The sequence below is a fragment of the Apium graveolens genome, chromosome 11 (genome assembly GCF_009905375.1).
Source record: "Apium graveolens cultivar Ventura chromosome 11, ASM990537v1, whole genome shotgun sequence".
In the NCBI taxonomy this organism is placed as follows: Eukaryota; Viridiplantae; Streptophyta; class Magnoliopsida; order Apiales; family Apiaceae; genus Apium; species Apium graveolens.
Genome location: NC_133657.1, coordinates 133,908,822 through 133,980,910, shown reverse-complemented (window position 1 = coordinate 133,980,910; position 72,089 = coordinate 133,908,822). Strand labels below are relative to the sequence as shown.

The 72,089-nt window shown below is 34.5% G+C and overlaps 4 protein-coding genes across 7 annotated transcripts; 2 read left to right on the top strand and 2 right to left on the bottom strand.

The window, feature by feature from the left end:
* Positions 1-13,390: 13,390 nt before the first annotated feature.
* On the top strand, positions 13,391-37,154 carry LOC141697863 (E3 ubiquitin-protein ligase listerin). 2 transcript variants are annotated; one of them, XM_074502420.1, is made up of 16 exons: positions 13,391-13,539; positions 13,629-13,746; positions 17,166-17,228; positions 17,980-18,057; positions 21,572-21,663; positions 22,424-22,526; positions 24,615-24,767; positions 25,739-26,355; positions 27,022-27,511; positions 27,731-28,251; positions 29,406-30,093; positions 31,178-31,838; positions 32,503-33,545; positions 33,623-34,075; positions 34,778-35,008; positions 36,430-37,154. In XM_074502420.1, exons 1-16 carry the CDS (start codon positions 13,484-13,486, stop codon positions 36,655-36,657), a joined length of 5,595 nt encoding a protein of 1,864 aa, XP_074358521.1. In that variant the 5' UTR covers positions 13,391-13,483; the 3' UTR covers positions 36,658-37,154. The 2 variants fall into 2 exon arrangements, with proteins under 2 accessions (XP_074358521.1, XP_074358520.1); XM_074502419.1 differs by having other exon boundaries at positions 29,406-30,135.
* Positions 37,155-38,859: 1,705 nt separating this feature from the next.
* On the top strand, positions 38,860-44,324 carry LOC141697761 (uncharacterized). 2 transcript variants are annotated; one of them, XM_074502300.1, is made up of 6 exons: positions 38,860-39,605; positions 42,080-42,250; positions 42,427-42,531; positions 42,767-42,964; positions 43,100-43,264; positions 43,573-44,324. In XM_074502300.1, the coding sequence occupies exons 1-6, from the start codon at positions 39,597-39,599 to the stop codon at positions 43,957-43,959; spliced, it is 1,035 nt and encodes a 344-aa protein (XP_074358401.1). In that variant the 5' UTR covers positions 38,860-39,596; the 3' UTR covers positions 43,960-44,324. The 2 variants fall into 2 exon arrangements, with proteins under 2 accessions (XP_074358401.1, XP_074358400.1); XM_074502299.1 differs by lacking the exon at positions 38,860-39,605 and adding an exon at positions 39,616-41,792.
* Positions 44,325-44,417: 93 nt separating this feature from the next.
* On the bottom strand, positions 44,418-48,951 carry LOC141695266 (uncharacterized). Of its 2 annotated transcripts, XM_074499523.1 has the most exons (7): positions 47,513-48,951; positions 47,194-47,270; positions 46,928-47,093; positions 45,877-45,965; positions 45,599-45,763; positions 45,130-45,233; positions 44,418-44,844 (listed from the first exon to the last, which is right to left on the bottom strand). In XM_074499523.1, the coding sequence occupies exons 1-7, from the start codon at positions 48,096-48,098 to the stop codon at positions 44,739-44,741; spliced, it is 1,293 nt and encodes a 430-aa protein (XP_074355624.1). In that variant the 5' UTR covers positions 48,099-48,951; the 3' UTR covers positions 44,418-44,738. The 2 variants fall into 2 exon arrangements, with proteins under 2 accessions (XP_074355624.1, XP_074355625.1); XM_074499524.1 differs by lacking the exon at positions 45,599-45,763 and having other exon boundaries at positions 47,513-48,950.
* A 2,527-nt stretch (positions 48,952-51,478) lies between these two features.
* On the bottom strand, positions 51,479-55,018 carry LOC141697826 (receptor-like protein kinase FERONIA). The gene is made up of 2 exons (XM_074502378.1): positions 54,795-55,018; positions 51,479-54,449 (listed from the first exon to the last, which is right to left on the bottom strand). Exon 2 carries the CDS (start codon positions 54,367-54,369, stop codon positions 51,691-51,693), a length of 2,679 nt encoding a protein of 892 aa, XP_074358479.1. The 5' UTR covers positions 54,370-54,449; positions 54,795-55,018; the 3' UTR covers positions 51,479-51,690.
* Positions 55,019-72,089: the final 17,071 nt, after the last annotated feature.

The window sequence follows — 72,089 nt, the reverse complement described above, 5'->3', positions numbered from 1 at the left end:
ATGCCTCATAGAATAGATCTTTGATGCCTGCAAAATTATTACAAATGTCACAATGTGTATTCAGCTTAAAAAGGTGATCTTCGACAACTATTAGATTAATGAACAATAATATCAAAAGAAAGTCCCATTATGGTATTTAAAAGATGTTATATTACAAAGTGAAGGATCATATGCTATTTCCTGATAGATAGATGGAGCCCTTGCAAATATTCAAATTAACAAAAATTAAATAAACAACAAGATTGAAAACTGAATTACTAAAATAATCTCAGTTGTAATTCAAATAGAGCCGACAGCTCATCTTCCACTTCTACTTCCTCATCTTCCCTTTTAATACAATTCTGCAAGAAAATAACAAAAAATAAAAAAACAAAACGAAATTCTTTAGGACTAAGATCAAGTAGTTGGAGTGCAAAAAATGACTTATAAGAAATAAATTATATTACCAGATTGTGTTTCTCAACTATAATGTTTACCTTTTAAAAAAACCTCAACTGAAAAATAAGTTCTAACAAAATTAAAAACAAAATATTGAATCATAATAAAACTAAAAAAATCACCTGATTATGTATCAAGATGTTTCAAAAGATTAACGAAAAAATATTAACAAAATCGAGATGTATCAAAATACAGTACCATAATATATCAAAAAAAAAGATTAAACATATTCATACTTTTGAGTCATTTTAAATGAATCAAGTGATTACCAATTGAATAGAAGCAAATATTGATAGTCTTCTCTTTTGCAAACAGAATCAATCATTGATAATCATCTGCAAAAATACAATTCAAAATTGTGAGTATTCACATAAAAGAAAATCAAATATGTGAATAAGAAACCAAATCGCACACAATAATGAACATAAACATGCATGTGCAAAAAAATAAAGAAGATATTGCGGAATTCTAGAGATAAATCATCGATGGACATAAGAAAGAGATAATAAAGAAAAAATCACTATAGAAAAATATTTGTTAGAAGATGATATAATAGAACTATGCATGTACATATATGTTACTGATATAATAAAGAAGAGAAGAAGAAGAAGAAGAAGAAGAAGAAGAAGAAGAAGAAGAAGAAGAAGAAGAAGAAGAAGAAGAAGAAGAAGAAGAAGAAGAGGAAGAGGAAGAAGAGGAAGAGGAAGAAGACGAAGAGGAAGAAGAGGAAGAGGAAGAAGAAGAAGAAGAAGAAGAAGAAGAAGAGGAAGAAGAAGAAGAAGAAGAAGAAGAGGAAGAGGAAGAGGAAGAGGAAGAAGAGGAAGAAGAAGAGGAAGAGGAAGAAGAAGAAGAAGAAGAAGAAGAAGAAGAAGAAGAAGAAGAAGAAGAAGAAGAAGAAGAAGAAGAAGAAGAAGAAGAGAAGAAGAAGAAGAAGAAGAAGAAGAGGAAGAAGAAGAAGAGGAAGAAGAAGAGGAAGAAGAAGAAGAAGAAGAAGAAGAAGAAGAAGAAGAAGAAGAAGAAGAAGAAGAAGAAGAAGAAGAAGAAGAAGAAGAAGAAGAAGAAGAAGAAGAAGAAGAAGAAGAAGAAGAAGAAGAAGAAGAAGAAGAAGAAGAAGAAGAAGAAGAAGAAGAAGAAGAAGAAGAAGAAGAAGAAGAAGAAGAAGAAGAAGAAGAAGAAGAAGAAGAAGAAGAAGAAGAAGAAGAAGAAGAAGACGAAGAAGAAGAAGAGGAAGAGGAAGAAGAGGAAGAAGAAGAAGAGGAAGAGGAAGAAGACGAAGAAGAAGAAGAGGAAGAAGAAGACGAAGAGGAAGAAGAAGAAGAAGAAGAAGAAGAAGAAGAAGAAGAAGAAGAAGAAGAAGAAGAAGAAGAAGAAGAAGAAGAAGAAGAAGAAGAAGAAGAAGAAGAAGATATTTTAACGGAAGAAGATATTTTAACGTGAATTCTATGATTGATTTGTACAATGGTGAAAATATTTTAATTTTAGAATTGATATTGTTACAAGGAAAGTAGTAATGATTTTTGAATTTGAATTAATGATGACATGATTTGTGGATCTATAATTGATTGGGTATAAAAATAAATCAATATTAATAATACGTTTGATCTTTTTAAAATTCAAAAGTGATTTTTTAATAATTATAAATACCATTTAAGATATGAATACTCCATGGATCTTTGCATTTTTGTTTAGTAATTAGTTGATTTAGGAATATGGGTTGATTGGTCAATTTTTTGAAAATATAGGTCAAAATCTATATAATCTTAAAGGCTACTATTGCCCATATAAAATTTACCCATAAATTTACCCATGACCCATGATCCATTTTATTTTTTTTTTACACATAAAACTTTATATTATACACATAACAATGGATCTTTCATATTTAAATTCATAATAACCCATTAACTCATTATCATTTCAACTTAACCCATTAACCCATTATCATTTCAACTGACCTTAATTGATCGATCTTATTTACACATGAAATAAACCTACTTTATCGTCGCTCACAATCAAAATTCAAAATTTGAATTCTTATGTATCTTTTTTATTCAATAATACTCATCTCATCCACGCCTTCAATTGATTATCTTATTTTTAATTGATTTTCGTTTTTCCCATATATCTCAATTTTTCATAGTTTCTGCTTTGATGTTTGTATATATTCGTTTACTCATATTTTTTTGATTTGTGCAGATAAGAGACGATGACGAACCCTAAATCATTCAAAAAATATTAATTGAGGTATGTGTGTGTATATTTTTTTTTTTGCTAAGTATGTGTGTGTATATTTATTTATATATATGTTAGTTTGGAAAACCTTCAAATTCGTTATTTACTTAATTCTATTACAATACTTATTTTTTTATTAGTGCAGAAAGTGAATCAATTTATAGTATTGGTGAATGAACTGGACACCTGTTGGGTTTGGTTAAGTGTCATAAAAAATTAGAAAGGCATCATCTTCTTCTTCACCTTTTATAGGTAATATTTGTTTGTGTGTGTATGTAGTTACAATTATTAAAATTAAAAAGGATTTCTTGGTATGAGAAAAAATAAAAGTGAATCTGACCAAATTTTATCATCAACGAATAATTTTGGTACATGTTCTTGAATTCTGATTCTACGTGTATGGATAATGGATTGAAAATTTGGGTAAAGTTAAGACCTTAATTTTGAAGTTGTATGTATGTTTTAATAATTATTTTATTTGTGTATATCTTTCAGTTGTGTTTGCCTTACTATTTTGTAGTCAAAATATGGTGCAAGTATATGAATCAGTTAGTATTTGGTATTTGTTATAGATTGAGATCGAATTAGTGTATTTGTTCTTTTTTAAGAGAGGAATAAATTATTCTAGAATTAAATTGTTTGGAGATTATTTATTTTTTGCTTTTCTATTTTTCTTATCGGTATTTCACTAAATGGCAGTGTAGTCATGGTGTACTTTATATATCACCAAAGATGGAGCTACTGTTTTTGTATCAGTGCGAGGCTATTTTTCAGGTAATATAAAAAATAATTATGCGATATACATATCGAGTACTTCTTAAATTTTACTACTTCATCTGGTTTAAAAAGAATGGTATAAAAGTTCACAGAAGCATCATGAAGTTGAATGACCATTTTTGAAGGAGTTTGGTTAAAGATAGTTTGGTTAATTTTTGTATTTATGTGTTTATATATGTTCATATATGTGTATGTGTATAATATATATGTTACTTACTTTAATTAGTTTTGATTTACAGGACCTTAAAAAAGAAATCTACTTGCTTCAATAATTGTAACTATGAATAGATTTTGGGGGTCTTGCTGCTGAGTAGGACTCCAAAAGAATTTTTTTGGCCTGGCTGGATTTGTTTCCAGATACCATAAAAGATATACGAAGGTCTTTCTCACATTATTCTCATTATTATAGAGGTCAAACGATGTCATATTGTAGGTTTTTTCTTGAAATGTATGTCTGAATGTTTAAGTAGTATTGGTTTTTTTAATTATCTTTTGGTGTGTGAACATTATATAAGATAGATTGAGAATTAATATGGACCCGTGATGTTGCTGGTGAAGCCTACACTAGATGGGCACATAGAAGTGGGTCTGGAGAAAGAATTTTTACGGTTTATGTGCAACCAAGACGATGCCCTAGATCCCATTGTATCACTCCCAGCTTTTTTCGATTATTTTATATCTTTTCTCTGTCATTTCCCTAAACATTAAAGGTAATGATTTTCTTTACTTATTAATATGCTATCAATTACAGTAAATAGAATATATAAGATATATGGGTTCTTTTCTTTATTATCTCACACATGCATTGTTAGGTCACACACACTATAGAAGGGGGTTGAATACAGTGTATAGCACAATCAAATCGAATTCAAATAACACAAGTAACAGAAAACAGACTTTATTCAATGCAATAAACTCTGTTACAATATGGAACTGTCCTCTCTCAGTGATGAACAAATATCACGAGAGCTGCTAGGGTTACAATGAATAATATTCTCGATAATGATAACACTTATAGTGTAAACCCTATGTCTGTGTTTATATATCACACAATTACAAGATAATCGCTAATTGATATGGAATATAATTCTGCTTCCTAAAATATATCAATCAGTTATCTTTTCTTCAAGTATTTCATTCTTCATAGAATTCCTTCTTCATGCATATCTCTTCTTATGTTTGTCTTGATCTTCTTTTCTTTCAATCAGCCGTCTTCCTTATCTGAAAGTTTCCTTTAAGTCCTGATATTATCTCCTGATAAATATCTCCTAAACCTTAAGTACTGATCACTTAAGTTCTAACTTCAGTATAAGTGCTGATTTCAGTTAACTACTGATTTGTCCTGTTTAAGTAAGATTTGAAAACTAAACATAAATCATATTAGACATGACATTATCAAATATATCTAACATGCATATTTTGTTAGGTCTAATCTTTTTAAATTTAAGATGATGGATGAAAATTATCCAACAAGAAGAATACATTAAACAAAGGTAACCAGTCATTTCCCATCCTATATTACTCTTCAAGCAATTGTAGTTTTACTGTACTATCATAAATGTTTTTTTAACATTTCTATGTAGGGGTTAAGCGACAATCTCTCAGACCATTATCTCCCATTCATCTAATTGGATCTTTACATCCGCTTTCTAAAATTTTGTCATGTGCGGATTAGGTGTTTGATCTATTGTTTAAAAGATATGTGTATTGAGCAAGAAAATCGAATTGGTCATCGTGTTCAAGGTTGGTTTTCTCCGGTTTACATACATGTAATATTTTATAACTTATCAGAATTGTTTACTCTTGATTTTAAGATATTTATTTTGGAATATTATCTTAGTACTGCTAATGAACTTCTCATTCATTTAGGTATGGTAGAGAATGATTTTGTTAAAATATTTTATTATATCATTTAGGTAATGAACACAGTTTACGGTGCTTCTCACTTTTATGTTATATTGAAATTTTTAATATAACTAATTTTTGTGTTATTTCGTTTTCGGCAATTAAGAATTTTACTGTTGTTTATGAATTTGTAGGCCATGATAAATTTTAAACTTTTATATGTTGAAGTAGAAGTTCCCTTGATCTTGTGTCACCATCTTTTTGAAATAAGGTAATTTTTATTTTTGTATCATTGGCTTAATCTCATTGATTAATAATCTGTATGTTTTTTATTTGGATTGCAAAGTTATAACTTCAGTATTTATATATTTTGTTCAATTTCAAATTCATAAGCTATCATGTCTTTGAGTACAAATAAGTATCTAAATGGAAAATGTCCCTAGGAAAATTTTGAACTAAAAAAATATATAAACTATGAAACTTATATTAATAGGTATACATAATAAGAATATTAAGAAGTTCAACGATTTTACATGTACATATGATTTAGACTACAAAATAAGAAGAAGGCAGGAAGAAGACATGGGTTTTAGTAATGTTCTTGCTGTATTCATTAGCATCTACTCTTGAATGTGCAAATAAACCACTAAAAGGAAAGACTGTGACAGTGCTTAGTAAATAAGGAGGTGGCATTAGAGGCATCATCCTAGAACCATTCTCGCCTTTCTCAAGTCCAAGCTTTAGGTTTTCTTTAATCTTTCTTAAGATTCATTCTAAAGAATTGCAAACTAATCTTATAGGCTAATAGTTTGGTTAATATGCACGAGCTGGATGGCCAAAATACAAGAATGGTACAATACTTAGATGTGATATATGTTGTACATCATAGTGCCTCCTCTGTAGGGGCAACATACAATGGGAAGTACCTAAGATTGATAATTAAGGCATTATTAGGCAACATAACAACGAACCAGACTTTTACAAATGTTATCATATCAACTGGCATCAAACATAATAAAAAAAATTACAAGTGATGTATGCCGATCTCTTAAACTACTTAGGATTATTGTAAAAGATTTTGACAGAGCAGTTATATATATTTTTAAATTTATTAAACTCATTTGGCAAGCAAAAGCAAAATCTTGAAAAATTGCCTTACTGTATAGCTTACAAAATTCATAGAAAGGCTCATACTTTATATAATACACAAGACTTTATTTTAATTTAAGACCTTTAATTTTTTTTGAATAAAATAGAGTTTTTCTAATAAAAATTAGGCGGTACTTTAATTTTCATAATCTAAATTGCTTCTGAAAGGAGCATACCGGTGTAAATCTCATTATTGTTTTATAAGAGTATATCGTGATAAGTATACAAGCACCCAAGTATGAAATTTCTTAATCACATCTTTTTCCTGCATGTAGGTATGGTAGAGATTTGGTTTCAGCAAAGTCTGCGCTGGAGAGTGACACAAGAGTGGGTAATTTGTACGATATTTCTCTATTTCCCTACACTATGAAAATTATATATTTTGACATTCAAGATGGATTTTAACAATTTAAAATGTGTCTAGGTTTGACCTTGGAAGCAGGAAGGAAGCATAAAGTCAGGGTCCAAGTTTGAAGGACCTGGTCTAATTTATATTGTAGGACCAAGTATTAACAGCTCATGAGTATGATATCTCTAAACATATCTTCTCCTAAACTCCTTGCATGCTTTATGAAAGACTTGGAAGTTTTTCCTAAGTTTTACTTAAATTTACCAATACATTAAGATTCCGTGACAGCATATCCATGAATTATAGAGTAGTATAGAAGTTCATATTGCCAGTTTATTACGAAGATAGATACTGAATCAGTGCTCGGAAGTGTCACTTTTTACAATAAATAATATATTCAAGTTAAAATTCTGAAAGTCCTATGAAATTGATAGTATATTGCTTCTTTATATATCTAAATTTTTGACAGTTTTGATATGATTTATAGGCTGTATTTCTTTTTCATTTATAATTTTGATATATGTTTGTAAAGGGTTTGATATAATGCATCAATGAAGGAGTTCACTTCCTTATTAAGGTGACAATTCTGCAGGTTTGACAAAATACTTAAATTAGAATGCTTCTTCATTGCGCACGAGGTAACATTATCCTATTTATTTCACATTTTGTAATCCATTATTGCCTATTACCAATTATTTGAACATATGACGATAATTTTATCTTAGTGTTTGCTCAAAGTTTTGTAAAGCATAGTAATGTATAAATATGTTTCAACTTTCAATTAGTATCGTATGTTAGCGCATTTCTAAGATTAAACATGATTTTTTTCATTAATATTTTCTTAAAAAAAGATTTGTAAGTATATTATTTATTTTATTACTTAAACCTTATAAGTCACAATCTACCGTGTACTATCTACATAAGTGTCAATTTTGTCTCTCGCATTTCAGGGGACACTACCAACTTTTATACTTACAAAGCAAACTGTTCAATTCTAGCTGATAAGAAATAATTTAATAGTCCAATCAATAATTGGATTATTTAGTTACTATATATTTAAATTTGGAGTATGCTAATTGTAATATCGAGAAAGAACTTGCGCTATGTTACAATATATATAACCTTGGAGTATGCTAATTGCAAATTTTCACAAAAAGGTACAATCGGAATAACATTTTGCCTCAAAATACTTTTCACATATGTCTACATTTGAAATTGTTAATTTTGTATAATACTACCTGAAAATATTATTAAATACTCTGCATATATATATATATATATATATATATATATATATTATAGGCCAATATTATTAAAACAATCATTGATGTGTGGGAGTTTTTATGTATCAACTATATGTCATCCTCTTGCACATCAGGATCGATTAAACGCTCCATTATAGCAACGTGCGAGCACTGTTGAAAAACAATCAGGTACTGTAATTTTCAAATTTTAAAACTATAGTGATCAACAAAGAATTTCTGAATGATTTGAAACTTTATTCTAACGAATGTGATATATTTTGTATAATACAGTGAAAACCCCTTATACACCAAAAGTTGACAAACACCCTGTAACCACAAAGAATTAGCTTATGTTCTCGCTTATTGCTTCGCGGATTATAACGGACACCAACCGTGAAAGTCCTGTTACTCAACCACCTACAGATCGTACAAATGACAGTGGTAATGAAAGTTTTATGTCGTTCCTACAAGCTAATACGCATACACATTAACTGATGAAAACATGTACCATGGCTGTTTGAATTTATAGTTTTAATGTCTGTAATTTTCCCCAACTCATGTGTGAAAAAAGTAAGTTAATTGATGGAATCATATTTCTGTTGAGCTGTTAACTTCAAAAAATTCCAATACCCTTGTTGATCAGAAGCCTATACTTGCTTGCTGCACATAAAAAAATTGAGATAATCAAGGCCATAGAAACAGTTAAAAGCATCATTAAAGGAGTTGGGTGTAAAAACCTTAACATTACTCAAAATGCATTGATGACGCTTTTAATCCTGGAATATCCAAGGTGTAAAGAAATGATGACTTTGACATTCACATACTCTATCAGCTTATCGTAAATCATTTTTACCAGGAAGGTCTATTTGATGCATCTCATTGCTTTGATAAAAGCAGGGACCAGAGGTCATCTATTTAAAATATCAAATTGTCGAGATGTATCAAATACTTGAGACTGTTAGGTCTAGAAACCTCAAGCTTGCTTTTATTTAGGTCTTTGCTAACCCTTGAGAAATTTTTATATTCGTTATATTCACTCAATTTTTTTCGTTATATTCGTTTATGTTTAATTAGTCCATAATCAAGTCTCACTTATTGGATGGTCCTTGGATGCATATCCTGCTTTTGTATGTTTTAAAACTGTTGAAAACAACAAAGTTAAGATCCAAGAGCCTCTGGTTATGGTGCCCAGTATTGTGGCTAAATTTTTTAACTATTATATATAGAGGGTTGTGGACAGTGGAAAACTATAAATTTCTTCTTTTCAATTGGTTATAGAATATAGAAAATGTTGGGGAATGAATGCATTCAGGATTGGAACAAACAACATCTAAGTAAATTCTTTTGCGAAGCTATATACATTTATCAAATTTATAACATTTTATACTATGTAATCGGAGGCCTCATTCAGCCACCATGAATCAAGGTCATGAGTGCATTCTGTATGTAAATTAAAAGTCTGTTATTGACCTTATTGCTGTGGCTAAACGTTGGGTTTTAGTTTGCACTAGCCCTTAATTTTGTTGTATTACTGATGATGAATTTTAGTTATCGAAAGGATCAGTGATGTTTTTATTTCTTGGTACGCAAACCTCTCATAACCCTTTATAAATATTTAATTATGGATTCGGTTATAAATATTTAATTATGGATTCAACTGTATCCTTTATTTGTTAGGTTACCATGCGTAACATTGTTAGTAAGCAACAGAAAAAGATTGATACATTAAACAAGGATAACCTGTCATTTACCATCCTATTTTACTTTGCAAGCAATTGGAGTTCTATTGTATTATCATAATTGTCTCTTTTAACCATTTTTTTAGGGGTTAAGCGACTTCCGCTCGGACCATTGTCACCATCATCAACACACAGTGGTTTGTAATTTTTTTGTGGCTTATATGCGCTTAATTGTTGTGCTAACTATAAAGACAACTATGTTTTCCATTAGGTATCCAGAAAAGACATACTCATACACCTGACAGTGGTACCAAAGCTGCGAAATTGGCTTCGCCTACAGGGTTAAATGAAAACATAAATCCTAATGTCGTGTGTTCGCCTAAATTTGGTATGTTTTCCTAATTGTGATTGTGCTGTAAACTACCATTAACCGTACTATGCAGACTCATTAGGATTTAATTATATAAACTGAAATTTTCCTATGCTATCATGTTTTGAAATAATTTTTTAAGTATATTGTTAAATTTACACGTTATCTGATACTTTTGTCATGATCCAGAACCCGAAAATAAAAAACTTTTATTCCAACTCCCTTCTTCGCAAATTATACCACCCATAATGTGAAACATTGAAACAGAGCAACCCAACAAGAAGGATACATTAAACAAAGATAACCAGTCCTTTCCCATCTTATATTACTCTTTAAGCAATTATAGTGTTACTGTACTATCATAATTGTTTTTTTTTAACATTTCTATGTAGTGGTTAAGCGACAATCTCTCGGACCATTATCTCCATCTTCAATACTGTTTTAATAAATTTTTAGGTTTTGGTGTGTGAACATTATATAAGATAGATTGAGAATTAATATGGACCCGTGATGCTGCTGGTGAAGCCTACACTAGATGGGCACATGGAAGTAGGTCTGGATAAAGAATTTTTACGGTTTATGTGCAACCAAGACAATGCCCTAGATCCTATTGTATCACTCCCAGCTTTTTCTGATTATTTTATATATTTTCTCTGTCATTTCCCTAAACATTAAAGGTAATGATTTTATTTACTTATTAATATGCTATCAATTACAGTAAATAGAATATATAAGAAATATGGGTTCTTTTCTTTATTAACTCACACATGCATATTTTGTCAGGTCTAATCTTTTTAATTTAAGATGGTGGATAAAAATTATCAGGTATATATTGCTCATCAGGTACTTTTTTTCGATATCTCAGTCTCAGAGGATTACAGCTAGGAAAACTGAGCAACTTTTGATCCAATAACCAGGTTCTGATGAAGTGTTGAATCAGTATATTTGTAAAAATATACTCTGCGGCAAGTTGTAAAGAGACATGCGTCTGAATCAAATATAACTTTGTGCTATTAATATGCTAATAAAAATGCAAGGTCTTGGAGCTGGTAAAACTGCAGACTTGACCTATTAGGAGAGTGCATCCTGAATGATTTTTGGTGTTTCTGAATCTATAAATCTAAGAGTGGGATTGGGAGATTAATTGTCCAGTGAAAAGAGTTAGAAGATCCTGACAAGGAAATCAAATTTTGAATTCTGTTTAACTCGAGTTTCTTGCTAAAGCAATTGCAATAAAAGACCGTTTTAATCCATGCCCTGTACTTTTTGTTGGAAGAGAATTTCATATGGCAAAAAGGAAATCAAGGCCATAAATATTTTTTATTCACACCGAGTATTGAAAACGAAATATAAGTAAAAATTTAATTTGATGAGATTTTTATAAAATTTAATAATCAAAATTGTGCACTACTAATTGCACATTCTTTTTTAATTTAGACGTGTTTATGAAATAGATATATTTTATACTTATACTCTATATCAAAATTATACGTAAGTTTTCAAAAATTATTATATATCCTTTATTATACCTTTTTAGTGCAGAACATGATGCTTCATTGAAGAAGACACCGAGAAACTCTAAATACATATTATTATTTTTTTATTTAATTTTAATTTTAAAATTATTGTATATTCTCTATTATACCATTTCAGTTGTAAAACACGACGCCGAGAATTCGTCAATAATTTTTTTATTTTGATTTTTAATTTAATTTCAAAAATATTGAAAAAGAAATATAAGAAAAAATTTCATCTGATCATATTATGATGAAGTAATAGAATAACCAATCTCAATAACCATATTATCTTCATTTATGATTGAAGTGATATTATGTAGTTGTATTTGTGGTTAGAAATTTAAAAATTAAATTTTTTTGGGCGAACGCTTGATATAGGGGAGTTGTGTCAATTGTCTTGCATAAGCACTTTGGTCAAAATTTGGGATTTATATTTTTTACGGAATTCTACGTATTAGTGTTTTTCTATGATTATTTCTCACAATAATTATTTTTATTTATCCATTCATTATAAAAAAATGAAAATTATAAACTAAATGAAAATTATTTGTTTATCTATTCATTATAAAAAAATATAAATATTACAAACTTTTACTATCAAGTTAGAGTATTGTTTGAGAATAAAAGAATATGCAGGTAAATTTTTATTACCAGAACATCATTATCTTCATTATAAGGATCAAGAACATTGATAGATTGTGTAACATCTAAGCGTTCGATTTTCATATACACACAAGAACAAAAAGAAAACTTTAGCACTATAAGTACAGGTTGGATTGCAGAATGTTTGTTGTGCATTTAAGTATTATATGGGTTTATCAAATGCATGATTGTAACATTTGAGGCTAAATACATTTTCAACTCAGGCTCAATCCCCAATTTTCATTTCTGATCTAGAATGTTTCATTTCATCGTTAAATATCAACTCACTATATGTTTACTTAATAGCAAATTAGTTTTATGTTATGAAGAAAATGCATGAATGAATGGAATCATATTAGAATAATTATTTAATTAAACTCACTACTACTGTTCAACAAACCTAAAAATATACACAAAATTATCATATATACTACCATATGTGAATAAAAGTCAATGATGCAATAAAACATATAGAATAGGAAGCACTAGAATGAGCGCGGTGACTAACAATATATATTACCTCTATTTTGTATTAAAGTAATGGTTATTTTATAGTTGTACTACAAAATGATAACCAAAACTTTTTGGTGTTGAAACCTGATAAAAGAATAGGAGACGTGTCAATTGTATTTTAATTTGGACACAATTTGCGATCAATACATTTTTTAATAGTTTAATTTATAACCCACATTAATTAATTCATGGTATTATTTAACTTGAAATATTTATTTTTTTTATTATATATTTCCAACAAAAAATTTAACTAACATCATATTGCAACTATTCATGGCAATATTATTTGAGAGACATTTTTCTAAACTTGACACCTTAATTTTCATCGAAAAATAAAATATTCAAATTATAAAAAGAAATGATAAACTAATTTATTTAGCGCTAATCGTAATAAATAGCAAAATTATAATCTTTTTGGCTAGCACGCGAAGGGCTCGGGTAAAGGTCCTAATAGTTACAAATGTGTTTAGCACAAATTTTTAGGAGTCTTAGATTTACCTTTTTTAATATTTATTTTAATTATCTAAATGCAAAATGATGTGCAATTTAGTCAATTAATAATTGAAAGTCAAACATAGGCGTATAAATTTCACCGCGAGGCTATATAAGACCGATAGATTTGATTGCAACCGAGTTTTCACCGATTTTGTTTACAAATCCTAGGTCACTGCGCTCGTGCTCGGCAACAGACGCATCGTCCTTTTCTTCAATTCAAGCTTCACAAAACTATGGGGAGACAAAAGGGAGATGCAGCTAGAAGCAAGGCACGTCCCTCTAGTAGCAGGTACATTTAATTTTTTTCTTCAATTAGTTAGAATCAATTGATTTTTTTATAGTTTGTGTGTGTTAATGACATGGATTGATATTTTACAGCTTGGCTGCGTCGCTTTTGCCGTCTGGTGGTGCATCTGTTGGATTCGGAGGTTACGTAGGTACCACACGGCTCGATACTACTTCTGTGTCGAACCCGCAAGCTGCTGTTCCTATCGTGGTATGTTATTTGTGTAGAAGTAGTCGTAATATCTGATACGTCCATTTGAAATGTTTAAATTACTTATTGAGGGTTTTATTGTTGCGACTTAGTATGACCTAGAATCTATTGCTCTCAGTGACAAAAAAATAACTCCAAGTAGATCTTGTGGGCTGTTTGATAAAAGTATAAATTGAATGATTAAAATGCTGATTTATCAAGTGTTTTTGAATGATTTAGATTGTATGAATGTGACCGATGTTGAATTAAGAATGTTTTTTCAAAAGTTAAACAGCTTGATCAACCAAATTTCAGTCCCCAAACAAGTAGAACAAAATTTTAGGCTTATCATGTTTTAGTACAAGCTGCAAACCAGCGGCGGAGTGGTGCATGGTTTGATTGGGATTTAGAGTCTTAAATGCGCCTTTTTTTCAGTCTTCTTAGTACTAATCGTGATTAAGATTTAAGAGTAGGAAAAACAAGTTCTTATTACCATCAGAGGCATGTTTGACATGCAACCTGAGCTTCTTGATAGGAAGTGATTTCAAATAATGAACGAGAACTTATAAGCATATATGAAAGCTTTAGTGGACTTGCTCAAATTGAAGTCATAGGTGGCCCTCACAGTTTCTTTAATTTTGCTTTTTGGGATCGGTAAGATTTTATAGTGCAATCGCACTCACTATAGTATCCTAAGGTGTATTAGAAATCTCATAATAAATCCAATTGCTTCGAGGAAGGAGGTATGTGGAAGGATAAAGATATAGACTTGAAGCATTCTAAGCTTAACCATTCAATTTAAGTGAGCCAAGGAATGCCCTTGATAGTTGAGAGACTGTGATGAGTTTTTATTCAATTTTTAAAGTGCCAGATGAGAGAAACAGCAGTAGATGGTTTTGGTCAACATGAATTCATGATTCCTGCTTTTAGCCCTTCAGCTGAAATTACTTGAGTTATTACTTGGCAGCAGTTTAGATATGCATCTGAGGTTAGATTTGTAGCTAAAGATAGTTTACCTTCGTTAACAGAAACAAGCTTGAGAGAGGTTAATCTATGACGCAACTACCAAATTTACTGGAAATAAATATCAGATAGACAAGTCTAAAGTCCAACGATGAGAATAATAGAGAGTTAAGGGACATAGATAGGCTCATTAAAGCCGGGAGTTTAGAGCAGGTTTTCAAGTAAGTTAATATTTATGGACTAGGAAGCACCGACACTGATACAGCGACACGGGATATGGGACACGGGGATTCGTCAATTATCAAAGTGTCCTGGATACGGGACACGGCAAAAAAACATATAAAAAATATATAAGATTTATATATGTCAAATATTGAATAACTTCATTCATAATAATAATAGAGTTTCTTTCCTAATAAGTAATAAACTAGTGTAAGATCTATTCTACAATTTCATTCAATTGATCATCTTGTATTTTATCGGATAGAAAGATGAAGAGGGATGTTATAAAAGAGAGAGACGTGAAATTAGGGTTAATATAAGATGTTTTGGGTTTTTTAAGATGATTTCGGGCTTTTTTTATATGGGCCGAGTCGGTGGCCGTGGCGGTCGCCTTTTTCTGTCGACACGCCACAAGGCGTGTCAGACACGTACTCATCCGTGTCGGTGCCGAGTCGTCGTGTCGGCCGTGTCCGACTCGCATACGACAGCCTTTTTGGAGTGTCGGTGCTTCCTAGTTTATGGAATATCAGTGCAATTTAATGGCTAAAATTGGGTATTTAGGTACAAATAAAACCAAATTAAAATTCCTGTCATATTCATGAAGTGAGGTCACCTGAAATGCCGGAAATGCTAACTAGACTGAGCCACAGGATACTATGAAGGTAAAACCTTTAGATTTACCACAAGTGAAATAGTATTATGCTTCATTTTGAGGAACATTTCCATCTCGGGCACTTCAGCGCAACCCCAAAATTCTACTCTAATTCGTGATGAGCAAGGCAAAGATAGAGGAGCAACGAATTATAAAGAAATATAATTTAAACAACACGAGAAAGGTTTAGAACTTCTGGGCCATGGGATATTAGGGGTTTTGAATGGAACCATTCTCGCACTGGATGCAATGGAAATTAATTTTGTATATATATGATACATATGTGAATTACTATACTAATATTTTAAGCGTTCATGCTTTTAAGATATAAATATGAGTTAATACAAAACTTGATTTGTAAGAGAGATTCCCATTTCTAAAATTAGTCGGGCCATTAATGGGGCCAGATTAGCAGTGCTGTGAAAGGTGCAAATTTTTAAGAGAGTTCTATGGTCTCCTTAAGTGAACTCGATCCTTAAATATTATATAAAAAATTAGCTCTAGCAACTCAAGACATAAATGAGTATATTCGTCTCCAACAATGCTTCGTATACTTGTTCCTTATTTAATATTTTACTATTAAAATTACATTGCATCAATTAAAATATATGTAAAAGAGAGAGAAAGAGATAGTGGTCTCCATAATATATTATACAATAGTGGTTGGAGGATCTCTAAAAAGATGGGCTATTACTTAAAAATAAGTAGTGAATGGATGATCTTAGTGATTAAGGAAGCACTAAGAGGTTGTTGGAGCATATTTTGTGTGCTCGTTCCTTAAACTTCAACTTAAGAGCTTGAATAAACGCATTACCTTTTGTTTATAAAAATTAAATCTGGTAAATAGAATTCTAATGTAACTTTGTATACTTGCAGAAACAAATACATTGGTGGTTCATATAGTTAACAATATAATAGTTTGTATTAACGTCAGAAGTGGGTTTTATTGCCAAATTTGAACTTAAAAACAAGATGCAGCTTATTGGCTCACAACGTTGTGGGCTTATTGGTCGCAAGGATCTTACTCGTAGGAGGTTATAATGTTGTCTTCTGAGTAAACTGGATGGGATATTTATGGCCCACAATATACGATTACAATCAGCTTCAATTGGAGTTAAAGTCTCATGGTACCACAGATTTTATAAGAGCAGAAGCAAATCATTGGCAGACTAGCATTAACTTTGCGTACGAGGATCCAGTAGCCCCTAGATTCTACTATATGCATTCATGCCTTTAAGTGATAACATATCATATTATACATGATAATATTATAACTGATACATATCATTTTATACATGGCTGAATACAAGTTTACTTTCGCAAATGACAACTTTTTCAAATGACATGATTTAGTTATACAATCTTTTTCAAAGGTAAAGGAAAAATAATACTCTCCAAATACTTAAATTAATCCATAGTAAGGAGCAACAAAGGTTAAGTTGATATATTTAGCAACTGATTGTAAAATAAATGACGGTGCATTTTGTTTTTTTTTCGAAATCGAAAGTGCAAATTTAATATTACTGGTAATTATGTATTGCATTAATACATAATTAAGTGTATGTATTGTCATATTGAAAATTGTAGACAATCGACTTTGTAGGACGTTGACAGTGAAGTGGCTCAATACCTGAAGAGGCTTGCGAGGAAAGACCCTACAACTAAGGTAATTTAAGCAAAATTTTGGTGGACTCTTCCCTTCCTGTTGATTTATTTAAAAAGCTCATGCCTGTTTACATACCATGAGCCTTATCTATTTTGTTTGGCTTTGAACTGAAAGTAATGTTGTATGGAAGCTTGTTTGGATTTTATTTTGAAGTAATTTTGTATGAAAGTGAGACATTTGTGAAGTCAACATTCTATGTAAATATATACAACAAGTTTACTGCATTTATATTTTCTACAAATTCTCTCATCAAAGGCAGGCGGTATTTATTATGTAACATCCTTAGAGGAAACTAGATTGTCCAAAATGGCATGTAGGGAGTATTAAACATTATAGGAAACCTTTATAATATTAGGTATGGAACTATGTATACATATCCACATGAATAGATATGACATTATGTAGTAATTGCCCAATGAAATTAACTTGCCTAATTTAGTTTTGAAGTTATATAATCCACATTTACATGCCAAAATAGTTCTATTAATTTGTAGTGGTCTTTTGGCTTATTTGACAATTAGTTGGGATCATTACAAGTTCAACGTGAGATTGTCTGTAGATTCTGATATGTGTATTCTGTCGGTCACAATGTACCCTGGAATATTAATTTCTTACAATTTTCACTCCTTGGTTCTTCATGTGCCTCTATATTGAAATTAAGTTGGCAGTCTCAAGCCAATGATACGTGCATTCTATGTTGCCCATGTTTCACTGAGTTACGCTTTTAATCCTGACTTACGTGCTTCCACAGCTAAAAGCATTATCATCACTTTCTAGGCTGATGCAGAAGAAATCTCCAGAAGAAGTATCACCGATTATTCCACAATGGGTATGATTTATATGACTGCATGTGCTCTCGTGCTTAGTTCAATCCCAATATTTCAGTGTCCCATATCGACTTTATAAAAGTCAGTAAATGGCATTTTAAATTTCAAAAACTGATATGGCTTCCATTCTTTCTTATCAATGCAAGTGTTATGATTGTATAGTTTATAATATGCAAAGGTGGAAACTAAAAAGAATTATGATAACCAGAAACTGAAATTAGTTCGGGGTTAGATTGTTTTTAGATTATTTTTAGTCTGAGCTTGTTGGGATTAACCTTACAAAAACAGATTTCTGTCGGAATTTGGAAGTCTTTTCTTTCTACTTTTCCCCTTGACCTAGCATTCTCCTATACTCCCTCTTTCCCACTCAAACTGGCTTATTTGACTTTTCTTGATCAAACTTTGACCAACTTTAAAAAAAGTTCAGATGCATTTTAATAAATCTAAAAAATATTTGGTATAATAGATTATTATAATTTTATATAATATGTTTTTGTTAATTATATTTAACATATGATATACAAAATTTAAGTTTCAAAGTTGGTCAATTTGAAGAAGAAAAGTCAAACCAGCCATTTTGAGTGGGACGGAGGAAGTATTATTTTTTACTCAATAGCTTGCTCTTAAAGCGGGATATACTAGTCATGTCTTGTTTTTTCTTTTTTTTCGTTTTCTTGCTATTATTAACATTCTTCTGAATCTGTATTCCTATTTTTTATACATTCTTTTGTGGTGAATGATTCACTCAACCTGTTTGCTTCTTGTTAGTAGAATAGTACTTTCTATTGCACTGCTATGTGTTTTCAGTACGAAAAATCGTATAATTGTTTCCTTTAAATTTGCTCATCATTCTACTTGCAGCATCTAACCTGCAAAATTCTCTAGACTCTATAGATGTTGTGACATCAATTGTGACTATGATTCTATGATTAAGCAACTACTGGGAGGATATAGCGCCTATATCCTTTTTGAGTGGGTGTATAAACACATGTATCGGATTAAGTTCTAGTCTCCTAACGGCAGGTCTTCATAGTTAAGTATGGCACACTCATAATTATTTTCTCAAACAAAGTATTAATGAAGATGTGCATCATTAGCATTATTTGTTGATCAATTTGTTTTATCTAATTGCATCAAAAAGGCTAATTTATTTGACATCTGTAACTATTAGTAGAACAAGCAGTGTTTATGTCATCATTGGACACATGTCACTTGAAGTTGCATTGTTGTCACGTCGGGAAGTCATAGTCAAGTTTACGGGTCTAGCTTGCCGACTAGTTGATCAATTAATAATGTATAATTAAACTTTTGTATGATTATATAGATAATATGTTATAATTTAAACACACAACACAGTATTGTATCCATTGTTATCACGAAGACGACTAGTCGACGACTAGTCACCGACTAGTCGACGCGAAGGTACTCAGGCGCCGAGAGTCTCGAAACCCGACTTGTCATAGACTAATTGACGTGAAGGTCGTCCAAGAGTCTCGTAGTCTGACTTGGGCCCTTCATAACCATAATTGTGGTGTACCATGCTTATTTTGAACTTATTATTCAATTAATTTTGATTTAAATATAAAACTAACATGGTCAGTTATATTATATATTAAATCTAGTAATTATGTATAATGAACACTTTGTCGACTTTTACGACTAGTCGGGCGACTTGTCGACTAGTCTTCACGAAGGTACTCGAGCGTCGAGGGTCGACTTGGCGCCGTGATAACCTTGGTTGTATCAAGGGGACTTATATTTATAAGCTACTTATTTTACAATTGTGTGAAAAGAATGTATGTACATAAGTGGATAAAGTATATATATAAAAGCAATGTATTAAAAGTTCAAAAGAAAAATTATTATGGAATTATGTAATTAATAATACTTTACCATCATGTATTTCAAAGTTAGTTTATAGTGCTGTTACAGTATACAGTAACAGCTATTTACCTCTGTCCTATAATTTGAATCTGCAGAATATAAGTGCAAAATAGAACACAGGAAACTGAACAATGCTGACAGAATGCAGAAAACTAAAAACAGAATTTTGGAAAACGTCATAATATTGGAAAGCAGCATGCAAATTGCAGAAAACAGATTATAGTTGTGCAGAATGCAAAAAACGTTCTAGTCGTTCGACTAGTCGACAAGCTTTTGCCGAATTAGTCGAATAGTCAATTACAGTTTATGGTGATTAGCTTAATTGAAGAACAATTGTGCTGTACAGAAGGTGTTTGAAAATTGGACTGTAAAAGATTCTGTTTGGAATAGTTGATATTTTGGTCAGAATTATTGTGAGTTGCTAGATTTGAGATGTAGATTTGTTGAGGTGATTATTTCCATTTAGTATTGTTCATTAGGAGATAGATAACTCAGATATTTTATGAAATCTGTGAAGTTGACTGTTGACTCAATGGTGTAGACTACTGTTGAATTGACATGGAGTAAATCCTCCATCAGTTCAAGCTAGACATTTCAGCTAGGTACAATTAAAATGATGCAATAGGACCTTGAAGGTCATGTACAGTATAGGGAACAGATGAAAAGATTGATAAACTTCAGAAGATGAGAAGTTGTTGCTAGGAATGGAAGTAGTAGGAAATAGGAATCACAAGGTAACATACAGCGATTTTTTTTTTTTTTTTTTGAGTTAAAAGAAGATTTTACTAAAGAGTTAATCACAGGGGAGTCTTTAGAGATCCTGCTCACAGGGCTGCGCAAACAGTCGGTTCGGTACTATACCGAATCGAACTGGAAAAACCAAAAGCGATATTTAAAAATTTCCCGAACCGAACTGAATCAACCAGAAAAATTCAGTTAATTCACTTATATTAAAAAATAAACCGAAGTTTTTAGAAATTCTGGAAGACCCAACAAACATCACTCGTGTATCCTGCGCCATCTTCACTCTAACTATAACTTTTCAGAAAGGAGTCACAAAAAACCCCATACATGATTAAGTTGAGTGTGATTTACAACTGATATATTAAATGGTCTTGTTCAAAAATACAAAGTTATAACTTTGATTTTAGATGTGTGTGTGTGTGTATGATATACATGCCAAAGAGAGGTAGAGATAGGATGACGTGAGAAAGAAGATGGAATTAAGAGAGATGATGTGTGGAGATAATGAAGATGAGAGGCTTGAGTTTAGATTTAGGGATATTGATGCTGAGGGGTTGGTGGGTTACACAAACTTTAATAGAGACAAACAGCTAGATGCTTTAATATTTTCTATTTTATGTATTACAATTGTATACATATATGCATATTTGGTCGGTCCAGTTTCACCAAACTTTATTTTCCAAAACCGAACCGAAATTTGTTTCACTTTCCTCTCTTAACAACTGGACTGAATCGACCAAATTTTAAAATTTCTAAACCAAACCGAAATTATGTGGTTTATCTATATAGGATGGACAACATGCGGACAAGTTCTACACTTAATCATCTATTTCTTTAATTTCATCTGAAATAGATGAGATATCTGACAATACGAACACTTTGATTCAGGCATTTGAATACAAAAAGCTGCTTCTAGACTATAATAGAGAGGTTCGGCGAGCAACTCATGACACCATGGCTAATCTTGTCACTGTTGTCGGGTTAGATTTTTTCTTATGTTATTTTAATGTATGTTGATTATTTAAATATACCGAATCTTCAATTGAACTGCTTTGCAATTTTTTTTGCATATAAATGGTTTAGTATATTTGCTAAGTTTCGTACACGCATACATAAATGAATGCTGGATTGATTTTTGCTCGACTTTTAAAATACTTGCTAAAAACTCACCGTTTTTATATTGAGAAATACAGGAACATCCCTTTTACCGCTCACTGTAATATTTTTGTACCAGTGTTTTTAAATGCTTGCAGCTGGTCTGTTCTTGAGAGCCTACTTTGTTTATTCTGATACTAAATTATTTTTCATTGATGATGCAGAATTTCATTATATTTAATAATGAAAGTAATCAATTAATTGTTAAAATAAATAAAGAAAATAATTTTTTTAAGATAAATGAAAAGGAGTAAAGTAAACGAGACAAGTGCTTGAATGTTATAAACAGGGTAGATGATCAGATGCAGTAGTGGGAGAATTATGGAGAGATAATGATAAACAGATATTGGAGTATGATGTCAACAGAAAAGGGAGTTTGACATGTGGCAATAATGATTAACGTTTTATTTTGTTTTACCTACGAGTAAATAGGAGCTCCATCAAAAGTCTCATTAACATAGTGTTGTTTCCTCATAAAATTCTTGAAAATACACATCTCGTAGTGTGCAAGTAACATTTTTCCTTGGTCTTTTGGTTTATTTGTCTGTGTTTTTGCATGTATATATACGTATATTATCTTTTCAGAAGAAGTTTAGCTCCGCATCTGAAGTCTCTGATGGGACCTTGGTGGTTGTCTCAGTTTGATCCTGTTAATGATGTTTCCCAAGCTGCAAAGCATTCGCTACAGGTTTTTGACTATCTCTTTACTCGAAAAAGTAATGTTTTGTCTCCCCTGAGTCGTATACTTTAAAGTCTTATAAGTAAATGCTAATTATGTTGCTGGGACTTGTTTTACGTTCCTGATTAAAATGCCTGGTCATCCTAAGTGCCATGTAAAGCTTTTGCAGAATACCTCATTTCTCTCCTACTAACAACTGCTCAACTATGTATAGAATAACAGTGCTTAAAACCCATCAAAGCTGATCTTAGCATTCCCCTTTTGACACAATCTATGTATTCGAGGACTTTTATCGTTGGCTAGTAAAAAGTGAGCTTTTTGGTGCATCTTCTTTCTTACTGTTTAGTGCATCTTTTTGGCCTTCTCTAGCATCATATGTAAAATATGGAGCTTCCCCAGTCAAAGCAAGCCATCTGCAAGCTTATTATGTCTTAGTTTACAGTCTTCACATGTCCAATTGTATTTTTAACCTGTTTATAGCCTTGAACAACAGTTCATTGGTACCCTTCCTCTGAAGACACATTGCATCATCTTTGATCTTCATATGCTGGCACCACAGTCTGATTATAAGAATAAATTTGAAAAGCAGGCTGCAGATGTTTCTTTAAAATCTCTCTTTCCTCTTATCTTTGCTTTCAACCATAACCTTTGCGATGAATGCTGAATAAACCAAATACCATTATTTTAAACAGTTTAAGCTGGCCAGTTCCATCATTTCCCCACAGTTTAGTGGGATATTAATGAAATGCAGTGAATCAAACATGGGCCGCATCTGGATCCTGGTTCTACCTGTTAAACTCAACATGCTGACCAGTTATCATGCAACCAACTGTACAAAATATCTGAACAAATGCAGTATATATAATAGCATATTAGATCAGTACAACTCAAATTTGTTTTATGTCCCCAAGTCTTATTTCCTTTGTTAATCTTTCAGATCATATCGCATCACCAATAAATTTTAAACACAGTATTTTCCTTTTACTCACCTGTGGCCATTACTAGGGATGGCAAAATTTTCCGAACCGATGGTTATCCGATCAAACCGACCCGAATGGTTCTTACTGAACCTGATTTTTACGGTTTGCTTACGGGTTTGTCTTTTATTTTAAAAACCGATTAAATTTGGTTCGGGTTTGGTTTTTAAGCTAACCGAACCAAAACCGACAGAATACTCAAAACCCGATTCTAACCGAAACCCGACCGTACCTGATATATTAAATATATTATATATTTACATAATATATTTATAGAATTGAAAAATGATTATATGCTGATTCAATTTAACTTAGTAACTCTAGTAACTAAATATAAACGGTTCAAATGTATTAATTATTATTTAATGTTATACTAGTGTATCACCAATTTATTACTTTTAAATTAATTTTTTTTGTCTATAACTTAGAATATATTTTCTTTCATCTTTTACACTAATTTTTATACTTAAAAAGAAGAATTAATATATATATTAAAAAATTGGATGTTCTTAATTCGACTACTGAATTTTGTACATTTAGTTACTTAAATCATTCAGATAACATGATTCAGATTTTCAAATAACTCATTATATTTCTTAATAATTAGAAATTTAATCGTTTAAAAAGTTTTTTCTAGATTTTCCAAATGACCTGATTAATAAGCAACCAATCTAAGGACTCAATATTGCTTCTTCATTTTTTATCATGAATTATTGATATAATTTCGAAAATTAATCATGCGTATTTTATTATGTTTGCAACAATATGGAGATATTTTAATTTTTGAATAAAAGACTTCTTAATGACATTTTTTTAGATTTTTACTTTAATAATTTCTGTGTTTCGGTTCAAACCCGAATTGAACCGAAAACCGGCGGTTCGGGTTTGGTTTTGATTAAAAGAATTCGGTACGGTATTGGTTTTTGTCAAACCCGAACCATACCGACCCGTTGCCATCCCTAGCCATTACTTGGAAAGCACAATCTATCATTTTAAGTTTAAATATTTAAACTAGTTCCCAATTGCTCTTCGAGAACAGCTCACATACTTCTTCTCTTATTAGTAGACAGATATGCCATACTATTGTACAATAAAGCTAAAATTGTATAATTTGAAACAGGCAGCCTTCCCAGCACAAGAAAAAAGGCTAGATGCTTTGGTGTTATGTACAACTGAAGTTTTTATGTATTTAGATGATATCCTTAAACTCACTCCAGAGACTATGTTTGATAAAGAAGTTGCTTATGATGAGGTGGAAGAGATACACCATCAGGTTTGCTTAATGCTTAATCCTTCCTCGTGGTTTTTCCTCTATTGATGTTTTTTTTAGGCAAACTTGTTTGCATCTATATGTAAGATTAATACTTTTTATAATAGGAAACCGTGTCTAAATTTATGAAATTGTTATTTATAAAATATTTGTCAAATTTAGTGCCAACTTTTAGAATTCTGAAGGCAGTGTCTAGTTACGCTTTTGAATCTATTTCTTTTTGGATTTGGTGCTGTGGAGTATTTTATGGTGGCAACTAGTATCTAGCCTTGTGAGGATAGTTTCTTGTTCTCTGACAGCATGCATATCCTGGGAGGAAAGAGTTAATATAGAATGAATCGTGAACTCGTGGTAATAAGTGATAACCTGATTAAAGTTATTATGCAAACAAGCTATAGCGAGTTCAGACGAGTAAAATTGACCTAATTTCAAACAGCTGTACGCTGTATTTTATAGATTCTTAATTTTTAATTTTCTAATAGTTTTTAGATAGTATTTTTTACATTCTCAATTTTTTAATTGTTGCTAAACAAAATTGTGAGCCAACTAATTATGGACTGAAATATGGAATTAAATCATAAGGATAATTTTATCACAAGTTGTTTCGGGGCCTTTTAAATATAAGCGGTTGAATTTCATGTTAAAACCAGACTTTCTTATTTTATTCACAGTATTTATGCATTCTCAACTTTTCGTACTAGCTAATATATATTGTCCATAAACTAGTAGTTAGATGGGCTCAAAAAGACTTGGTCATGTGAAATAAAATCAGGATAAAATATATTGGCGTGTGTGGCTTCAGCATGAAGTATCGGACTCGAATCCGATGCCCACACGGCCACACCCATATCGTGTCATGTCCTTAAGTTATCAATCTTCAATGTAATTAAACTGATGTTTCTACTTTTGCTAGGGTAAAAGTATACTCAGTTTGAGGTGACGTATTACTTACTCTTTAATATTTTTTCTTACAGGTGATTTCATCAGCACTACTTTCACTGGCAACACTTCTAGATGTTTTGTTAAGTCCTGAAGCAAAGCATTCTTCAAAAGCTAGAGAAAAAACAATTAGTTGTGCTCAAAAGCTACTCGTTAATCATAAATGTTTTTTCGGGTTCCTAAAATCAGAAAATGCTGCTACCCGATCATCCACATACACTGTGTTGAGTAGTTACATAAAAAACATTCCCCAGGTTTTTGATGAAGAAAATATACGTATGCTTTCCGGAAAGATACTTGGTGCTTTCCAGGAGAAAGATCCAGCTTGTCATTCATCAGTGTGGGATGCTATTTTACAGTTATCACAGAAGTTTCCAGATAGTTGGACTAATACAAATCAGAAGAACATACTAAATCAATTATGTAATTTTCTCAGAAATGGGTGTTTTGGATCTCAGCAAGTCTCTTATCCAGTTTTAGTTCTATTTATCGATGTTTTGCCTCCTAAAGCAATCCAGGGTGAGAAGTTCTTTATCAATTTTTTCCAGAATCTTTGGGCAGGAAGAAGTCTATCCAACTCCTCAAATGCATTTGTTGCACTTTTCTCATCGATCAGAGGATGCTACCTCTGGTTAATAAGAAACGCATCCAGGTTGGATACTTAATGATTTCTTCTATATACATATGTTGAGACGTGTGTGTGTGTGTGTGTCTATATGTATGTATTTATCTCCCCTTCTATGTTTTTGACTTGCCTTTCTTGTTTTTTCCGTGCTGAAATACACTCTTGACCCAATTAGCACCTAGTACCCTAGTACCCTGATGTTATATTTTACCCTAATGGTATGTTTTAACTTAAAACTGTCCACATTGCCGAATATAGTCCTGTTTAGCCTTTATACTATAAAATGGCCATAATCTGCTATTTTTGCATTGAACTTAAGATAATGGCGTTCTGGCCTAAAAGGAACTTTGTGTAGCTTTTGATCAGAACATAAAAGTATATTTTTAGCTTTTAAAGCATGATTTGCTTTAGGTCTTGTGCTTTTCATCAAACAACGTGATGTGCTCAAAAGTATCTGTTTTTTGCATGAAAAATCACCTAAAGATTCACAGATTTCTTCTGTTTTGTCCGAGTAAGTGGGCAGACTGGAAAATGTTAATTAGCACAGGTTTTTTTATTGTTTGTGCTCCAGTAGTGAAATATGCTAAGTTTTAGGGTTAGGAAGGTGTAGTTTAGCCTATAAAAACACTATATATATGTATATCTACTTCACATAATGTGTGCTTATTCTGTTTGTCTTCTCTTTAATTTTAGATTTTGTGATGATGGAGCAGATGCCATTAATCATTTCCTATATACTATCTTTGAAAAGATTATTTTGAAGCTTGTCTGGCATGATTATCTGAACTTCGTCAGCCCAAACTATCAGGAAAGAGTCATCTCCAGGGATTCAGAAGAATTATCTATATTTGTTAAGGATAAATTTGACAAAATAAATATGGAAGGGTTGGACAGGAGCCATCCAATGGGTTACCAGGAAGAATGGGGGAAATGCATGGTTGAAATTCTTTCAGGTTTATATTCATTCAAAGTTGATCTTCTCATGGCCTTTTGTGCAACATTTGAAGAGAGTTGCATTTCTATTTTTAAGCAAACAGCATCAAAAAGCCCTGGAAGTTTAGAACGAGTAATTCAGTTTCTATTGCTAGTGGATAAACATGCTGTACGGAAAGGTGAAAGTTGGCCCTTAATTCATTTAGTGGGACCCATGCTAGCTAAATCTTTGCCGCTTATTAAATCCCTCGTAAGCTGCTGAACGTTTAAATTTTGATAGCATGTTATCCTTTTACTTCTCAGTTTCTAATCAAAATTTATCTTTCCGTTCGTGCCTTTTAATTGATCTAAGTTGGGCCTGTGCAGAGTCTACAAGCTCTTCCCAGTATATATCTGATTATCTTTGTCCGTTTCTAGCGTGTTTCAACGTGCTTAATTTGTAATATTATCTGCTAATTATTTATTTCAGGACTCTCCAAATACTGTGCACATTGTAGAGGTTGTAGTCTCCATATTTGGATCACGCGAGATAGTTCAAAACCTTCTTTCTACTGATGGACATATTCATCAATCTATTGCAAGCAGCAAAGGACTAGATTTGGATCAGTTTTTGCAATTTTTTGAAGAAAACTTTGTTGGCTGGTGCTTGCAGGAAAGTAATTACTCTACAAGTGCTCGTTTAGATCTTCTTCTGGCATTGCTTGATAATGAATGCTTAACTCAGCAATGGGATATCATTATAAGGCATGCGGCAAGTGTTAGTCATGTTGAATCTGCTTCTCAGACTAAGGTTTCCGAGCCCGTGGCTGTGTTGGCCCTGCTTCTAGAGAGAACAAATCAGGGAATTAGAAAGAGGAAGCTGGGAGTAGATTTGAACAATCAGCAGGGATTAAACCCTAATTATTGGCATCATGAGCTTCTTGATGCTGCTGCCCTCAGAGTTGCACGCTCATATCCTCCTTTTGCAAGCTCCGACACTCGTTTTTTATGGCAAGTAAACTTGAGCTGTTTATGGTTGCTTCTATTGCATTATTCTGGCATTAAGCCGTTTTAACCAAATGAATCATGTCGACTTACTGAGTTCTTAGTCTTACATTGGTGTTAAATGAAAAAAGTTTGTTTCAACCAATAGTCTGCATGAAAACATAAGCAAGGACTAACACTTACAATTTTAAGACTTCCCTGTTTTATTTAGATTGTAAAAAATTAATTTTGTAATTATATACCTGAACAGTACGCCACAATATGCTTGCATTCTAATATTACAAGTTAGTAATTTCGTGTTAAACCAGATAGTGAGTTATCGGTTTACAGGTCTGGTCAAAGACTAGGATTTGAAGTTCTTAACAGTATTCATTTCCAGTTCTGACATTATTCAACTGATCCTAAGACTTAACTTCAAATATAATTTTTAGCATGATGCCTGCATTATGTTTTCGGTTTCTTCGTATTAGGAATAACAATAGTTCTCTCATCAGATTTCATTTATTGTCAATTTGTCATAATCCCAAAATCCGGCACTAAGCTTGATAAGCAGTTGAAAACGGTGAGGTGGCTACTCCTGAACTGGATTTTTGATGCACTATCTGAAGAAGTAATAGGCATACCTGTAGGGGTCCGAAGGAAGAGAAGCAAGTGATCGAAATGGAAGTAATCGGTTAGGATCAAAGAAGAAATCTAATTTTTTTTGGATATATACTTGTTCCCAAACTTAGTAAAATCTTGAAGCAGTTCTTGTACTGTTGAGTATGCTTCAATACCTCACAGTAGTAGTTGTTGATCAAGTAAACTATAATATGATTTTAATGCTATAGCGCTTGATTCTTGTAAGTAGAGAATGGAGGTCATTTGTTCAACTGAAATGATTTTTAAAACTTTAATGACATCTTCTGTCCTCCCTTGCATCCAGTTAATGAGGAATATGTTTAAATTAATATATGAATTAATTTGTTGTGTTTTTAAAGTTGCTGACAGTTTAGAGTTAACTGTCTGCTAATTTATTAATTTTCTTTAAAGCAGAGTAGCATCGTATAATGCATTTTAATTTGTTTCCTTTTGTTAGAACAAGCTTTTAGATGTCAGGTCGTCATCTGATACTTTACTATTAAATCACCTGACCATTTCTTTTGTTCTTGTCGTTACAGTTCTGTTCTTGGTGGTTCAGTAGAGGAAGATCAAACAATCTTTGTGGCAAGAGATACATCAGTTATGATATATAATGAGCTTCTTAGGAAGCTGCTCTCATTCATGGGAGATTCTATCTTTATATCTGTTAGGGATGTAGGGAGATTCTTAATTTTTGAAGAATGTTTTTCTGAACTTGATTCTGAATCCTCGGAAAATGTGCTTGCAATGGCTCAATTCTCTTTAGATGTACTTGAAGGTAGCTTCTATGGTTTAGGTAATTTTATGGAGGAAGGTGAGCTGATTCCAAGCATTTTAGCTGCTATCCTTGTGATTGATTGCGAAAGTAGCTTAGCAGCAGTTTTTGGGGATGAACAAAATGATGAATTAAAGCAAAAACTCAATACCAGATTGAGTTTATGTCAGAATGTGCATGCTTTTCGGTGCAGGATAGAGAAACAGTTCTTCAGAAGCCTAGGCATAAAAAATAAGAATCGTTTAATAAGTATATTGGTGCAGTTCATCATGGGCACATTGTCCAAAGAAGTTATGTTAGAGATTGATCAGATTGCACTTTTATGCTGCGTCTGGATACTCGAAGTTCTTGAAAATTTCTCTCAAGATCAAGCAGATGAGCAAGATATATTAGAATTTTTTTTGAATGAGGGTAATATCTGGTCTCTGCAGATCGAACCTGTTAAATTACAAGTAAGTTTCTTCACATTCAAAGCAACTAACTTGTCTAAAGATGTAAGTTGATTTAAAGTTAATCTTGCTGACATCATTTATTAGTATTGTTTTGCACCACTGGTTCGTTGTAGCTTGTGGCATAAGCAAGTGATATGTGCATCATCAAGGTTTATATAGTTTGGGACTTGCTAGTCTTCCGCGGTTGAACTTCTCTTGGGATTTGATACATTCATATTTGTATGTTAGAATGAAGTGTGTAAGAATTCTGATACGACTACTAGTTGTTGCTATCAGTTGAATATAAGTGGACAATATCCTTAAGGAACAGGTAGATTGTGATCTACTAGTAGCTCTATAGTTTTTCTATGATTTATGTATACTACATATATGGCTTGGAGTTTGTAAAGGTCTTTATAAATAACTTTTCTATTAGTGGGGCCTATAATCATATCTAATGAATGTTTGTCGAAATATTGTTGTAGAACAATTTTTATGCAAATTTAAATTGTATAATATTTATTTTATAATGTTATTATTTTCTAATACAGTATAATGTTAATGGCTGAGATTGATTCTTTATTTTTTGTTAAAAGTTATCGATCCAAATCACTAATCATTTGAAAATTTGAATCTTTAATTATTTGTGCTAGATATTTTCATCTGTACGGTTGTATTCTTAATTAATTGTCTCGAAATTGTGAATTTGAGGCTCACTTATAGAATACAACATAAACAAATTATTTAGACCATCAGGAGAAAATTAGAGTGTCTCAAGTCTATGTTAAAGATCAGATTTTTGTTTTACTATTCTTCTGTTGGGACCAAATGCATTACATATACCACTTGTCTCATTTATTTCTCTAAAAACATACACAGATAGTATCTGTTCTTTTTGGTTTACTTTATTTTTAGTCTTTTATGCATGTGCATGTGGCTGTGTCGAATGAGGTTTATGAATATTCTTCCATTTTCGGCTACATACTTGGGGTGAATATGGTTCAAATCTCTTGTTACGCATGTTCTCTTAAATTTGGAAAAAAAATCATAAAAGTTGTGGGTTCCGGAATCTTGACTGCTGACTTGCGCTATGTTGAATGTGCAGGAACTCAATAACCTAAAGTTTGTTGCTTTAGTTGACCAACTTATAACCAAAATGGGCTTTGATAGAGTTTTTTCAGGAAAAAGTTCACCACCTAAAACACAGCATCCTCGTGCGTGGCTTGCTGCCCAAATCTTATGCACGTGGAAATGGCCAGGCGGTAGTGTCTTGAGCTCTTTCTTGCCTTGGTTAACTTCCTATGCAGAGCAAGAAAATTATTCCTCGGGGGGTCATCTGTTGGATTCCATAATTAACATTTTACTTGATGGATCTCTTTCCCAAGGAGGCTGCTATGAATCAAGTGCATTCAATGTATTGGCTGATTCTTGTGAAGAATTTGAGAGTATCAAAGAGCCCCATTTAAAAGCTCTTGTTTTGTTGTTTAGTACTCTTTTTGAAAAGAATATATGGGGTGCGGAAAAGGCTGCATTTTACTTTAAAACACTCGTGAATAGACTTTCCATTGGCGGATCAGTAAATCTACATTGCTTAAAAATACTTCCCCCAATTATAGGTATCATTATAAGCCCACTCTGCGTATTATGTGATGAATCCAGAGTTGGTGTCAGATCAGATTCTTTTGATGGCATCGAAATACATGGCACCTTTGAAGTTTGGCTTCAAAAAACTTTGTCATTGACCTCTTCAACTTCATGGCAAACAGGTAAAGGAAATCCATGTGTTTTCTGTACAAGTACAAAACATTATTTGGTGATATTATAGTTCGTTTCGTACAATTTTTTTTTTGAATCTGTAATGAAAGAACAAACATGTAATAGGAAATCCATTGCAAGTTTGCATCCGTGTAATCAGAATTTTTACCTCATGCATAATATATCCTAAAATAGAAATGTGTTACTGTTCCGAAGATCATCGTTGCAGAAGTGTGTCCAGTGTTATGTACAGGTACTCCAGGAAGATTTAGAAAAAAAGTGCAATTTTATATTCAGAACATACAAACAATCCTCATTTCCGTATTCGACTTACATATGTTTACTTTTTATGTCAAGGTCATAAACTTCTTGATCTTAAATTAATATCCAGATTTATTTAAAGCTACACTTTTGATGTTTTTAATAAATATAATGTTTGATACGATGCTGCATCATGAATTAATGCTTTCATTCCCTACAACATTTTACCTGCTATTTAGATGTTTATTAAAACACCTGTCTATAATTTCATGTGGAATTTGTCAACTACGTAGAAGGATTATAACTTGAGTATGGGAAGCTATGCTGCTCAGAAGTTTGACTCCAGATTTATAGGCTTATTATCTTTCTAATGCAAAAACCTTACCTTGCCATCCCATCCTCTATTTTTTGTAGATATGGATGTCTGGCTCCAGCTAGTTATATCCTGTTACCCCTTGAAAAACATGGACGGAACCCGAGCCTTGAAACCTGTGAGAGATATTAGCTTTGTGGAAAAGGATCTCCTAGTTGAATTATTTAGAAAGCTGCGGCAAATGGTCAGTGTGTCACCTGCAACAAAGAAGCTTCCAATGGTGCAGATGTCGCTGTCAAAGCTAATAGTAGTTGTAGCTGGCTACTGTTGGAATGAACTTAAAGAAGACGAGTGGGAGTTTTTGTTGTATCAGTGTAGATTGTGGATTGAATCATCGGTTGTGATGATGGAGGAGATGTCCGAGGATGTGAATGATGCTATTACAAATCTATCCACTTCTAACAACTCAGTAGTTACTTTAGAGAAACTTGAGCAAGCTGTTTCCCGTGTAAACCTTTCTTCTCTAAAATATGCGAGAAATGCACTGGTCGCATTCTCTATATTTTGTAGGCTTGTTAAACTCCACAAGACAGGAGATTTGGATGGTGCAGTAATTTTGAAATATGATAAATGGGACCTCATCATGCACCGGATGATTGAAGGCATACTTCGTTTATTCTTTTCAACCGGTGTTGCAGAGGCCATTGCGCATTCGTATTCTTATGAAGCGTCATCAATCATAGCTTCGGCTCGGTTTGATCATTCTCACTTCTGGGAGCTAGTTGCGTCGCACGTTGTTGATTCCTCTCCACATTCCAGAGATAGAGCTGTTAAATCAGTTGAGATGTGGGGGCTGAGCAAAGGACCCATTAGCTCATTGTATGCAATTTTGTTTTCCTCCAAACCAGTTCCTTGTCTGCAGTTTGCTGCTTATGTCATGCTTTCCTCAGAAACTGTCTCACACTTGGCTTTTATCAAAAAGGAATCATCACCTTCTGGGGATGATGGTACAACTGATATTCATAACAAAACCAATCTTGAATCATCTTCAGAAGATAGTGATCTCTTGAGAGAGGAAATTTGCTTCATGTTAATCAAATCGCCCGATGATGTTCTTGATAGCGATTTGATGGAAGAAAAACGGGTAATTGTGCTACAAAGGTTTATCATTTTTTCTATAGTTGTTTTAATGGGTGTGTACTGATTTCTTTAAGTTTCCAGGTGAATGTGTTTCTTGCTTGGTCTTTGTTTCTGTCATATTTGCTGTCCTTACCATCATCATCACCGTCTAGAGAACGATTGGTCCAACATATACAAAATTATGCTCATCCAGCTATATTAGATTGTCTCTTCCATCATATTCCTTTAGAATCCTGCATGCCTCGTAGCCTCAAGAAGAAGGAACTCTCTGCTGCATTATCGAGTATTGGACCTGCAGCAGCAAGTGCCATCACCAGGGGGTCAGCCATGTTCTGTGTGGAATCACTCTGGCCCTTGGGGCCAGAAACAATGGCAAAGCTTGCTTGTACAGTATTTGGATTGATGCTTTGTATTCTTCCAGCTTATGTAAGAGTGTGGTTTGGTAATATACGCAATCGCTCCACGATCAATGCAGTGGAGTCCTTTACAAGAGTTTGGTGTAGTCCTCCACTGATAACAAACGAGCTTTCTCAGGTGTGTGGCTCTGATTTGAATCTTGCGAGCAACAATCCCTGATTGTTATATTTTAGTGTAACCAAATTGTTTTTGTGATCATTGTTGATTTTTGATAAAAAAACATCTCTCTAGTTTATATATCTATACATATAACTACCCAATGTTCCTCAACATACTTCCACCCCTTATAATTTCATTACGTTTTGCCTGGTATATTGGTTTTTCAAAAATTACCGTATAATGGTATGCTGCCAGCATATCAGAAACAGGGCACCATTTGAAAAATTCAAATATTGTCATGCCAATGTTATTTGTAAATGTTAGTGGATTTGAATGAAACGTCGAATTGTAATTCTAGTTTCACTCTTTCTGATAACTTCAGTAGATATGTCTTGTCATAAATCATCATGGAGCCAACTTCAGGTGTACTTTTGCTTTTGTCCCAAATCTCAGGAACCTTAATGCAGTTGTTTAGAGAATGTTACATTTGATGCTCTACGAGTTACTAAATTTGGTCACTGATTCAATTTCTCTAATTTTAAAGCAGCAAGTGTTAAACATAGCTTACTCGGCGCAAAGTGCAGTTGCGACCTTTTTTTTCATGTGAAGATTTTTAAAAAAATGAGATTTCCTTCCTATTTAATTAATATCTTTGGAAAACCTGACCCCACCCCTCTGGAAATGAAAACCATGATATTTACATTTTCCTTTTATTTGCAGATCAACAAGGCCAATTACTCGGATGAGAATTTTTCAGTGGTGGTAAACAAATCAGCGAATGAGGTGGTTGCTACGTATAAAAAGGATGAAACAGGAATGGATTTAGTGATCCGCCTTCCTGAATCTTACCCATTGAAATTGGTGATTGTGAACTGTACAAGGAGCCTTGGAATAAGTGAAGCGAAACAGAGGAAATGGGAAATGTCTATGATGTCATTTGTTCAAAATCAGGTATTATATAGAAGTTGCTACTTTAGTTCATCTTCATGTTCTATAAATATCATATGAGTTTTCAGGCTTTGAGTAGAAATATAGACACTTCTCGGTGAAAGAGAGGTACAAGGTCTTCTCCATTGCTGGTTCCACCTCTTTTGGGGTTGGAAATCTCAGTCTGCCCCATATATTTTAAACATTTCCAGTAGGGTACTTTTCATGTTTGTAAATGTTCTTGTTTTAAATAACCTATTTTCTTCTATAAAGTCTTGAAACAATTACATCAAATATGTTTTTAGTGTTAAGTTGTGGAATAATAAGAAAATTGACCCAACTATCTAGTTTTTATTGTGGTTGGGCGTATTTACCTGTTTTAGAAAACCAAGGCTCTTTATACCTATCCAATCCGAATTATCAAATGTGTATCCTAATCAAACCCAACAATTCAATACAAACCCTCTCGAACATTTTCTTTAGCCATTTTACTCAACCTCATCTCTCTTCTTCGCACGCCTTCTTTTACTTCTCTTTGCCTTACCTTCTGTTACACACACAAACAGAGATATTGGATGCCCAGTCATCATAGAAAAATATAACATATCTACATTATATCTTATTTAACATCTTATTACAAAGATTGTTTATATCGTTCTAGTCTTACTTCCGTTTAAATGTTTGGGAGTTGTGGGAATAGAAGCCAGACTTTTGAATTTGACATTTAGATTATTTCATAGAGGTGCCGAGGCGTCGTTATTTAGTAAGGGATAAGAGTGTTTTTTTATCGTGTTTCTTGTTTTAGTTATTCAGTTCATGTAATTGATTATGTTTATTGTTTTTGTTATTCGATTCAAGTAATAAGACATAACTAATCCCTATTCGTTACAAATAATTTTGTGTTTATTCGTGATTCATAATTTGTCTGGATAATAATAATAATTATGATCATTATTATTACTAAAGATTGAAGTAAATTTAGCAAAAACAGGAAAAGGGAATGATTTAATTTTTTAAATTTTTCTAGGAACTATTGTTATTGTATAATCGTTTTATATATAGAAATTTTGTACAGCAAGATATGTAAATGTGTGTTTGGCAGGATTGATGTTGAAGACTTGAAGTGATTAGCTATTCCATTCCCATTCAAAATAATTTGTACTATCATTAAACCGTATTTTTAGGATTGGTTAGTAAACTTACATGTGTGGTAGACGTGTCGACTTTCTAATATAAATATATGTAACAATATAAACCCTAAAAAAGGCGAATGTAAATGGTGGAAATACTCGTTTTGAGTATTCTTGGTCATTATACGATGTAATAAAGTATGTCTGTATTTCTCGTTGATGTACCTCTTTTTGTTTCGATTGTGTATTATGTTGGATTAGTTGGATTTCATAGATTTATCTGAATGTAGAAACTAAACTATTGTTGAATGACAGAATGGAGCTTTGGCTGAAGCAATACGTATATGGAAGAGCAATTTTGACAAAGAATTTGAAGGTGTTGAGGAGTGCCCTATCTGTTACAGCGTTGTTCACACCTCCGACCATAACCTTCCTCGTCTTGCTTGTAAGACTTGCAAGCACAAGTTCCATTCGGCTTGTCTATACAAATGGTTTTCAACTTCCCACAAGTCAACTTGTCCACTATGCCAGTCTCCATTCTAATCTTTTGAAGAAGGTTGGGAGATATGCAAGTGCAAAATATCCCTCATACATAATTTGGAAGGGCAATACATATACATTTCTTTATATATCTAGGCAGTATAGTGGTGGTTGGATCGAGTGGGATGTTTGTAGGATGGTTGTGTATTTTGGTACGTCAACATTACATGTAAGACAATGAGAGGGTAAATATGTCCGGTTTGAAATGTAGAATTAGGCATTTTGTCAAGATTAGATGGAAATCACAGGTATTATAGGACCTGTGTTATCACAACCAGGTTTTGCGTCCATCAAAATATATTACAGTCAAACTAACCGCTGAAGCTGTGTCGAGTAATCCCAGATTAACGGCGCACTCTTTAGTGGACATAGTATTCAAAAAATGTAGAAAATTTATACCTTCTCATGATTCGTCATCGAACAGTTTATGATCATGTTTAAGTGTGATCTTAGGAGTTGATACAGTCTATGATCATGTTTAACTAGTTAATTATGTATTACTAACTGTTGGATTGTTTACAAGATTCTCGGTTAATGTAAGAAGATTATGGGTTCTGACCAGATAAATTGCTCAAACACGGGAGTTTAACGAAACGGCTTCTAATTATCATTTTCAAAATTTATTAAGCTACGTCAAAATTTATTTTATACAAAGTTTTGTTTCGGCTAGGATTTGTTTAAAAATCCAAAAATTTTATACCTGAAACCCGATAATAATTACTTTTTAAACTAATCGAAGTCGGTAACAAAGTCAAAGTAACGAGGAGGCAACCGCCATGAGCTCAAGTCAACCCTGCTCCTAAGAGCAATGAGCATAGCCAATACTTGAATGTATATATTTGTGGAGAGTTTATTATATATAATAAATAAATATGTTCCCATTACAATACAACACAACACGAACACGGAGAGGGACAGAGAGAAAGGAACACAGCACAACTCCCTAACTGAATATATACACACTTGATTGGGTGTCACTTGCTGTTTATTAATTTTCATTATTACAAGCCCTTGATATAAGCAAAAAGAAGGTGCGTTGGGTTACGTTACACGTAGGAATAGGAAGAATTATTCTTTAACCAAGAAACTGGCAACCACTCTCATCAACAAAAAGATGCATGCATGGACCTCATCGGTGAAAATTAATACTCCAGGTGGCTCAACCATTTCTTTACGTTTTTCTTTTTGAGATGTCCAATCCAATTTTTTACATTTCAAAACTTATTAAAAATAATTAATGGATCCCACTACTTTCTCACTTTTCCTTCTATTTCACACAACTTTTACTCCACTATCTCATTTTTATATATTAAAAATTAATGGTCCCACCACTTCACCCAATTTTCTTTTTCTTTTTCACCATTTTATACATAATTTTTAACCTCCGTGCTCAAATCCATCAAGCCTAAAGAATTGGCAGTAAAACACAAAGTCTGAATTACCTAATAAAAACTCCATTGAATATTTATTAAATTTACGAGGTTACCAAATATATAAATCTATAATCTCTTCGTATTTAAATTTACGAGATTATCAAATACAATATACAATAAACCTGAGGATGGAAAGGATGGAAGGCGGAGAAGAATCCAAGGCTCATGATCCCTCTCAAAACTACCACAGCCGAAGAAGCTCCAGAAGAAGATCAATCTGCATATGCATAGCAACAACAATCTCAATCCTCCTCTTACTAATCCTAATCATCGTCATCCTGGCTTTCACTGTCTACAAAGCCAAGCGCCCTGTCATCACCGTCTCCTCAGTCTCTCTCAACGACTTCAATTTCGATATCGATTTACCGCTCAAAATCCACCTCAATCTCACTCTCGACGTCGATCTCACGGTGCAAAACCCCAACAAAGTGGCATTTCGATACACCAATACTTCCTCATTGCTTAAATTTGAGGATAAAGTGATTGGCGAGGTTCCTATTCCTGCTGGAAAGATCAAGTCCAGTGGATTTACTCCCATGAATTTGACTTTGACTGTTATGGCGGATAGGCTGTTAGGCGATTCGGATGTTTATTCTGATGTGTTTAAATCAGGGATACTTCCGGTGTCTACTAGTACCAGGATTAAAGGCCGTGTCAGGATATTGCATTTGTTTAATATTCATGTTGTTTCGTATAGTTATTGCGATATTCAAATTAGTATTTCCCGGAGGAGTATTCAGGATCAGAGTTGCCACTATAAGACCAAGTTATAATACTCTTTCATCTTTGTCATAGATTGTGATATTATATGATCTCGTATTCTTGTTTACTGTTCTTTGATTGTTACAAGATTGTTTTTATTTAATTGCAATTCCATCCTTAATGTTAAATTTCAGTTATAATTTTCTTTATTTATCTGGTTCACGTGTCTTGATTGGTACCGGATATGTCTGGTATTGTCTTAGCTATGATGTTGTGATAGACCATAGATATTTTAAAACCTTAAGGCGTTAGTACTAGATAGGACGTATATTTGTAATTGTAAGAGAATAATGGATGATATTGGTAATGATCTTGGTAGAGTATTACAGTAAAGGATCTACTTCGAGTAATTCCAGAGTCCAGACTTTGCTTTCAGAATTCCTTTGAATTATCATTATTAGTAACAATGAATATTGACTCTGTTATAGTAGGTTTTGAATGATTTGGTTGTAGTTTGTAGTTACTACTATGTTTACTAATTATAAAAACTAACAGCTTAATTTGTCAACATTGTGTTTACTAATCTATCAGTTAATACCTGTTACTCAAAGTCAATTTATATTAAACTTTAACTTGTCTTTATAAATTTCCATGATTTCTTTTATGCTCACATTCCTTTTGTAAGAGACGTGTTTTTTCCTCATACCTTTCTTGTTGAAGTACTGCAGTAGTACCTAAGCAGGCTGGTAAGATAATTGCTGGGATTCACAATATACTGGTGTAGCACTGATTTCTCGAAATTTGGAAATGTGGCAGGTATGTATGTTCGTCTTCTTTCTTGATTCTTAAATGAATTGTACCCTCAAAATTAGGAGAATGAAATTGTCTGTGCCAAAGTATTGGTAAACTGTTTTGTGTTGAGCTTCATTCCTCATTGGGTGAAGTCTCATTCCTGGAGAGTGTACTGTACTGCTGTGGCTCCCAGCATTGTCGTCTTCACGTTCCTATAGTCTTCTTCTTCTACATCCTGATCATACAAGTTCCACTGCTTAACTAAAATGGATAGGGTCAATATTAGTATCATCGTTGAGATAAATAACTGCACTTGAATAGATAAAACTTAAAAGAGTTCTTCTCCATAGAACTGCAATTATCCACATAAGCATCATATTTCCTTCATAAGGACCATAGCTGCTAATAGCTATGGTCATTGGTACCACTCTTACCATTGAAAACCTGTACTAAAGCTGACATTGATTTACTCGCCCCTACAGAGAACCAACATCATCACAAATTGAGCATCATGTTCATGACTAGTGTGCTGCCTTGCCCTTGATAAGTTGATTATAATTGTGATTTTTGTGAGAACAGATGCTCCATAGACTCCCAAATAAATAAATAAATAACATATGAGTTACACTCAGGGAATTGAATTAAAGAGTCATATGTATAAAAGAATACGGGAGAAAAGTCCAGCTGTGAGCTTTTCGGTTGGATGGACTTTTCAAAATTGTTGTCTTGAAGCCATATGTTAAGATTGCGAAAAGGTATTGCCCTCCTTTAAATTTTACTTAAAGAAATGGGTTTTTGATCAGAAGGTTACCTTTTAGAGCAAGAATTTCCTTAGGCTTCACGGGCCGTGCAGTTTGTTCCGCAGATCTGAACTCTGTCTAAGGTACTTCTCTTGTGCAAGGGCCAGAGCCAGGTTCATGAATAAGCACTAGATTAGTAATCCGGCTGAGTAGTTTATTCAAACAACCGTTTCCTCCACCCCCTACATTAGTTATTACGTGACCTTCTGAATAGCCCAACAGCCAAGTACAAAGTTAATAGATGCCAGGAAGCACAATTTCCTAGCTAGGTGCACACAAGACGCAAAGGAACAGAAATCGGCAGAGATTCATCCATGGCAAGAAAGGGAAAGCAAGAAGTGGACAAGCTCGTTAATCTTGTACAACCTTTTAGTAGTTGAACAATATATAGCATTTGAGTTGATGTAAATAAGAAGCAAATATTTTGAAGTTGAACATGAGACAGTTACTTCAGAGTAGTTGTTTCTGATGAATTATCTTTCCATTACATGAAAGAAATCAGAAAATGAGGTTGCAAGGAAAACATGAGAGAGATAGAACATGTACTCGAGTATATTACTTTAAAGCTCGTAGAACAAAGAAATATCCTGGCAGACCGCAGCACAGGCAGGCAATCGGTTCAACCAAATTTGAGACACAGGGATCTAATGAGGCTCAGAGACGGAAGAAAAGATGATGGCGATGACGACTACAAGTTGTCTAGCATTGGTGAAACTGCTCAAAATGCTAGTAGATGTTTACAGTTCTATTAACACCTCTCATCCTCTGTACTTAAAAATCAAATATGTTAAAGAATTATGTCAATTACTGGAAAACTTTTACTTGAAAATTACTCAATATGCTATTGACTTGATATTAACTATGTTAAGATGCGTTTACATAGTGTTTCTTTAACTATAATAACTGTCAACTACGTTCACAATAAAAAATAATCAGGCGTGTGTATGTCATATGTTGTTTCTCCATAAAAAATGGAGATGTTAGCTAATTATAGCAAGAGAAAATCAAGATCCATTGGCAAACATCAATCTTTGTCTCTCTCTTACTCTCTGACTCTTTCTCTCTCTTCTCCTCCCTTCTTCCATTTTCTGGTGGTACTTTGTTATCCGGCGAACTGCTGCTGCTGTTTTTTATCTGGTGGTGGTAGTGGTGGTCGCGGTGAAGGTGATAAATCGATTCAAATATAAAGATAAATAGAAAAACAAGGTGAATGGCATATAGAAGAAGGCAAGGGATCACGAGGGCGTCTACGTTCAGGGAAGATGTTTACAATCATCCTCCTTCTTCGTATATAGACACAACAAGTAATGCTTCCACCTCTTCTCCCTCTCCTTCTCTCACCGCTCAGGCCATCAGAGCTTCTTCCTCTCGTCGTGACCCTTCTTTGTTTACCCGATCATCATCTCTTCAGGTAATATATCTTCACATTTGTTTCTCCTCCAACATAAAAACACTTTTCACCATTGCTTCTGAATATTTCATGTAGAATTCATAACTTACTTAATGTAAACACATACGGTGTCTTATTTTGCGCTACTTTAATCTCTGTCTTCAAAAAATAGTACAATAATTACCTAAGCATACTTAAAACATCGATTTTTTGGAAACAGTAACTCTTAAACCAGTATGATCAGTTTTCTCTTATGCAATCATTTATAAGCTGTGTAATAATCAACCCTATGTTGTGATATGTAATAGGGCCCTTCTACCTATGATTATACGCCATTAAGAAGAACAAATGATCAAGGAGGGCTCTGGGGCATTGTAGCAAGGAATGCTAATTCACTTCTTGATGAAGATAACATGTCTGAACAATTTCGGAGGCCTAATCAGAAGCCTTATAACTCTATTTACACTACAAATGACCAGGTGAATCATATTTTAGTGTTTCTGAGAACTATGAAAATATTTAAACTAATTATTAGCACAATGTAAAACCATCCACTTGTAAGTTTATTCAGCAGTTGCTTCTAGTTTTATGTTATAATGTACCATCTCTTTTTAAAATGTCCAACCCCCCCCCCCCTTTTCTTGTTGCACCTCAGTTTTATCACCCGCATCCATCAGTTGAGAGCTCGAGACCAGTGGAAAATAATGCTCGTCGGAAAGGCTTGGATGCACTCACATCCACCACTGGAAATGCCCTGGAGGTAAATATTGGAACCTTAGATACCACTCTAACACTTCGGTGCAGATTTTCCAAGAAATTATCTTCAGCTATTAGCTATATTTGTTTCCGTCATATTCTTAGTTGTTTCATTGGCCTGAAAGAGCCATCTACTTTTAGTTTCTGAGGTCTGGAAACATAAACAATCTTCTCCTATCTACTTTTAGTTTCTGAGGTCTGGAAACATAAAAAATCTTCTCCTATATCTCTGTTTCCAGGAACATAGAAGTAGGCTGGAAATTAGAACTTCAGACATTCTTCAAGATACACGAAATTTGCAAATTAGAAGAAAAGGAACCAATCAAGATGAACATATTCCCGTGTCTGGCGTACGTATGCCACTGCCGGAACCTCCAAACACTGCACGACCACAAATGCAGGCTAACCAACAAACTCAACTCAAGGCATCTCGCGACGTAAGGTTTGCCAATGTGCAATTATCCTTGCTTGTTGCTTCATAACAAATCATATATTCAGTCATCTTAAGAACCACCACCTTTTGTTTCTCCTTGCTGGATAAATGCATTATTAGAATTTATCTTGGCTTATAGGTGGCAATGGCGACAGCTACGAAGGCAAAGCTACTACTTCGAGAGCTAAAAACTGTCAAAGCAGACCTAGCTTATGCTAAACAACGGTGTTCTCAGCTAGAAGAAGAAAACAAAATCCTTGGAGAGGCTTATGGAAAGGGTGATCATCCTGCAGATGACGAAATGGTATATGCATACATAAATGCTTGTTTGGAGTATGCTGTATTATGAGGTTATAACTAAAGAAAATGACATTTTACAGTCCCCAATCTTAGGCTTGGTACTCTGAATCTTTCTACCAGTAAGCTGACTTGGATGATATGACAATGAGTCCGTGACTTATTTTACTGTTCTAATTTTCAAATGAATGTCATCCACTTACCACACGTGACAAAATGTATTTTGCATGATTTATCATGCTTGTTAGATGAGTAGTTAAATGATGTCTTGTTTTCGTTAACAATATTAAAGATGGTATACTTTTTCAATCTCAGGTTCGTCTTCAGCTAGAGACACTTTTGTCAGAAAAGGCTCGTTTAGTCCATGAGAATTCTGTACTTGCACGAGAGAACCACTTCTTGAGGGAAATTGTTGAATATCACCAACTCACGATGCAGGATCTTTTGTATCTTGAAGAGGGAATCGAAGAGGGTAGAGAGGATTACCCCATACCTGAAGTCTCCAGGATATTCACTGTTTCCCAACCATCGAATGGATCCCCAGCTCCCGAGAAATCATCATCTAGAAGCTCTGCAGTTGCTCAAGAAGACTTGCATGGTCCTCCTCCAGTGCAAATCAAATCTTCACAACCTGAAACTCTTCTTGTTCCCGACTCAGCCCCAGCCCATCTGCAAAGGCAAACGCAAGCCGATGTTCCCTGACAACACCCCTGCTCCTGTCCATATGCAAGCAATAGGAGATGTTCCAAAGAGTAAATCCCTACCAAGCTCCAATAGTCCAGTTTCCTCCCCAAAAACTACGACGGGGCAACAAATTTCTTCTTCTTCCTAACTATAGTTTTTTCTTTTCTGTTTGTAGATTGTAAGTGGTTTAGTTTAGTATATATTGTTTGGAATGGATTATGTCTCTAGTTTTATTTTCTTAGCTAAATTTTGTATGTCTGTAATTAAAGGATAGAGACAGAGAGTCTTTTCTCTTGCAGAGTTTGAAATTCTATTGCATTAGGAATTTGAAAGACTTTTGAAGACATTTCCAAATGATTGAATCATTTTTAATGCCTTGTATAGATTTTAAAGGTGCAGTCACAATTTTAAGAGAATGGATAAATAATGAAGTTTGTTCAATAGCTTTTACATTTTTTAAAATTTTAATTTACCAGTGACAACTCTGCAAGTTGTACCATTTATTTCCATGAAACTGAAGAAGAATCTACAATCAGGAGACAGTGAAGCAAAATTCAAGGTCGACGCACCCTATAAATATATACAAAGACGGACACACTGCAGTCTAGCATGATAACACTGCAAGTCTAGCCTGATAACACTGCAGTATACCAAGCAACCTACAATTGACTACCCGTATCTAAGGATATTTATACAACACTTGAGGCTACTACATGATGATATCTCGGGAGAAGAGCAATCCGAAGGAAGGAAGTCCACTCAAGGATAATATGTTTCCTAGTTTTGGAAACTGGGATTTAGAACAGTTGAAAGAATAGACTTGTGGATCCATCGCCAAATGATCTAAGGTCTGCAGATTTCACCAAAGCCCTGCATAGGGGGCACGTTCTTTCTCTCTCAAACCTGGAACATAAAACAGTTGGCTTCCATTAATTGAAATAACATCAAAATTAATCTTCTCAGTGAAGTCAGCTGGACCAGCTTGGAAACTCCAACAATGTGCAAGGCAGCTGAATATGTAATTTTTCCTGGTATCTCACAACAGTATACAAGGAACTAAGGCACGAGTGATGTGATCAAGTCTGATAACTCGAAAAAGAACAAAGCACTAGGTATTTCCAAACATGTACTTGTAATTTAAAGGTATATGGAGATTTAAATCTAATTTTATAAACCTATTAAACTCACCATTCAGACACACAGTCTTCGCAAAATATATGTTTACAACGTAGTAAGATTGGGGCAAGCATCTTTTCCTGACAAATAGCACACAGATCTCCAGCTGCATTGACCTGCATCAGAGTCAGCAGTCGTGATTTTCAATAAAACGTATGATTTTAATGGAGAGACAGGTTTCAAGAAGATTCATGTTATGGAAAAAAAGGTGATAAAGTTAATAAACCTGTTTTGAGAAAGAAAAAAAAAAGCTACAGGAATAGTACTTGTATAGATGGGGAAAACAGATCAACAGTAATTATTATGAAAAAATGCAGGCACTACATTCTTCGTGTTCAAAACTTAAGACTGAGGCCGTGTGACCATTAGGAGTGATTCTCACGGGGACTGCATACATTATAGAGCTTAAGGACAAATATGTGACCGGTTAAATACATAATATCCTTCTGATAAAACTTGGTCGTAAATCATCTGATGATACCTTCTCAACAATTGATGTGAGTTTAAAAATCAGATACAGCCCAGTAATGAGAGGTGAAAAGAGGCTTCCAAATTCCTTGTTATAAAAGAAACGATACCAAACTGGAGTAGGAAGTAATTCACGGTATAGCAGCAGAACATACTCAACAAGAGTCAGCAGTTGACCCTTGAAAAATATTTAAGCGTTAGAAAGGAAATAGATTCCACACTGATGTAATTGGCTGTACAACCATATGTAATTTTACTTTCATGTGGTGATACTAGTCTATAACGCATCACCTGCTCACGGTAAATTTTCCCTCTGCTATTTTTGTAGTACATCAGTATACCACACTTGAGAACCATGGCTGCCTGCCCAACCAACGTATCTGAAACAGAACAAATCTTAGGATATTATATCAAGTCAGCGGAAAATAATGAGGTGCACCAATTCAAATTAACTGTGCCCTTGGTTAGTCAATGTACACAGTGCCTAACATTTTCTTTTTCCTTGTAATCTGAAACAGAAGAGAATAAAAGGAGACCACGAATTAAGCATAGTGGACGTCGTAAATAATTTGTGAGTGACACCAGGAAATTTCCAGGATTTCTTTTAAACATATTTAAGATGCTTAAATGCAGGAAAGAAGTAGACAGAATGGAAAGAAATTTCGGGGAAGGAGGTGGAGAAAATTGGAAGCCGAGGAGAAGTATGACAGGGGTAAGACCAAAGAATATTGCAGATTGTAAAATACAGTATGTGCTGATGAGTTTTCTAAAAAATTGGGAGTGAGTTAGAATAATGGAAAGAACAAACGAATAAATATTTTGATAAACTATCCCTGAAAAAATAGTTTACACGTCTTTCCTACCAATCCAACCGAAAATAACCTACAAAATTTCAGGAATTTTATGTACAAATGCTGACATACTAGAGTTCAATAGATAAGTATGACCTGCAAAAAAATTGATTTACAAGTATTAAAAGAAGAAGCACAAGGAGAATGTGGATGTTTCATTCGCTGGACAGAGATGTTGTACCGATCATTACATGTGTATTAGAGAGCATAGAAAGACCCATGCATGCTCTTAGTACAGTACTAATAGGGAGTAAAGAGTAAAGGTTCCGTTCATGAAGAGATAACCATAAAGAACAAAGAATGCAGTAAAAGATCGTTTAAGGTTCTCAAATTATTTTCATTCTCAGCACTTAAATATACAAAAAAACATTTCTACTAAATGGTCACAAGCTTTAAACTACACAAATTCTAAATTCTCTTCAACTTCTTGCAATAAAATGTATTAGTATAAAACAGAAACAGTTGAGAAGTCTGCAATAACAGGAACCCACCATTTACCACGATGATGAAAATAGCATGCCAAAAGGGCTGTATAGATTTTGGGGGAATCATGACTAACAAATATAAAAGGTCAGTCAGATACCACCTGTATACGCTTATCACTTGAAGAGTGAACACAAGAGAGATGCCAAACAGAGTTGATAGTCTCCTTTCTCCCTGCAGACCATCGTTACATATAAGATTTATGTTTCATATTTAGGGGGTTTATCTAATAAAACTTGCTCCAAATGTAAAGGAACACGGATAACTAATGGACCTTTAAAGCTGCCTGCTTTTGTAGAATATCATTCGACTTGAACATAAAGGCCGCAACCCAAATTGTAAGAATGAAGCCTGCAAGACAATTTAGTAAAGTTGAAAACCATCAGATTATTAAAATCAATCATGTGCATAGATAAACAGCTAAACCTATAGCTACAATAACTTGCTCATGTAAGAAATATGTCAGAACAGTGACATATTTCAAATAGAAATGGAAAGAGAATGTTCGGTCAAAGCAAGCATCTAAACAAACATTTTAAACCTATTGAAAAAGCTGTGAAATGAAGCATAAGATGTGTATAAGGAAAGAATACCTTGCAAATGCTGGCGAATGAATACGAGTAACAAAAGCAAAGAGAATGGAAGGAGTTGCTCAATCCACCTGGCAGCTTGTTGTATATCATATCTTTGATAAGAAGAAGAATCTCTGTGATGAATAAAGGCAGAACCACCACCGTTGCGTTCTGCATTATGACCTCCATTCGGAGATAGATGATCACGCTCTGGGGATGAACTATGACTAGGAGAATTTCTGTGATTCTCCTCCTGCTCACCTGTTGCTCCAATAATACTAATAGAAACCTCCTCCTGAACACTACTACTAATGCTGCGATTACTACTACTAATGTTGTCGTCGGTGGTGCTGCTGCTGGTGGTCCGAGAAGTCGAATCATGTAGGTGCGGGGTAAGGGGCGTAAGAGAGTGATGATCAGCACTAGAATGCAGATGATCATGAGTGTGCAGAACACCAGAATATTCTAAAAGTGAGGAGAGAGGGTTTTGTAAAAAACTGGAAGCAGCAACAAAATGGAAGGTAGAAGAAGAATTACTCGAAGATGAAGAAGAAAAAGAAGGGCAATTTGAATTAAGAGGAGAGGCTTCCATTATCAAATTAATCATGTAAACGAAAGAGTATCATCAATAAAACCAAACATTGGGACGATAATGAATACCTACTTTCATAAAAATAATAAACGGATAAAGAATTGGCTACAATTTTTTCAATCACAACAGATAATTGGCTCTTCAGGAAGGAAGAGAGGCCTAACCACTTTTTCTTAGTTGCATGTGATTGCAATAAAACATAAACTATACACATATAGCCTCTGTCCAAGTCAACAAACAAAAATTATTCATTCCAAAGAAAACCATACTATCTTGCTATGATCAAACTGGAGCTGAAAATATTTGTATTTATCATCAGGGATTATGTTTATGCATGACGATGTATATAAAAAGATTAAGAGATATTTTGAAAATCATGGAGGTGAATGGCAAAGGTGATGACAGCAACGGAAGGAGTGAACCTTATTATTTCTCTCCAGACCAGACAGAGAGCTTGCTCATCAATCTAGGAAGATAGCAAATGATTTTTTAAAATATAATTTTGTATAATATTATTAATTTCAATCAATTTGAAAAATCTACTAGGTTCATCATCAGTGAATCTACAAGTCATGAACCCACAAACTAATCAGCCAAAATAATTTGAGGCTACAATTTCTTTTGACCAACTTATGCCAAACGAGCCCTTGCTCAAAAACTGTCGCACTTGGGCGTGGACCTGTGTTACATGCTCTGCACAATGGTGGAAATAAAACTCATGAGAAATCCGGGATCGATAGAATTTATCTTTTCCGTTAATTTTCGAAGATCAGTTAGGAATTGAATATAACTAGAATCTGTGCTAAAATGCTAATCTTCCACAAATTCTACAACTGCATTTAAGAGGGAGTGGTTTATAAGATATCCTAACCGGTAACGTATGTACGAGACTTCTTCATTTTTTTTACCAGAAAAGGAAATGGCTAGTGTTCAGTTCCCAAGTAGTTACAAACACAAATGGAAGCAATTAAGTAACTAACCAACTTTAGCAGTAGATGGAAAACAAGCATTGTATCTGAATGTTTGTTGATTGTTGTACTGCTTTTTTGAGGGAAGTTGTTGAAAACATGTTCTGCTTGCTAGGCAGATCGCAGATGATCTGCATTTTACATGTATCTTTGATGTTGTTAGTCAACAAAGTGACAATGATAGGGATCAACAACCCCCACATGCTAGTTGCCACTGAAAATTATTATAATTTAGGGAGAACAAAACAGAAAATTATGCAGAATTTATTTAGCTTCGTTTAACTAACTAGCTAACTAATAGTCTGTGTATGATATGAGACTTTTAAAATTTCGACACACTGATTTAACTGTGTGTATGTATACACAAGCAGAAAGAATTTTTTACGCTTTCTTTCCTCGTAAAACTAGATTGCACTACATATCATTTGGTTCTGGCTAACAAGCATAAAATCCTGTGACAGATGAGAGGTTTTCCACAAGCGGTTACTTAACAATCGTAGCGAAACGTATTATACCATTGAGGGGGACTCTTAAAGAATATAAGATCTTGTTCGGACCTTTCTCTACCATGTTTTAGACGGACTGCAGGGTATTCTAGAGGAGTGAATACATAATTTTGTTTGTATGTTGTGAGATAAATTTTCTTCTCGAGCTGTTAGAGATCTGTCAAAAAGTTATGAAGGTGTAATCTAGTAGAAAAGTCTTAAAAACAATGTAATAGCCATAAATGTGAGGATCTTGGTCTTAGACAAGCTAAATCGATTCACTCTACCCCTTGCTCCGCGACTAGACAAGTGTAAAAAATGACATGGAATGGAACTTCATATAAGAGAACATCTTCCTGAACAAATTAATAAACTAGCGTTTCAGGGAATACCAGTTATGCAAGGTGAAACTTCAAACCTGGAAATATAAAAGAGGAGTTTAATGCGAGGACTGTTACGGTGTTATCCTCCAACATCATCAGAATTTCAGATATTTGGATCTGTAGGAGTTCCATAAAGTACCCTGTACCCACCCTCTATCACAAAAGGAAAGGAGCGATGATACTTTAGAGAATATATCCAAATATATGTTTTAGCCCTGGTAAGAATTTGCAAGGGTTGCAAATGGAGTTCCTGCTACATATAGTTCATTTTGAACTAGTTTAACTAATACAGAGGAACCATGCTCTAGCACAATCAATACATACTCCAAATTTAGCCGGTGTTTCTTAATTCTTTTGCAATACTTCCATACATTCTGCAGTAACTCCAGGGACAAATTCGGTCATCTGTCAAACTAAAAAATGTTTAAACTATCTGAAGTTCGTGTTTACATATGCTTGCATAAGAATTAACCTGCTTAAGTTAGATAGTTCATGTATAGAAACTGTAAGAAGGCCTTTCGTAGGCATGGACAGCTCAGACAGAGAGGTTATTCCCCACCAAGGGAAACTCCAACCAAGACGTGGTTTTTGAAGAAGAGATTTTGGTGGATTTGGATGAAGATGAGGATGGCTTATTCGATCTTTTCTAGAATATGCAAGATGCTGGTAGTCTGAGTTGGTTGTTGGTCTTGTTCTATCTTTTCCTTTAAAATTGCAGTGTCCTCTAGTCTGTTAGCTTGTTTATTTTAGTCTGTTGTAGGAATCCCTGGTGGCAGGAGGGGTTCTTCTTGTCTGTGTTATGATTCTTGTTCTAGGTTTTATCTGTACTGTTCCATCTCCTACTACAACTGAACATTTTATTAATGCATTGGTCTTTCAAGAAAAAAAAAGGGAAACTCCAACCTTATTCTTAGAGATAGGAATCAATATGGCAAACTTCTGTTGGAGCCAATATACCAGATTTTCATGAGAATATGACTTCTCCTGAAAATATAACACCTGTTTCGTTGTGTGTACCCATAAGATGGATATTAGTATTAATGTTGTAAGGTGAGGCTGGAAAAGATAATGCTAGCATTAGATTAGGTAAAACAGACGCCGTTCCGGCGAGAGCCACCAGCACTCCATGTGGTGCCTTTCCTTTTCTTCTCCAACTAACAATCTAGTCAAAGAAGTTGCAAGTTATTGCTGGGCGGCTGCACCAGCTATACAAATACAACTGTCTAAATCAATAATTTCAGATTCCTCACTCACATGACATTAAAACTGAACAATTATTTTATTAGAGAGCCAAAGGGTGTTACTCCATATACAAACATGCCAACAAATACTTCTCTGATCTGCACCAAATCTTGACCCGTACACCACATCATACACAGTTACATGCATTCCTCAACAAAAGAATTGCAATGTATCTAATTGACGCGGAAGATATGTATGACCACCGTAGTATATACACCTCAATGATGTGCATATACAGCAAAGTTGAAGATTGCAAAAATTACAGAAGACAAGAACAAGTTATGCGAATAGGCACATTGCGAGTCCTCATAAAAAACTAAAAAAAAATATTTTAAACTTTGATGTAATAGTAGATACAAAGTACAGTACATAATTAAAGGAAACCACATGAAGATCATATAATTACTATTTATGTGAAATGAAATACGAATCAAGAAGTAATTTTTACGGCTGACAGGAACTATTTAGCACATTGCCATACCACCAATAGGTCATTAAACCATAGCAAGTGTAAGTAGAGACTTCAAACTCAACGTCCTTTTGGGTTCATGATCTGAGAGAAAACTGCACTTGGCGTCAAGCCATCTGAATCTTCACTCGCTAAGCTCCGGCCACCAATGCTCATAGACATCCCGGTGCTTCTTGAATCTGTTACATTTCCGTCAAAGCCTAGGGATGAATCAGGATCCTTCTTTCCTTTACTGATCACATCAAATGTTCCCTCTTCCATGTCCATTCCAACAAAACCTTTACCACTCTCCTCCGCACTCTCTTGAAGCTGCAGAGCAAACTCAAGGTTCCACAGGACATCACCCATTGACGGCCTGTCAATTCCCTGATCTCCCACACACTTCACTGCTGTTTCTGTTACCTTTTTTAAACACTCGGGAGCAATCTTCCCCTTCAGATATGGATCAATAATCTGATCAAGATTTCCCTTCTGATGGCAATGGAAAGCCCACTCTGCCAAACTCACTTGTTCCTTTGGAAGTGTTGGGTTTAAAGCAGGACGAGCACACAAAATCTCAAACAGCACAACTCCAAATGAGTAAACATCGGATTTTTCTGTCAGTTGCTGCCTTCGGAAGTACTCAGGGTCGAGATAACCAAAACTACCTTTTACTACTGTACTGACATGAGTGTGATCCAATGTTGGACCTGTTTTTGACAACCCAAAATCAGAAACCTTTGCAACCCACTTCTCGTCCAAGAGGATGTTCGTTGTCTTAACATCACGGTGGATAATAGTGTGCTTGGCACCAGTGTGAAGATAATGCAAACCACGAGCAGAACCAATGCAGATTTCAAGCCTCTGCTTCCATGGCAAAGGTGGCTTTTGGGTTTTGTAGAGATGCTCACGAAGGGTTCCATAAGCCATATAATCGTACACAAGGATCATTTCGGAGTTCTCTTCACAATAACCAATCAATGAAACTAAGTGCCTGTGTCGTAGTTTTGAGAGCAATTCAATCTCAGTTTGAAATTCGTGTACACCTTGCCCAGATAGTGCATTACCACGCTTGATTGCAACCATTGTTGTACCACCATCTATCTCACCCTTATACACTTTGCCAAAACCTCCTACACCAAGAATCAGTGCTTCATCAAAATTTTTGGTTGCAGCCTTGATCTCAGCAAATGAGAAGTGTCGACAAAGGGTTGAAGGTAGGGAGGATGCATAGCTTCCTGTAGTGGTTGTCTTTGAGCCTGAGGAATGTGAATTTCCATAAAGAGAAAGAGGGAGCCACCCGGATGGTCCATCACTTGCACTCGAATCCTTCCTCTGCCTATGTCGGCGAGCTAGAAAACAAACAAGTAAACCAACAATAAGTAGTACAGCAACAGTACCCCCGATTCCGCCACCAATAGCAGCAGTCTTATTATTTGAGTCACCCGACTTAGATGAAGAATGACGTGGTGATGGATCAATTCTGTCCTGTTTAGGCGCTGGGATGGGATTGGGACCTGCAAGAATTCCAGTGGTACTATTTATCTTGAATATCTCAACCCCATTCAGAATTGCGTCATTGTAATTGGATACCGCTTTAAGATTTGGATGCAAAGCAAGCCAAAGATCCTGCTGCGGCGGCCCATTTGGAACAATTACCACAAAATCCTTGTAGATCGGAACTCCATTGCTGTTCGTCCAACCAACCACATCGGCATCACCATCTGCAGTTTTATTGTTAATGAAGATTTCAAATACCCTCTGGTTGATCTTGGTTATGTTTTCAGAAACCTCACAGAAATGAAGCCTAATCAGGTAATTGAATCCTGAATCAACCGTGAAGACCCACGTCAAATTATATTCAGCATTAATCTCCTGGTTCGGACCCATTGTTCTAGCAGTTTTATAGATATCAACTGGCGCTACATAGGTAGGCATGTCCGATGGGTACTTAATTGTCATGTTTGAGTCAGCTGTCTGTGAAACCCCAGATGCTGCCCCAAATATATAAAGCATATCATCGTACCAGGATCTAAAGAGACCAGTATCACTTGAGGGGGAAATGGCATTTCCACCTACATTAAGCCGATAAACATTCTCGATAGCAGTGAAATTATCAATGCTAAACTGATTACTTAACCCGACTATACCGGCTTCATCTGTAGTATAGATGTCAGGATGTGACACAACCTCAATACCATTCACGAATGCATAGGAGTCAGGAGCATCTGAATCCGGAGTGAAGGTAATGTTCACCATTGTGGATGGAACATTTACAGAATACTCTTTAACAATAAAATCATAATTAAGAGCTTCAGTGGTTTGCGCTGCACTAAAATTCTTAAGGAGGGTAAATGGGCCACATGACACTGAGAAAATGGCCTTTGACGCATTCAAACCTCCGTAAGATGCTGGATAAAAATGGAGGCGGACAAATTTACGACCAAAGGCAACAGGAATGCTGTAGGTGAACGCAGACTGGAAGACACGAGCAGTCATGTAAGGGATCTCAGGCACGGAGGGTTTCTGAGTGTCAGCAGGGGATGTTGAGGACTTAGCACCTGCCAACACAAACTTTGACCCATTATCTGTAGTCCATTGTCGACCATCAACTTGTTCAGAAGGACCCCCGCAGTTGACAAGATTATTATCAGCTGGGAGATAATTAGGATCGGCAGCTGAAACCTCACCGACAACATAGGCAAGCAATAGGAAACCAACAACTAATCTACAACCACGAAACTGACAGGAACTCCTCATTGAAGATCTATCTATCTATCTATTAATCTAGTTATAGAGAACAAAGCTTCCACAAAGAGAGAAAAACATATAGAGGGGGCCTGCATAATGAAGCAACAAAAACAGAAATCAATCTCTAGATATCTCAAAAAGTCAATCAAGAAACATAAAAATTAAAACTTGAAGAATGCTCAAGTAGAGTACAAACATATATCAATCTCTAGAAATCTTGAAAGTCAAATTAAGAAACATAAAAATTAAAAACTTGAAGAATGTTAAAGTAAAGATGCATAAGTACATACATCCACATACAAGGAATTTAAAAGGCAAAAAAGGCGAAAACATTAAACTTAAGCAAGGAATGTAAACATACACAAACACATATAAGGTGATAAGGCAGATCTTGAAGAACTTAAAACAAAGTATAAAGGGGGGTAAGAGTTAACCTTTGAAAATAGAGCAAGTAATAAGGCAGATCCAAGAAGTTAGAAATGCCACCTTTTGACAGAAGCCTACCCACCCAGTTGAAGTTGAAGAGGAGAGAGTCAAATCAAGTAGGGAAAGAGAAATGAGAACACTAAAATGCACTATGACAATTGACAACCGAGAGAGAGAGCAGATTTTCCATCCACAATTATCTTTGTTTGTTTATATTATAATGTATGAATATATTTTCGTAATAGGCAACAGTTGTCTGGTCTTGCACATGAAACCATTGTTTATTACATCCTTCTTTTACTTGCGTAATTACCATAATACTAGCAGTATTAAAACATGGGATTGTCTTTTTTTGATGAGTTAGCTATTCCCTGCGTCCGTTGTTGAATTTTTATATTACTAATTACATATCTTTGGAGGAGTTTTGTAATGTTTTTTAAAAAGAAAATTTTGAGCAAAATTTTAAACATAAAACTTGTATTTAGAAAAAAAATGTTTAAAAAAAATTATGAAAATATGTTTTAAAAAATTATTGAAAATCATGTAAAAAAGTAATGTATAAAATTTAATGGAATATAGTTATAAGGCTTAATTTTTATTAGTTTAGATTTTTGTTAATACAGGTTTCACTATAATTATTATATATAAAAAAAATCAATCAAAATTTGATATAAGAAAACAATATAAGAAAAAATTATAACCTGGATGAAGTGGCACTTGAAACAATATAAGAAAACTAATTTAGAACATCTTCTTGGTAATTAGTAAAAATGTTAGCTAAAATATGATAAATTAATAATAGGTAAAAAATCAAAATACCCATCATTTGGGGGTCTGGTGCCCAAAATACCCACATGCAGAAAAATTGTCCCAAATACCGACTAAATACGCATTTATATCATGCATACCCTATTTTTAAAAAAATTTACAAAGATTCGCATGTCTGCTGCTACAGTAAACAGTGGATACGCATGTCAGACATGCGTATCCTTTGTTAATTTTCAAAAAAATAGGATACGCATGATACAAATGCGTATTCAGTCGGTAAAAATGGCAGCTTTCCTGCATATGGGTATTTTGGGCACTTAAAGCTGGAAAGTAGTGTATTTTGGGCATTATTTCATTAATAATTATGTAAATTTTAGCTAAGCAGAAGGGTGAAGACTCCAACAATATTATGTATAAATATGATATCAAAATAAGGAATTTAGTGGTTCGACAAATTTAGTCAATCAAATATAATTATTTATATTTTTACTAAGGGATTGTATGATTGAAGTGCTCCAAATTTTATATAATTTCTAAATATAGATATTGCTAGATGATACCTAAATTTTATATATGTAATTTAGCTAAAAATTTTGTACCATTGGAGATGTTAACATGTGGATTATCCTTGATAATATGAAAATTGAAAAGGTTGAATAAATTGAATTTAGAGATTTTTTTAAAAATACGATTTTTTGAATTTTTTCAAAAAAATAGGATTTTTAAAAAAAATATAATTTGCGAAAAATATAATTTTTCAGTTTTTTTTACAAAAATATGATTTTGCAACCCATTGCAACCTCAAGCAACCTCAAATGCAACCCGATATAATCTCAATTACAATTAAAATAATATCAGTATTTTTTCGGAAAAGTTGCACTTGTGGTTATTTTTTTGTTGTAAATTGTATTTTCGCAAATTTTTTCAATGATAAAATTGCAAATAAATTTAGAAAAAAATAATAATTTTGATAATTTCTCTTGAATTTATACAGAGTCGACCCAGGTATGAGAAGTTCAGAACCTATACCAATGATTACAGTAGGAGTAATAAGTTACACTACCATTTCGTGAGCTGGTGAATGCGTAATGAACATGAACCAAAAATGAAAATTTTGTAATTTAGTCTGACAAAAAAGAATAAAGAGAAATCAAACTTAATTATTTAAAACGAGTAATGCAGCGAAGCAACGCGGTTGGGCTCCTCCTCCCTGTCCACTACTCGTTAATCCCACTTTATTAGAATATATATATCTATATATATCATCATCTTTTATCACTCCATACTCGGTTAGTGGGCCCAAACAGAACACAGCTTCATCAACTCGTCTGTCACCGACCCATGACCTATCCATAAACAAGCAGAGTCTAAAATATAAATAAAATTAGGGGTGAGCCGAAAACAAACCGCAAAAACCGCCTGCACCGCACCAAACCACACCGCAAAACGCGGTTTTTAATTTTCGTGGTGCGGTTGCGGTTTGAATTTTTAATAAACCGCGCGGTGCGGTGCAGGTTGTGATTTTAAATTTCTGAAATGCGGTTCAAACCGCACCGTACCGCAATATTTAATATATTATAAATATAAATATATATATAAATACACACTTATATTCCTATCGGGTAACATAAAGGAACCATTTTATGTTCTTAGTTAAATTGAATTTCACCAGATGGTCATAGCATCCTTATTGAGTTAGAATTATATGTTAAATTTAATAAGAAATTCAAATGGACCACACGATCTTCTAACAAATAAAAAAAAGACTACACAATCTCTTGTTTGTATTTCTTCACTAGGAAAACCAAAATCCAAGTATTTATACTAGTGAACTAAGATGTTGTATTCTGATTGACTAAAACTATTTTCGGAAATTTGATTAAATTTAAGTTTTGTATTAATTTTTTTTTTTTGAACTTGTAAAGTATAAACCGCAGTGAACCGCACCACACCGCACCGCATTTTCGTGGTGCGGTTTATGCGATTTTCGAGTGTACGCGGTGCGGTTGCGGTTTGGAAATTTGAGCAAACCGCATGTGCGATTTGGTTTGCGGTTTGAGGAAAAAATCGCACCGCCCGCACCGCGCTCACCCCTAAATAAAATACATAAATACAAACCAAGAACCGTGTTACGTAGGGATGGCAAACGGGTCAGTCGAAACGGGTTTTGAAAAAACCAAACCCGAACCCGATTTTATATAGCCAACCCGAACCTGAACCCGGATAAACCCGAAATATGTAATTCCGAACCCGAATCTGTCGGGTTTTGTTCGGGTTCGGGTTAACCCAAAACCTGAAAAAATTTGATTGTTTAGGAAAAAAGAAAATGTAATAATTCAGTAGTTTTAAATAGAAACAGTACAAAAGTCTTAAAGTTTGAAGGCAAATTAAAATTCAAGCATTACAAAGTCGTTTGGCCCATTTCTAATCTGCTATCACATTCATTAATTAAGAATCCAAAATTTAAAAAGGAAGCAGCCAGGAGCCCGAGCCAGCCAATATCTAAATATTTTCCTTCTCTGCAAATTTCCATGTACCAGCAATCTGCATAAAAATAACAAATGTATGGTAAAATGCAAAAACCATTTTTTCTGAAATAATCACCAATTCACCATACTGTCTAGTGTCTAGTTGCAGAAAATGAAAATATATATGAAAAGAGAAGGACACAATTAGCTGCACATTTTCTGATTTAGTGGAAAAAAACAAATTGCATTAGATGAAAGAAAGAGATAGACAAAGAACTGGTCTTTCAAATTGACAAAATTACTTCTAGTTTATAACTTTTGTCCAGCCAAGAACTGGTCTTCCAGTTTCTTCTCTTGAGCATCAGGAAGAGAATTTAACATATCATATGAACACAAATATATTAACTATATAAGGTTTGAAAAATTAAAATCTCAGTTGAAGTTAACATGCTAGTAAATAAATCTGCATCTTGAAAGTGTGGAGACCTTAAAAACAAAATTTTAAAAAGTGAACCAGGGTCTAGGGACCTTCATTTTCATTCTGCAACAAACAAAAACTACATAATATATTAGACACCAGATCCACAATAATTAACAAATTTGCTGACTTGTAGTACCAACCAGACTCGCATTCCAGTCCAGACACAGACTTGCAGAAAGAAAATAGAATCGACACTCGATTAAAACATCTAATATTTTCATTCTTCGAATGCTTATTCGTATAATGATTTCTCAAGTGCGACGTTCCAGAACTACCTTTAGCACACAGTTCTTCTGGACAATATTTGCAAAATGCTCTTTGAACACCATTAACTTTCCTCCTGACAAAATGATTCCAGACTTCGCTTCTTAATTTTGTACCACCCTTTCCTTCTTGAGTATTTGATTGTACTTAAACATCATCATTACCGGCTAAATCCGGGCCAGTTACATCTGGGCTTGAGTTGCTATCATTGAAGCCTGACTGAGGTTCCGAGGGATGTGATTTTGCTGGTTCAGAACTATCATCTTCTGGTCATGACTGAGACTGGGAGTTCATGATGGTGACTGCAAAATGCAACATTTCAATAACAAATAAATAACGCCATACATATATTGTACAAACAGCTTTAGATATTGAATGATTAAAATTAAAAAAAATCGATATAGAAATATAGGGTAAAGTAGGAATCCCTTATTCAAAACTAACATATTAGGATTAATTAAACTACCAAGTAAATATAGGAAAACTAGGGTTTAATTACTTACTTTGTAGTTTAGATGAATCGCATAAATTGGATGAATCGGGTTTAATTACTTACCTAGTATATACTAAAAGTCTCATTAGCAAATTCAAGGATTTTGTACACAAAGTATCATTGCATCAAAAGTCAAAACTTTATCATTTTTGCCATAAAAATACTTAAAACAAGAATTTAGAGAGTAACAAAGATTATTGAACCTGAATCGGGTTGCAGATCCAGGTTGAGGTTGTTGAGAAGAGGATGAATCAGATAATATTCAGATAATTGAGAAGAAGGGAGAAGATTAGGAAATGATGGAAGAAGGTAAAAGGTTTAGGACTTTAGGGATTAGGTAAGAGTACAAAAGGGTAGGTGGTCACTGGTCACTGACTCGGTAATCAATTAATCATATGCTAAAATATTACTATATTAGTAATTATGTATACACACATATTATATATATGTATATATTTTACGGGTTTGCGGGCTCGGGTTCGGGTCAGTTAGAATCGGTTTTCGGGTTTTCGGGTCGGGTTCGAACGGTATGGCCTAAAACCAAACCCGACCCGAAATTAATTCGGGTTTAAAAATCAAACCCAAACCCGAACCCGAACCCAAAAAATTCAGATTCGGTAAAACCCATTCGGATCGGTACGGATCGGGTATCCATCGGTTCGGTATAAATTGACATCTCTAGTGTTACGCCCAGATTAACAGGCTTCGACCTCAGCCTCCATGAAGATGATTTGGCTAATAGCTAAAAGTGAAGAGAATGCGAGGATTTGTACCCCGATTCACCTCCGGCGTGAGAATAAGAATCTGGTTGTAGAGGTAGGTAAAGAATACAAGAAAAACAGAGTGTTTGAGAGAATCTGTGTCTGTGTTATCTTACTTTCCAAGGGGTTTTATACCCAATTTTATCATGAATGTACCATATGTTACTCATCATTAAGGAGAGAGTGAAAATGGGGCGTTATGCTTCTTCTCTTTTCCAACGGTCCTGAAGAAGAATGCCAACATGTCCTTGTCCTTCGGCTGGGCCTTCGGGCGATCTGAAGGACATCAATTCAGGCCCATATTGGGGCGAAGAAATTCTAGGGCGACCGCTTCAGTTTCACCTCGATCTTCGTTCGAATACATGGCAAGTTTTTTAGAACTTGTGGTGCATTAAAGTGACAGCTGTTGGCACGTCATTTCACGGATTAATCCCAGCCATTGAATCCCAACCGTTTTAATCTGGGATGTCTGTTTTAAAAACCCCCAAACGTCGCCTTTATGAATTCATTTTGGGCGCCTATATAAAGTCCATTTGTGCATTTCCTTTTCTTTTTATCACTTCCATTTTCTCTACACACAGCAACGAACTGCGGCGAGTTTTCCAATCACGGGTAACAACAACCCTGTCTTTCCAGATTATCCCATCCCAATTCAAGAACACCTTCAAATCATTAAGTTCTTTTTCCTTTTCAAGCGTTCCTTATATTTGTATGCAAGTTTTTGAGTTTTACGATTTTTGTGGGTGAGTCCAGTGGCTTTTGTCAGGGCTTTAAGTTTATGGGATATTTCTGGGTAGTTGATAGGAGTTTCTGGGTTTTGGTAGTTTCTGGGGCATCCCATTGGGTTTAAAGATGGCATGCGAAGCATTTTTTGGCCAAGAACTCTCTTCGGGGGGTTCTTCGCCTAAGATCGTCCTTCGGGAGCCGACCCAGGGGGTAGATAGGCGGTTTGGAGCTTAAAGATGGTTGGCGAAGGGTTTCTAGGGGCATGAACTTTCTTCGGGAAACTTGCCTTTTGGGACATCCTTCGGGAGCCGACTTTAGATTTGTTCGCTCGGTTCTAGGACATGTACTCGGCCTCTTATCATTTTTCATTTTTCTTTTATCTTGTCCCGAGTACATGGACTAATGTCTCTGTTTCCGAATATAGGGACATGGACCGAGCGAATCGCCTTCCAGAGACTTGGGACCTACGGTCGGGCACTTTGGCGGGAACGTCTTCTATTTGCCCCCAGAGAACGGGTCAGGATCTCTTTGGATCGGCGACGAATTATCCAGCGGCGAACAACCGGTCGGAACTGTTGAAGGAGCTGATTATTCAGATGTATTCTGAGTTCTTCGTTCCTCGGAACTTCTACTGGCTCTACGCCCCCAAGGAGAATGAGCGGATCTACGATACTCCCGGAGTGCCGGAGGGGTACGGCGATTGTGCTGTCAGGATTTTGGAGGTGGCGTTCAAGTGCGGCTTCCGAGTGCCGACGCTGAAGATAGTGAAGTATCTCTTCAAACAAATGGGGATAACTCTGGGGCAGATGGACCCCAATGGGTTCATCCATATTTACTGCTTCCAGAACAGGTGCCTTCATGCCGGAGTTAATCCTACTTCGAGGCTATTCTGATGGCATTACGAACTTCTCCTTAGTCTATTGTAGTCTGTTTTTATTATTTTAGTAGCTTTCTTTCATTCATTCATATGTTTCTTCATTCTGTCTTCTTTATCGTCTGACGCACTTTGCCTTATTTTTGTTTCAGTGTCTTCCAGAGAGGCCCTGATTGAAAGGAAGAAGGCCAGGGCGGCCGAGAAGAGGGCCGCAGAAGAGGCGACAAAGAAGAAGGCTGCTGATGGAAGGGCCACGCCGAATCCTTCTGAGGAGACGGAGGAGAGGCCCGAGGCGGAGAGGGTCTCGCCGCTTCGTCAGGCTCCAGCTGCTTCCGGAGGGGATGAGGAGGATGAGCTGGTGGTGGTCAGGGAGGGGAACCCCTCCAAAAAGACCCGTAGCCGGGAGGGGGTCGTTCAGTCTTATCTCCCAGGATGGGGTGTGTTAACGTCCGATCACACAGTCTACCCGGCGAGGCAGTCCACGAAGGAGGTGGTTTCGGACTTGTGCCACGGCCTTTGCTTCGGATTCTCCGATTGAGGCTTGCACTGAGCTTCTATCCTTTTTGTCCCTGGTATGTTTTAATTTTGTTTCTTCTTTCGCTCGTCCTTTATCCTTCGACGCCTTTCTCTTCCTTTATTTAATACTTTTGCCTTATCTTTTTAGCAGGCTGCCCTTTGGGCCGCGGTCGTGGAGGACAAAGTTCGGGACATGGAGACTCGGATGGCCGAGGTGAGGGAGCTGGAGAGGAGGGCCACGACGGCCGAGGAGGAGCTTAAAAGGGTAAAAACCTAGAACGAGGTCCTGCACGGTCAGGCCACCGCGCTGAGGGGGGACAAGGCCAGGCTGGAGGAGGCCCTCGAGAAGGCGAATCGGAGGATCTCTCACCGGAACGTCCAGCTGAAAAAGTCTCGCAAGGAGCTTCGAAAGAAGCAGAAGCAGTTGGACCTGACGGAAGAGCGCTGCTTCCAGTTCGGCACTAATTATGTCTTGGAGAAGGCCCATGGCCTGAACTGGGATTATAAGTAGTTGCTAGACGACAGCCTGGAGGATCCTAACGGCAGGCCAGCACTTGAAGCCCCTCATGTCTCCTCCGGCGAAGACGATGAGCTCTCGGATGAAGACCCCCATGCCTAAGCTTTCAGCACCGAGGTGCTTGACATGACTGAAGATGATCTTGTGGCGAAGTTTACCGTTGGTGTTTCCATGGTCATACCCAACTCTTGCAGCGACTTTCTTCGTTCATCTTCTTTACTTGTAATTTTATTTTTTGTAATTGATACTCTTGCCTTCGAGCTTTTGTAATTTAACTAGCCTTCGGGCTTTTATATTTTAATGAGTCTTTTATCTTTTGTCAGTATTGTTTCTTTTATTTTAACTGTGTATTCGGCCTACTCATTTTCCATAACGATTTTAATAAAACGAATTGTATCTTCGGCTTATTCGCCTTAACAATTTCAATAGACGAATGAGTCACACCTTCGGCTTTACTCATTTGCTTTAGCAATCTTAATAAAACGAATTGTATCTTCGGCTTCATTTACCTTAACAATTTTAATAAACGAATTGTATCTTCAGTTTCATTTGCCTTAACAATTTTACTGAAACGAATCGGATCTCCGGCTTCATTTATTCGCCTTAACGATTTTAATAAAATGAATAGCATCTTCGGCTTTATCTGTTAGGTCACACAACACTGTAAATTGGGGTTGAATACAGTGTTTATACAATCAAATCAATTTAACACAAGTATGTAACAAAGATCAAGTATATTGAATAAACTCTGTTGTAATAAGAACTGTTATTCTCTCTCAGTGATGAACACATATCACTAAGAGCTGCTAGGTTACAATGTATAATCTTCTCGATAATGATAACACATATAGTGTAAACCCTAAGTCTGTGTTTATATACTCCCTCCGTCCCAATTTATCTGTCTTGTTTGACTTTTGATGGTAAAATTGACTCAACTTTGACCGTAAATAAAAACTCATTCTTTCATTATTTTGAAAAATTAAAATATACATATAAAAGTAGATTAAACATACTTTCTAATGATATAAATTTTATAAGTATTTTCGATATTATACTATATGAAATTTTCGGTCAAAGTTGGGTCAATTTGACCGTAAAAAATCAAATAAGACAGATAAATTGGGACGGAGGGAGTAGTACACAGTTACAAGATAACTTCTAATTGATATGGAATACAATTCCGTCTCCTAAAATATATCAATCAGATATCTTCTATAAGTCTTCCAGTCTTCTAACTCTTTCCATGCATATCTTCTTTTATTTAGTCTCGATCTTCCACTGTAAATCAGCTTCCTTCCTTATATGAAAGTCTTCCCGCACTTAAGTTCTGATATGGCCTTAAGTTCTGATATTAAGTTCCGACTTTCAATAAGTCCTGATTTCAGTAAGTCCTAATATGTCTTGTTTGTTAAGATCTGAAAACTAAACATGAATCATATTAGACATGACATCTCAAATATATCTAACAATCTCCCCCAACTTATAAATTATGCAAAATATACAAGTTAATAGATTTGATGATGTCAAAAACATTTAAGTATAAATGCAATAAGAGTTTTACTAGATAACTAACTACAACTTATAGTCCTTGTAGCTTTTACCAATCTCACTGAGTCAATCTGAATCCATAATGATTCTTGACAAAGCTTGATATCAGCTTTTCTTCTTTAATCCTCAGGACTTGAGAGAGTGTAGTATTGACTTGCTTTATCTCTTCATTCTGACTTCCAATCTGATAGATTGCAGTCCTCAAAGCAGAGATATGGTTTCTTTCTAAATCATCATTCAGTCTTATTACCCTAGGATGAGAATAATCTTCATTGTAGCATAGACATTTCCCTTTCAGAATCATTTCAAGCTTAGCAAAATTCTTCTTCATTGGAATCTCACTTCCATCATCTTCAACAATACTAGGAATGAATTCTGTAACTCTTGAACCAGAAATTTTTGCTTTATGTCCGATGGTCTTCAATATGAAGTTTGACCATCTCCTGGTAATATCAGACTTTACCTCTAAAAGGTAATGAAAGAATTGAAGTTCTTTTAGTGATTTGTTTAGCATATCTGATTCTGACATCTGATATGTCCTTCCATCTTCAAGAAATAGAATCAGATTTTCCTTGACATTGTGCTTGTTATGAGCATCCAGTACCACTTGAACAGAGATAACCTTATCAAGGTGTTTCTGTGTAACATCTTTAAGAGGTTGATCAGTTAAAAGAAATGGATCTCTAGTCAGCACTTCAACTCCTGTTTTAATCTTGGCTTCATCAGAACCTAGTCCAGCTCTGTCTCTTGCATCTCTGGATTTCAATCCAGCAGTCATGAAATCAGATAACAATTGGCTTTTATTTGGATCTGATGGCTTGACATTTTTCCATAGGAGTTTCTTTTTGTCAGCTACTTTCATCTTGTCTAAATAAACTTGAGCACTATCAGAGGTTGATGTCTTGATGATTTTATCAGAACTTGTTGTTTATGTTGTAGCTTGCAATTCTTCGCTCTGAACAACTTGAGCCTTGTCAGTGGTTGTCTTTGATTCTTCAGAAATCTTTCTTCTTTTCAGAGTTTGAACATCTTCATCTTCAGCAAGATTATCATCAGTAACTTGAACCATTTTGCACACTGGCTTTATCAGAATTTGAGGAATTTTCATCTCCAGTGGCTTGGTTGGTTCATCAACTTTTCCTTCCCTTTGTCTTTGGGATCAATCTCAGATTGTGATCTTGTTTTGGGCTTTGATGCCTCAGTATGTGACTTCTCCTCGATCACAATGCCTTTTTCCTTAGGCCTTGGAGGTTTCTTTGTAACAGAAGCTTTTGGCTTTAGATTTTTTCTTTTCAGCTTTAAATCTAGCTTCTTCCTCCTTGAGATTTTCTAAATCCATTCCGGGATTATGCTTCAGAAATAATCTTCTAGCAATTTCCTCATCAAGTGTCTGAATCTTGGGATCTTTATAGTAGACAGTAGTCTGCTTTCCCTTGAGCTTCAGAGTTTGCATGAACTTTTGAGAATCTTGACTTCCACCTTGTATCAGAACATCAGGCTTTGTCATCAGACTTTGCTCATCAGAACTTGATATCAGATTTTGAGTTTCAGTACTTGCTATCAGATTTTGAGTTTGAGCAGCTTCATAACTTGTCTTCTTTTGAGTAGAAGATTTGCTTGCTTCAGTAATTAGTTTCCTTGAAGAAACCTTGTTGTTCTGCCCTTTACTTTGAACTTGACCTCTACCCTTGCTAGGACTTTCCTGGTCATCAACTTCATCATCTTTCTTCTTCTTCAATATTTGATCATTAGAGCATTTGGACTTAACTATCTTCTCCCCCTTTTTGGCATCATCTGATAGTAGGAGTGAGAGAAGAAGTTCAACTGAAGATTGGATTTCATCCAATTGAGCCTGTTGAGAATCTTGATTAGCCAGAACCTCAGAGATTTGGGCCTGTTGCTTCTCTTGAGCTTTCTCAATTGCTTCTACTTTCTCAAGTGTAGGTCTGATAATGCTTGTCTTGTCAAGCTTGATTTGCATATCTAGCTTGTTAAATGATTCTTGTAGTGTATCAGCCTTTACTTGAGTTTGAGAGTGAAGATCTTGAAGGTTCTTGGTAGATAGAGCAGTGATCTTGAGTTGTGTCTTTATATCAGAATTTAACACAAGCTCATCAGCTTAACAATGTGCTCTGTCAGAACTTTAGAGCTTGGAATGAAACAAGAATCATTCCACTTCTTGGTTCACTCTACTCCTCTATGAGTTTCATCCCAAGGTACAGGAGCATCATGTTCAATAAATTTCTTGACCAATGCTTCCTTTCCAAGTACAGGAACTGGAGTATGAACAGAAACACTGTCTTCAGAACTTGAAGAAGACTCAGTATGTTCTGACAGCACTAGAGTGTGTGAAGCAACCGGAGATTCAGGAATGACTTCATCTGGATTCTGAGCTATTGTAGGAGCTTCCAAATACAGAATAGTAGGAGTGTACATCCTGTTGATGTCAATTTCAGGACTTAAGCCTGAATCTTCAACTGTAGTATCTTCATGAAGATGAGAGACTGGAGGTGTAACCCCTGTATTAGGAACAGTGTCTTGGGCTATAGCTAGAGGTGGTAGAGATTCAATCACAATTGGATTTGAGATCAGAGATTCCTGATCCCCTTCCTCAGCTTCTTCAATAGTATCTTCTGATGGAGGCTTAGCCATGTGTAACGACCAAGAAATTACGCTTGTATTATATTATAATAAAGATAAATTATGTGTATTATTATGTGATTAAATGTGTTGAGACATTAAACCTTAATTGTTATGTGTTACGTGTTGTCTGTTTTGATCCGAACGTGTTTTGGATATTTATTGAATGTTTTATCGTAAGTTATATATTTTATATCAAAACCCGTACAGCTCAAACAGTATTTTAAAAGCCCATATTTCAAACAAAATAATTGGCCCTATTTTTCCAAAAACGACCTATACCATATCGCTATTCTGAACCCCTAGACGTTTTACAAATTTACCTTTTTCGCGAAAAATGACTTTTCCGGACCCCTTCGGGTACCAAAACCCCCACAAAAATCACATTTTTATTTTTATATGATCATGAAATTATCATACATCATTTTTCTTTGCATTTTTGTAATATTCACAATTTTTGGGAATTTTTGACATTTATTTTGTATTTATTGGATATTTAAAAATTCATTATTAATACCCAAAAATTATAAAAATTGGGGCCAAATATTTTTATTAGGAGTGTAATTAGCCCCTTAATTTTATTTGGGGGTATTATTTTACATAAATATAAATAGCTAATTATTAGTAATTAATTAGTTAATTAATCATAAAAATTCAGAAAATTAGGAATTAGGGTTTGTGGGTGAAGAACAGGGCAGAGAATCAAAGCACAAATTCTAAGTGATTCCGGCGTCCAAATTGATCATGTAAGTAGTCAAATTGAAGCTGGTGAACTGTAGTTTATGATTCTGTGATCAATTTCAGTTAATAAGTATTCGATTTTAATTTCGTATTTTCTGATTATTTGCTTGAATTCGGGTTTTGATTTTGGTTATTTGTTAGAAGATTTTGATGTTGTAGTTGTGTAGATCGTCGTTTTTGCAATCGAACGGCACCGGTTTTGCGTTCGTTGGCTTCGTTTTGAGGTTGGCCAGAAAAGCGGCGCCGCCGCTGTTGTTGGTGGTTCAGGCGACGGGGACGGCTGGGAACGAAGGTTGAGGAAGGAGATGAGCAGGAACGGGGTTGCAGGACTTTGGCCAGGAGAAATCGTAGATGAATCAAGCCAAGAGCGTGTTGTCGTCGTTCGAATCGCCGGAAAACAGCCCGCCGACGTCGGGTTCCGTTCAGGCAACGACCTGTTCTTCGCGACCCGGAGTCGACCCGGTTTCGACCCGGGTTTGATCCAATAAAACCCAAAATCAATTCCTGAATTATGTTTCTGGAATTTTAATTATTTATTTATATTTCATAAAAGTAAAAATCAGTTTTTAATAATTCTAAAAAGTAAATAAAAATTAGATTTAAATTCTGAAAAATATTATAATTAATTTCTAAATTATTTTATTAATTTAGAAATTCGAATTTAATTATTTATTTAATTATTTAATTATTTATCTAATTATTTATTTAGTTATTTAATTAATTAATAATTAGGTAATTAATTAATAAATAAGGATTAAAAATAATTGATTAATATGAATAATAATTCATTAATTAGTTGAATATTGCGAGTAACTCGTACCTATACGAGTAGTATTTCGATAAGTTGAGATTAGTATTCGAGCGATAATTATTCAAAGAGTGTCGTACTAATTATTCGTATCAAATAATTAAATACAGATAATTAATTAATTAATCGTATATGTAATAATAATAATAATAATAGTTCGATAGTTATTCGAGGAATGTGAGTAGCTCGTATTTATACGAGTAGTTGATCGATGAGTTAGATTATGATTTGAGTAATAATTATTTATTTGATAAATAGCGTATCAGATAATTATAGCGATTGGTTATTTATAAATAATCGATCTAATCGAGTAAGTGAGAATAATTTGTAAATAATTGTAATAAATTGTAATTAATCCTAATAATTAGGGATTAATTATTTTAAAATACAATAATTATTAATTAATTATTTAAAAATATAATTAAGAATTATTTAATTATAATTAATTATTTATAATTATTTATTAATTAATTAAATCTTGTTTAATTCGTAATAATTAAACCGTTAGTCCATTTGAGTAAAACGAAGACCCCTAGACTCAGAAAAATGAAACGAATCCAATAAAAATAATTGTAGGTCATAATTTCTTCTGAAAGAGAGTGTTCTTATGATAATTAATTGTTTATAGGCCCTAATAGGAGTAAAATATAGTCAAATAAATCCCGAAAAATTATAATAAAATCAAATAGGGTTAGTTAATACATGTATGAGTCTAGTATTGATTTTAAAAAAAATATTTATAAGTCCAAAAATCAATTATGTGCTTTATGTGCCATGTGCTTTACGTGATTATGTGAACCTTATGTGCTATGTAATTATATGTGTATATATGCGAGTCAGAAATGCATGGGTAGATTGATAGGGTTGCATAGTATCAATTCGAGATATGCGTATGTAGTAAGTTATCTAAACGACTATCTTTCTATGATTGGTTCAGTGTCAGCAAGGCAGATCAAGCTAGAGACCGAAGGTGGTGAGTTGAACCAGGTTAAGTATGCACAAGGCAAGTTTTTCCCCTATTCAAAATTCAGAATAGTGAATTATACCCCATTTTTCATATCAGTTACACTTTGATAATTCTTGTTCATATACACTGTTACCCAATTATTGATTTTGTTTCTATTTTATTTCGATTCTTGATTTCCCTCAATTTATTGAATCCCTATTCATATTCTAATACTTTTACCCTTGTTATATATACTCTGATATATCCTGATGTTGGGATACATCAAAAACATTCCGATTGTTCCGGATGCTAAACTTTGGATTGGATGGTTATGGTACGGGCTGGGTTTTACTCAGACCTTTAATTAATAGGCCATAGTTGCCTGAGTACTCCTTATATTGGTTGGGTCTATGCACTTGGGTATAGATCCGCACTGTATCCTGACTGATCAGCATGTTATAGTACATATGTTGGTTCTTGTTTCCAGTCTTGTTCATTTGGCACTCGCTAGTAATGGTAAATTATTATTCTTTACAGGAACAAATGGTTGTTTAAACCAACATATTATCGGTTCATTTATGTTGTGTATATGTTGTGTACTTGATGATTTCATGAACAAAACACCTTAGTAGATTTTACTTAATGAAATAATGTAGCACTCGACGGATAAGATTTATAGTCCCGACGGATGACTCATTATAGTCCCGACGGATGATGACTTATTATCCATCGAGTGAGTAGCTGATGTAACAATAAATCTGTAGCACATTTCTGCATTCACCATTGTATAGATTCTGTAAGTAGTATTCAAGTCATGTTGACTTTAACTAGATATGCAGAATAGGTTGATTAATTATACATAGATGATGTCTTGTAATTCTGCATAAATGAAATGAAGTCAAGTGCCAGTTTGCTACCCGATGGATAACCTAGAATGAAGTCGACGGATGATCAAATAGACAACCCGACGGATGATCAATAACTCGACGGATGATCATGAACCCGACGGATAAAGAATTCAAATATCTGTTGAAAGTGACAACACAGTCACATACGTCGAGTGGATACAAATGGAATGTGGTAGCCTATTCAACTGGGTTTTCGAGAACAAAGAAGCATTGCCATTTCCATGCTATTATGAAGATATTCAAAGATGCTGGAATTGAGTAATGAAGTAGCATTGTAATAGACTACATAGTTTTTGTTTTATTATCTTGTCTTATTACTTTGTAATCTTGGTGATATATAAACCAAGAAATAGCAACTAACACACTATCGATCTAAGCAAAAAAGCAGAGAAGCATTTGTAAGCAGGATTCTTAGCATTTCTCTGTAGTCTTAGAAGTTCAATTGTTGTAAGCAGCTGTGAGCATTTCTGCACACAGGATTCTCTCGATATATAATATATATCTCTGGTGGAATCATTCAAATCCACCAGAAAGTTTTTAAAGACTCTTGTTTTTAATTACTTGTGTCTTGATTCACTTAAGTTTTTATTCCGCATTGTGCTAATCAATACACTTATATTTATATTTGAGTTAGAACATTTTATTTCAAGAAAAAGTTTCAAGAATTCCATTCAACCCCCCTTCTTTAATTCTTGTCATATTGTTAAGGGACTAACAATTGGTATCAGAGCAAGCTCTTAACTTACAAAGAGTTTAAAGATCAAAACAATGCAGCAAGATGAACAAGAAGGATGTTGGAGTCAAGATCCCTTTTCTGGATAAAGATAATTACCACCATTGGAAGGTAAAAATGCATCTTCATTTGCTTTCTTAAGATGAGGCCTATGTTGACTGCATAGAAAGAGGCCCTCATGTTCCAATGAGAGCAGCAACATGAAACGAGCCATCAGTCCCCAAGCCAAGGCATGAATGGTCTGATCCTGACATTGAACAAGTCGGGAAGGATAAAAAGGCCATGAACATCCTGTTTAATGGAGTTGATGGAGATATGTTTGACAACATTATCAACTGCAAAACTGCCAAGGATGTTTGGGATATAATACAAATAATCTGTGATGGCACTGAGCAAGTTAGAGAAAACAAGTTGCAGCTCTTGATTCAGCAATATGAGCATTTTCACAATGAAGAAAGTGAGCCTCTCACTGACATTTTTAGTAGGTTTCAAAAACTATTAAATGCTCTAAAGTTGCATGGAAGGGTCTATCAGACAAAAGACTCCAATCAGAAATTCCTTAGATCTCTTCCAAAGGAATGGAAACCAATGACAGTCTCATTAAGAAACTCACAGGATTATAAGGAGTTTACTTTGGAGAGACTGTATGGCATCCTGAAAACCTATGAGCTTGAAATAGAGCAGGATGAAAGGATGGAGAGAGAAAAGAAGAAAGGAGGATCCATTGCACTAGTTGCTGAGTTGGAAAAGGAGAAGGAAGTGAAGATGGAAGCTGTTGAATCAACTTCAAGGGTCTGTGAGAACAAGGGCAAGGGGCTTGCAGTAGAAAGTGAAGATTCTTTGAGCCAAGATGACATGGAAGACATTGATGAACACCTAGCATTTCTTTCCAGGAGATTTGCCAACCTCAAGTTCAAGAAGAACTTTGGAGCAGCCAAGCCAAATAGAAACATGGTAGATAAATCAAAATTTAAATATTTCAAATGTGGCTTGGCAGGGCACTTTGCAAGTGAGTGTAGGAATTCAGATTCCAGTAAGAAAAAGCTTGAGCCAGTGGATTATAAGCAAAAATACTTTGAGCTGCTCAAATAAAAGGAAAGGGCTTTCATAA

Excerpts from the sequence above, each read along its gene's own strand:
- LOC141697863 (XM_074502419.1), top strand. The coding sequence starts at position 13,484 with ATGGGGAGACAAAAGGGAGATGCAGCTAGAAGCAAGGCACGTCCCTCT. Across the intron at positions 28,252-29,405 it reads TCCGACACTCGTTTTTTATG|TTCTGTTCTTGGTGGTTCAG; the intron begins GCAAGTAAACTT and ends TTGTCGTTACAG. Across the intron at positions 33,546-33,622 it reads ATTTGATGGAAGAAAAACGG|GTGAATGTGTTTCTTGCTTG; the intron begins GTAATTGTGCTA and ends TTAAGTTTCCAG.
- LOC141697826 (XM_074502378.1), bottom strand. The coding sequence starts at position 54,369 with ATGAGGAGTTCCTGTCAGTTTCGTGGTTGTAGATTAGTTGTTGGTTTC.
- LOC141695266 (XM_074499523.1), bottom strand. The coding sequence starts at position 48,098 with ATGATTAATTTGATAATGGAAGCCTCTCCTCTTAATTCAAATTGCCCT. Across the intron at positions 47,271-47,512 it reads CATTCGCCAGCATTTGCAAG|GCTTCATTCTTACAATTTGG; the intron begins GTATTCTTTCCT and ends ATTGTCTTGCAG. Across the intron at positions 45,966-46,927 it reads TTTCATCATCGTGGTAAATG|ATACGTTGGTTGGGCAGGCA; the intron begins GTGGGTTCCTGT and ends GTTCTGTTTCAG.
- LOC141697761 (XM_074502299.1), top strand. The coding sequence starts at position 41,592 with ATGGCATATAGAAGAAGGCAAGGGATCACGAGGGCGTCTACGTTCAGG. Across the intron at positions 41,793-42,079 it reads CCCGATCATCATCTCTTCAG|GGCCCTTCTACCTATGATTA; the intron begins GTAATATATCTT and ends GATATGTAATAG. Across the intron at positions 42,251-42,426 it reads TTTACACTACAAATGACCAG|TTTTATCACCCGCATCCATC; the intron begins GTGAATCATATT and ends GTTGCACCTCAG.